Source organism: Helianthus annuus, chromosome 10 (assembly GCF_002127325.2).
Source record: "Helianthus annuus cultivar XRQ/B chromosome 10, HanXRQr2.0-SUNRISE, whole genome shotgun sequence".
Taxonomy (NCBI): domain Eukaryota; kingdom Viridiplantae; phylum Streptophyta; class Magnoliopsida; order Asterales; family Asteraceae; genus Helianthus; species Helianthus annuus.
Window position 1 is genome coordinate 118,371,216 of NC_035442.2, and position 72,089 is coordinate 118,443,304.

At 40.6% G+C, this 72,089-nt stretch overlaps 2 protein-coding genes across 5 annotated transcripts; one reads left to right on the plus strand and one right to left on the minus strand.

Annotated features, from left to right (window-relative positions):
• Positions 1-14,954: 14,954 nt before the first annotated feature.
• Positions 14,955-19,935, plus strand: LOC110885186. The gene is made up of 4 exons (XM_022132870.2): positions 14,955-15,336; positions 19,025-19,154; positions 19,267-19,420; positions 19,506-19,935. Exons 1-4 carry the CDS (start codon positions 15,109-15,111, stop codon positions 19,720-19,722), a joined length of 729 nt encoding a protein of 242 aa, XP_021988562.1. The 5' UTR covers positions 14,955-15,108; the 3' UTR covers positions 19,723-19,935.
• A 1,823-nt stretch (positions 19,936-21,758) lies between these two features.
• Positions 21,759-26,731, minus strand: LOC110885187 (protein LNK1). 4 transcript variants are annotated; one of them, XM_035978917.1, is made up of 8 exons: positions 26,465-26,691; positions 25,829-25,909; positions 24,020-24,479; positions 23,682-23,919; positions 22,744-23,391; positions 22,483-22,631; positions 22,299-22,395; positions 21,759-22,206 (listed from the first exon to the last, which is right to left on the minus strand). In XM_035978917.1, exons 3-8 carry the CDS (start codon positions 24,289-24,291, stop codon positions 22,105-22,107), a joined length of 1,506 nt encoding a protein of 501 aa, XP_035834810.1. In that variant the 5' UTR covers positions 24,292-24,479; positions 25,829-25,909; positions 26,465-26,691; the 3' UTR covers positions 21,759-22,104. The 4 variants fall into 4 exon arrangements, with proteins under 4 accessions (XP_035834810.1, XP_021988565.1, XP_021988564.1 ...); XM_022132873.2 differs by having other exon boundaries at positions 25,829-25,915; XM_022132872.2 differs by having other exon boundaries at positions 25,829-25,942.
• Positions 26,732-72,089: the final 45,358 nt, after the last annotated feature.

The window sequence follows — 72,089 nt, forward strand, 5'->3', positions numbered from 1 at the left end:
AGTTTTCACCAAGACTTTATGGCATTTTTAGTATTAAGTCTATGCTCACATGATCTAGTAATTTCTAGGCATTTCTTAAAGCACATCATACTTGGTTCTCGTTCTCACCAAGTGTGCTTCTCGTATTTTTGTATTCTCGATTCGTATTGCACTCGGTACTCGTTCTCACCAAGAGTGCTTCTTGTATTTTTACTACTTGTAAAAAAATTATAATATTTGTAACATGTATTTCACCCCCGAGAGTTATAAAACCAAAAACAGTTAAAGAAAAGGGGGAGCATGAACTCACAACTTTGCGTTCCTGCGTCGTAAACTTCACCGGAGTTGCTTATCTAGCGTCGTGACCTAAACGCGTTTTATTAACGTTAGTCACTAGACTTGTATCGCACAAGTGCAAGTCACTATCTTTTGTATTTGTGTTCTTGTGTTAAAAATATTTATATTTTTAACTATTTGTCTTATATCATTTTCTCAAAAATAAATATACGTATCTTGTATTTTGCACCCGAGTTATGTATTTTGTCCAAGTAATATATTTTCATAAATATATCCTCTTGTATGTGTCTAAGCATGTTGTATGTGTATTTTTATGTTTATACTCCTCATGAGTATTTAGTGTATCTTTACGTCTCAATACGCTAGCACGTATAACACATACTATATACACTTGGCACAAAAGTTGGTGATAAAATAATATATATTTATATCCACTTTTATTTTTGAAGAAATCCTCATTTCTTATCACCAAAAATTAGGGAAACCTTGGTAATACCTTTAAATACATTTTTAGGGAATAAGTTCTTCAAAAACTTATATTTTTCTAAGTGTCAAAATTTATAAAAATTTTGACAGAGTTTCCCCTAAAAATGGAGGTTTCCCATGTTTTCAAAACATGTGTTTATTTTCTTTTAAATCGCCAACAATCATCAACAACAATTATCAACAATAATCATCAACAACAATTATCAACAATAATCATCAACAACAATTATCAACAATAATCATCAACAACAATCACTAATTTTCCCCATTTCATGAACTTGCATATTTACAAAAATGTGTAGTAATTTACTAGCACATTTAGTAAGTCTTGTTATCTTTAAAAATAAGTTTAATTTCTTAAAAAAAAAACTTTATTTTTAAAGAATATGAAGTTCCACAACTTCTAGTCGGTTTTTACGAAAATTATTTCTTTGTTAAAACTTTTGTTACACTAGTGTTCGCACACTTGTTTGATCACAAAAAATCACTTTTGTTTGTGTAAGATCCGGATTAGAACATGTGATTTCTTTTGACGCTTGGTCTTTTGAAAATACCACTTGTGGACACATAGATCGGCTAGTTTTAGACACTATTTCATAAGTAAAAATACTTTTACACAAGTTCATGTTTCTTGTGTGGTAGAGTTTCACCTTTTAACCCTTGCACCATTTCAAACAAGCTTATGTCAAGATCCATGATGTTAACCAAACAGGGTTAAATGATGATCCGAGCTACCACAACGTAGATCGGGCCTAAATAATCACAAATTTCAATTACTACAACATTTACACAACTAGTGAGCTTTTAACCATCATTTTTCATGTTTTTAGTAGACTTTAATACACCATTTTGTGAGATTTCTAGTTTTAATCATTACACATCACATTAACCACTTCAAAATAGCTCAAGAATGTGTTTTAAGCAACATACCACTAGCTCGAGGCTATGGAAGTATCTAGACGCGAATGTGGTGGATAAAAGCTAGAGAAAGAGGTCCTTCGAGCTCCGAGTGCACCAAGCCTTCTTATGCGTGACACTTGACACTTGTATGATGTTGGAATGTGAAGAACAAAATCGAAAAATATGATGGATGATCAAGGGGTGTTCGGCCGAAAGTTTTTGAGGGAGAGGAGAGAGTAGTTTTGTGGTGTTGGGTGGTGAATTGTCTAGTGTGCCATCTCAAGGTATTTATAGACATTCCATATGGCATATTCCTAGCATATTCCTGGCATATTCCTGGAATATTCCTAGCATATTCCTGGCATATTCCTGGAATATTCCTGGCATATTCCTAGCATATTCCTGGAATATTCCTAGCATATTCCTAGCATATTCTTTGGAATATTCCTAGCATATTCCTGGAATATTCTTAGCATATTCCTAGCATATTCTTGGAATATTCCTAGCATATTCCTAGCATATTCCTAGAATATTCTTAGCATATTCCTAGCATATTCCTGGAATATTCCTAGGTTTTCTGCGTTGTCTGCGTTTTGCAGTGTAAGCACTGTGTCGCGTATGAACACACGGTACGTGCTTAAACTTGAAAAATAACGTTTTTAAGCGTTTTAATTTATTTTTCAACACGAACCTGATTAAAATAAAATTTTAATCATAACAGAATATTTGTGGGATTAAATATTATCCGGGCGGCCATCAACGTTCGTTTCGCAGTTTTGTCGCAATTAGTTCTGCTCTTAAAGTGTGTTTCGGGTGCTTTTTAGTGCTTATTTTTGCTTTCATATAGCATATATATTAAACCCTTGTATGTACTCTTGGGTTTTAATGTATTCTTGTTATTGGACCTACACCTAGGCTCCAATTTTATTGTCTGACTGCTTTCTGCAGTTCCGTTGACACAGTGTGTCTTACCGGTGAGTTTACTAATATTTTTGACGCAACGCTCTCGTTTTTGCATAAAGCAATATTTTGTAGTATAAAACGTACATGAATTCACTTGTATGGAATTCAGAAACTTATTTCTCTTGTAAACTAGATCATGTATGTTCATTAAGGCACATATCACTGTTCATTTAGTGTACGAAATGTACGGAAAAGTGACGGTTGTCACAGAGAAGTCCTTGATAAACCTTCTGTAGTAGCCTGCCAAACCCAGGAATTGGCGGATTTCTGTTGGTGTACAGGGTGCAGGCCAATTCTTGATCGAGTCTACCTTGGACGGGTCAACATGAATCCCATCCTTGTTTACCACATGGCCTAGAAAATGGACTTCATGAAGCCAGAAGTCACATTTCAAAAACTTGGCATAAAGCTGCTTTGCTCGAAGAAGTTCCAAAATAAGTCGTAGATGCTCCTCGTGTTCCTCCTGACTCTTAGAATAGATCAGGATGTCGTTGATGAAAACTATAACGAACTTATCCAGGTAAGGCTTGCACACTCGGTTCATAAGATCCATGAAGACCGCAGGTGCGTTCGTCAACCCGAAAGGCATGACCAGAAACTCGTAGTGCCCATAACGAGTTCTAAATGTTGTTTTGGAGACGTCCTCATTTCGGACTCTCAGCTGGTGATATCCCGATCTCAGATCAATCTTTGAGAAGAAGCTCGACCCTTGCAACTGGTCGAACAGGTCATCAATACGCGGAAGAGGATAACGATTCTTCACGGTCACCTTGTTGAGCTCACAATAGTCAATACACATTCTGAAGGTACCGTCTTTCTTCTTCACAAACAAAACTAGAGCTCCCCAGGGCGAAGAGCTAGGACGTATGAAACCCTTATCCAAGAGTTCTTGTAGTTGCGTAGATAGTTCTTCCAATTCTGATGGGGCTAAGCGATATGGTGCACGAGCTATTGGTGCTGCTCCAGGAGCCAACTCGATTTGAAATTCAACTTGACGATGAGGCGGAAGACCAGGTAATTCCTCAGGGAATACCTCTGGAAAGTCACGTACAATAGGAATATCCTCCATCTTCTTTTCCTTCGATGAAGTGTCAGTCACGAGGGCTAGAATAGCGGTGTGGCCCTTTTGCAAACACTTCTGGGCCTTAAGGAAAGAGATGATGCTCACGACAGCACCACTCTTGTCGCCACGAATCACTAGAGGTTCTTCTCCAGAACGAGGGATGCGGAAAATCTTCTTTTTGCAAAGGATTTCCGCTCGATGTTGGGATAACCAATCCATCCCGATAACAACGTCGAAACTACCCAGAACGATAGGAATGAGGTCGATAGAGAAAGTCTGACCAGCTAAGACGAGATTACAACCCTTAATTATATGCGTGGATTCAAGACTTTTACCATTTGCTAGCTCTGCAGTGTGCTTGGTGTTTAAGGAAATTGGGGCACGCTTAAGCATCTGACTAACTTTTAAGGACACATAACTAGTATCGGCACCCGAATCAAACAAAACAGAAACATAGTAGTCGTCTAGTAGGAACTTACCCGTCACGACGTTGGGATCGTTCCTTGCATCTCCTTGACCAATCACTAATGCACGTCCCCTGGCGCCATTGCTGTTGTTGTTACCCCTGTTGTTTCCATTCCCCTGATTGTTATTATTGTTGTTGTTCTGATTCTGGTTCAGTTGGGGACAGTCTCTCTTGAAGTGGCCTTTCACACCACACTGAAAGCACCCTTTGTTGATTCCTTGCTGTTGCTGCTGCTGGCGTTCATTCTGTGGGGTTTGTTGTTGCTGACGATTCTGATTCGCGGGGCGTAAACTCCTGCAATCCTTTGCTGCGTGGCCTGGCTTGTTGCACCGATGACAGTTACTCCTGGTGCATGGCTCGCTGTGGTGTAGGTTACAGCGATTGCATTTGGGGTGGATTCCCCTGTACCCACCCTGACTTTGGTTACCAGATGATTGACTAGGGCTCTTGTAGTTATCATTCTTTCACTGCTGAGACTGAGACTGGACTGAAGTTGAACCCTTGCTTGAGACTCCATCCCATTTGCGCTTGCTGTCGCTGGGAGCATCAGAAACAATAGTAGTACCAATACATTTGGGCAGCCTGTCCTGCTCGACTGCCTGATCAGTAAGACGATGAGCCAAATGAACAACTTGTTGGATAGTAGCGAGGTTAGCTGAAGTCACATGGCTTTGAATTTCTGGCACTAAACCCTTAAGATACAGCTCGATACACTTGATAGGAGGGTCCACCATAGTAGGACACAACACGGCTAGTTCATTCGACCTCTTCGTATACGCCTCAATTTCAGACCCCGTCATCTTTAGGTTGTAGAATTACACTTCCAATTTGTGGATGTCATCACGACTACAATACTCTTCCTTGATCAAATCCTTGAAGTCGTTCCATGGGGTGGCATTAGCAGCAACCAACCCCAGCATCTGAACCTGAGCGTTCCACCACGTGAGTGCTACACCTTCGAGAGTACTAGTGGCATATTTCACCCTATGAGCCTTAGGGCATTCACACATCTCGAAAACAGATTCGAGCTTCTCGAACCAGTGGAGGAGTCCTACAGCTCCTTCGGTACCACTGAAGGTACTAGGTCGACAGTCCATAAAGGTTTTGAAAGTGCACACAGGAGGCTGTGCAAGTTGACCTGTCGTGAGAGTAAGAAAGGACAAAGTTTAACACAAGGGTTGGTTCACAAGAGTAGGACCTAGAGATCCTAGAGTGAGATGAAATGGCAGGGTATACCTCCTGCCTGAGCGGCTGCAAGTGCCGCAACAACTTGTTCATTGATCAAAGCCGTCAGCTGGGCTTGAGTTAGGTTAATACGTCCACTCATGATCTTTACAATAAAGAGAGCATAAGTGAGAAAAGTGTCGCGATGATGCGTACGTGTGGAGTGGCAGAAGAGAGTAAACACGTAATGTTGCAAACAGTCGTTACTATGTTATCTAAGCATACCATGAACAATGTTCTATGTAAGCTAACAAGCAGGCAATATAAATGTAAATCATATCACCTATAGTGTCGAGCCTTGCACGTGGAGCGAAGCGTCGTTGTGGATCGTTGAGCACTGTATAGGTTATAGTCTGGTTTTATCAAAACTTTTTCCCTTTTTAAAACCAAGTTCACTATAACCAATGGCTCTGATACCAATCTGTCACACCCCCAAAATCCACACGCGGAGTATCACCGCATGGAGGCGTGACTGACCAGGATCAAGCCACCAATCATATTGAACAATGTAATATAATAAAGATACACCAACCATAATATAATTGGTGTCCAAAATAAATTTACCAAATTCAAGTATCAGCGGAGGCATAAAGTGTAAAACCAAATCATAAGTTTTAAAAGTTCAAATGTTTCACATGGAACTCAACATTCCATGTCCCACAATGACTCTTCCCCATGCAAGCTCCAGCTAAGTACCTAATGACCTGCAAATCATGTAGTAACGAGTCAACAACAAAGTTGAGCGAGTTCACAGTTGGGTGTTTGTTTAACTTATTCCAAAAACGTAGTTTCCTTTATCTGGAATCCTTACCGTGGGGGGGGGGGTACCCCATAGTTGAAAACGTATTTTGTTTAACCTCGTTTACTCTGGCAATCCAGCCGTGGGGGCTACCCCGTGTTTATACTACTAGACTCGTTACCATATCGACTACCGACGTTAATCATGTTTATGTGCCCTTAGCGTCAATGTCTATCATCATTGACGTGCCCAGATCCATTAGTTCACGCCCGTCCTCTGCGGCACGGTGTGAGGCTTGTCAGACCTAAATAGCGCTATCTAACTAATGACCCGCTCGCCATTGGCCCGGCGATTAAGTCGATATAAAAGGAGGGACTTCGTGATCGAGTTTTGGTCTAGTGAATTTTAAACTGTCCAAGAGGACGAGGAATTACATTCCTTAACCCGTACTGTCCATCCCAAGAAGGACGAGGAATCCATATTCCTTAACCCATTCCCTACCCACCGGGAATTATCATGCTTTGTAGAAAATGTGAACTCACCTTAGGTTAGCTCAGCAGATTAAGCGAAAGGTCAATCGAGCTGCTAGGGGTCAACCACGTCCTAACATGGTTACCATACAAGTCAGGTCTAGGTTCAAGTAGTGCACGTATGTTTATACAGAACTAGCAAGTTACGAACATATGATGATCATAGCAACCACGTTATCAGTCAAGCATATAACATATCCGAACTTGTGCGACTCAAATGATTGGGCTTGCACAAGTTCATTAGCCCAAAAGTCTTGTGCGATTCAATAAATGAAGCCCAATAGTTCCCTGCCCAAAACATGCAACCCAAATCTATACGGACCAACTATTAAACGAACAAACAACTTGTGCGACCCTAATAATCTTGTGCGACTGGGATTTAGGCCTTTAGACCCAATAGCATAGAAATGTTCAACAGATGTGTGTGGCCCAAGCCTTGTGCGATCGGCACTGTCTTGTGTGATCCACACGGTCTTGTGCGATCATGCATATCTAAACAGTGCACTGTGCTTAAATGGTTGTACCTAGCTTGTGCGACCACACTTGTGCGATCAGCCCCTTGTACGATCATGTCAGATCTTATGCGACTCGTCCTTGTGCGATTAAGAGACTTGTGTGATCAGTTACATGTTTCCTAAAATTATGCGATCAATTAACTTGTTTCCTTTTATCTTGCAAGATTAATTCTAACAGTTTCAACTAAACATATACTCGATCAAATCAACCAATCATCATTAATTCATAAGAACCCTAATTAACTACTCAAGAACAATAATCAGTTAACACCACAACACATTTATTTGAATCATACGAGTTAGTGAACAAATCCTTAATCAGTTTTATATCACAAAAATCGTTTTGATATGCCAGACTATCGATCCTATTCCTTTGATCAGTCGATCCAAATCATTAAACATAACAGTTTCCATTGAAATTCTTAATACCAAACCAAACACATACCCTAGACTCATGATCACAATTTCATTAATAAATCTTCTAGCATGAACCCTAGTTTTCATATAAATCATAACATCAAGATCATAACAAATCATAATATCGTTTATCATTCAATCAAACCATAATGAAACACTAACCGGGATGTTCGAATGGATTGGTTGGAGCGAGATACGAAAGCTTCGAATGGTGGGGGGGCTGCCGTCGATCTTCGAAGGAGAGAAGGAGGGGGTAGGGTTTTGTGTGTGTTTTGAGTGTTTTACAAACAATGAGGAAACACCCCCCCCCCTAAGGGTTGTGTCTTAGTTTAAATAGGTGAGTGGCCGAACCCATCATGGGCTGCCCATTTGGTTTCGGGTTCAATCATAGTGGACCGAGTGGAAAGTGTGACAAGGATGAGATGTTCGGCCCAACATGGGCTTGTGCGATCGGGTTGTGTTGTGCGATCCGAGTCATATAGATATATACATACATACATTCACATAATACAAACATAATGTCTCATAAACATTCATTAAGTCAACATATCAGATAATCACACAAAGTTCACGTACATTACATTAAGCACAAAGATAGGTTCTGAAATACGAGTTGTCACATTATCCCCAAGTTGAAAGAAATTTCGTCCCGAAATTTAGCACGTACTCACTAAGGAAGCTGGTTAAGTTGCATGGTTTCCTGGTTTTCTTGGGGTGTCACACACCACCTCTCTCACACTTCACCCACCCACCACCACCATCACAACACCATCATCCACCACCATCATCCATCATCCATCATAGAGTCTGTGAGTCGACTCGGGATCCAAGATTGATCGTAAGAGTTCTTGACAATCAAAGGCCATGTTTGCCTAAGTCTCTTACATCACTTGGTGAAAACAAGTGTCTAGTGTAATACTTTTTATTTTTAATCTTTTCGCACTTTTTATTTGGTTATGTATTAATGACTTTAATAACTAGTTTCTTATGTTGAAGGAGATTCTTCCTTATCGTTTGTCCGTGGTGTCTTGGCATTATTTTACTGTCTATATAAAATAAAGATTTTCACCATTCATATCTCCACGGTCTATATGGAGATATGTTGGCTACCTGGTCAGGGGTTAAGGGAACGGTTTGGTAAGAGTCTTGCCTTGTTCAGTGTATAGATCCTGCAAGGACCTGGGTCAAATTTAGTAGGACCTCCTTCAATATCCACCGGTATTGGATGGCGGGGTCCAAACTATTTAATCCCCTCATATATAAGCTACTATTAAAACTTTAACCCGGCTACTTAGGACTGTATCCTTGCTGACTCAGACTACTTAGCCAAGGGTAAAGTCACCTTCAAAAGAGGGGCCTACCACATTATGCATTAATAACTTAATTAATTATCTTTCAATAATCCGACCCTTTAGGATTGTATCCTTGCTAACTCAAACTACTGGGTTGAGGGTAACGTCACCTTCAAAAGAGGGGCCTACTACAATAACTAAGATAATCTCTTAAAAGTGCAAAAGTGCGGAAATAATCAAAGGTTACACTACACACGAGTCGGATCCAAGTGATTCATCTTGTCTATCTGTTTTTACTTTTATTTTTATTTTCAGCATTTTAGTTAGTTTTATTTTCTAGTTTAAAAACCTTTTTTCTAACTTTTGATTTGATTAGACGTTGAGGATAAACCTGTATTAAAAGCTCTTGTGTCCTTGGACGACCTCGGTACTTACCAATACTATACTACGCTCACGATGGGTGCACTTGCCCATATGTGTGTTTAGTGTTAGTAAATATCATGTTTTATAAATTTAAAACTTGGCTAAAAAGTGTAAAAGGGCTTAAAATATACATAAAATATATAGCACACTTCACGCACATCAGTAGTAGTTGATGCTTTAAGTCGAAAGTATCATGAAAAGCCAAAGAGGGTACATGCTCTCAAATTAAACCTATAGATAGATTTAAATGAACAATTGAAAAAGGTAGAGGGAGCAGCAATCAAGAATGATGCTGAGGGGTTAAAAGGAATGATAAAAGAATTAGAAAAAGGAACAGATGGAATTTGGAAATTCCATAAGAAAAGAATCTGGGTACCTATCCAAGGGAATCTACGAAATCGAATTTTATAAGAAGCTCATAAGTCCAAGTATACGATGCATCCTGAAAATGACAAGATGTATCAAGATCTAAAGAGAAACTTTTGGTGGATAGGAATGAGAAAGGACATAGCAAGTTATGTTGCTAAATGTTTAACTTGCTCACAAGTTAAAGCTGAACATCAAAAGCCTTCAGGGTTACTTCAGCAATTGAAGATGCCAATTTGGAAATGGGAATTGATAACAATTGATTTTGTTACCAAACTACCCAAGACACGAGAGGGTAATGACACAATCTAGGTGATTGTGGATAGATTAACTAAATTTGCACATTTCTTACCGATGAAGGAAACTTTCAGTATGGAACAATTAGCCAAGCTGTAAGTGGATGAAATAGTCTCACTACATGGGATTCCTTTATCTATTGTGTCTGACAGAGATAGTCGTTTTACTTCTCATTTTTGGACAAGTTTTCAAAAAGCTATGGGAACCCGATTAAATCTAAGTATAGCTTATCATCCTCAAACAGATGGACAAAGTGAAAGGACAATTCAGACTATGGAAGACATGCTCAGAGCCTGTGTGATAGACTTTCGAGGAAGTTGGGACGATCACTTACCATTAATAGAATTTTCGTACAACAATAGTTATCATACAAGCATTAATATTGTACCATTTGAAGCACTCTATGGACGAAAATGCCGAACACCTGTATGTTGGGCAGAAATAGGAAAAAAGCAATTGTCAGGATCTGAAATTGTATAAGAAACAACTGACAAAATAATTCAAGTCAAGGAAAGACTGAAAACAGCACGAGACCGTCAAAAGAATTTTGCAGAAAATCGTCGAAAACCATTAGAGTTTCAAGTAGGAGACAAAGTGCTATTAAAAGTTTCACCATGGAAAGGAATTGTCAGATTTTGTAAGAAAGGAAAGTTAAGCCCAAGATACGTTAGACCTTTTGAAGTTATCAAACAAATAGGACTAGTAGCTTATCAGCTACAGTTACCTGAAGAAATGGCAGGAGTACATGATGTATTTCATGTATGTAACTTAAAGAAATGTTTAGCCGACGAATCATTAGTAGTACTTCTTCAAGACATAGAGGTAAATGAAAAACTAAATTTTGTGGAAAACCAATATAAGTTGAAGATAGAAAGATTAAGAATCTCAAGCACAAGAAGTTAGTGCTAGTCAAAGTAAAATGGGACTCGAAAAGAGGACCAGAATACACATGGGGACTAGAAGCAGAGATGAAACGGAAGTATCCTTACTTGCTCTAGTGAATCTCAAGGACGAGACTTAAAACAAGGTAGGGAGGATGTAACAACACCCAAAACACCTCATAAGGACCTCTGATCGCAGCCACAGACTTGTACGGCGCGAACCAGTATGAAAAACAAAGAATCTTGAAACTGAACTCTCAAGAGACACATGGGGGGATCCCCTAAAACTCCCACGATGCGCGGCAGGGTGTCGGGACGTGTGGGACTCGAAAACAACAAATGGTCAGGCTATACGAGCAACAAGGATAGTCTAGGGCTAGGGGTGTCGGCCGCGACACCCAGAGGTGTCCCCAGACCCGTGCGCGACACGAGGGGGAGACCCGGGTGGCCCTATAAATTCAGAAGCTTGGGACTGAAGCTGTTACACTATTTCGCTCAACTTTTGACGAAATTCTCTGCTCTTATCTTCGTTTTCTTTGTAGTACACCCCTAAATTCTGCATAGCTTTGCCCTATTGTAAGTGTTTTAACCCCTGATAACTAATTTGATACCCTGTCCGATCGATCCAAAACCCAGCAACGGATGTCAAGGTGCTGCCTGAATAAGGCTATACTTTGTTAACTACGTTGGCGTTTTGATCTCATGATGTATCGATAAAGTTTGAGTTAGGTTATCACACTAACACGTGTGCATTGTACATTTTTATTAGGAATTATACCAGGAGGCTTTAAGTTAAAACCCTAAGTCTTCAAATTGAGTCATTCTTTCTTTTTACCAAATGCATTTCAAAACCCTAAATGTTTTTCAGTTATACTTACAGTGATTAAGTTTTTGTATTCTGGAAATTGTTGTCAGTATGTGTGGTTTTGTATACATTACTTGATAAAGCTTCACCATCAACGGGTTAGCTATGTGTGATATGACCATAGTCACAGATCTGGTCGAGTGACAAATACCGATTTGAGTATTTGATAGAGATAAACAATGTAATCACCCTTGATACTGTAAAATATAACATTGTGTCTTTTTGTAAAATTGAATGAACTCACCAGTATTTTTTGCTGATAAAAATGTTCTCAAACATGTTTCAGGTAACTTACTGTGAAGGTAAAAGAAGCCCGCTATGGAGCACTGAAGGCTTAAATAAAATGGCTATGATTACCTGAACAAAAAGAAGAAATTTATGTTTTGTCAGTTAGGGTTTATCCCTATAAAAACATTTGAATCGAATATAGGTTTTATCCCATTTGTTTAATATTAAAAGTTTGGTGTTTTACAAACTCTGAAATTATTTCCTAACTATGATCCTGATGATATATTCCACTGCAAATTCAATAAGTACCAAGTATGTGGTAGAGGATGTGAAAGATCTAATGGAAGAGAAAGAAAGAGTCCAAGATGGAATAATGAACATGATAATGATCAAGGCGAACATGGTCAGGACAAAAGGAGAAAGTACCTAAATGAATGGCAAGATAGTTAGAAGACTTTGAGATGCTACAATTGTGATAGTATTGGGCACTACTCGAGTAAGTACATAGCACCAAGCTAAGGGAAAGAAGAAGTGAATGTGAAAAAAGATGGGAGATGAAGATGATTGTGATCCCTCCTTGTTTATGGTGTCATATTCGATTGAGAAAGTAAGTTTGTATAAAGAATGGGTTATCCCAGGAATATTTGAAAAGGATGAAAAATAAGAAGGAACTGGTACTTAGACAATGGTGCAAATAACCACATGTATGGAAAGAAAGAATTCTTCACTACTTTAAACAAACAAGTTTTAGGTCAAGTAAACTTTGGTAATGAATCCCTAATTGAAATCAAAGGTAAAGTGAGTGTAACCATGGTAAGTAAGAATGGCAAAAGGAAAACGTTTTGTGATGCTTTCTACATACCTAAGTTAAAAACCAATCTTCTTAGTTAAGGGAAATTTAGTTTGGAATGATTCCAAAGTATTTGTTTGGAATTCATAAAAGTATTGGTCATGAACGAGTTGATGAGAAAAAGCAAGTCGAGAAAGAACGTAGCAATGTGGCTTTAAAGTTGAACATGGAAGGAATGAATGCTAAGTTTCCATAACTCGTTAAGCAAGTATGTCACATACAATTAAAGATAAGGTTTGAAGGCAAGAAGATAGATATGTCAAGATTAGGGGGTGAATGATAGGCTAATCTTGAATTTTTTTTTTTAAAGTTAGGGTTTGTTTTAATTATTATATTTAAAGTTTGGTTTATTATTGTCTAGAGATAACAAGTCATATTTTAGGAATAGATTGTTTCTTTAGGAAAGTTAGAATAGTCTTATAAATAGGATTAGTTTGCTTTGGTTTAAATTGTGCCTTCGTTTGATTAAAATATAAGAAAATACTCATGGGTTTTCCACCTGTATATATCTCCATTTTTGTTCGTTTGTTTGATTCAGTTGCAAGTCACACCTTATATTTTTTGACATATCCATCTAGATTGTCTTTTGCCAAAGGCCTTTTGGTTCAGCGACACTCTGTATTTCTCCCAAAGGGGATACCCAATTTTATATCTTGTTGCCAACAAATCTCTCTTGGAAAGTAAGTCAGTGGGTTTTACGAGCCAATCGGTTTCCTCATGCAATTGTTGGGCATCATCCTCGAGCGTCAAAAACGGTTGTAATTCCGTCTAAGGTGTGGATTTATATTTAGGCTATGAAGAGGCATGCCACTGAGCCCGAATACACCATCATTCAAAAAAAAAACTGGATTGTCTTTTATCGTGAACACCCATATCCATTCGACTAGCGTTTTCTCCTATGTCTGCATTTTTCTCAAATCTCATTTCTTGGTAAAACTTAAGCGTCCACGATTTCTCGTCCTCTTTGGTTTTCCTGTATCCTCTAGTGTATTTTACATCAATCAAGAACCTTACGTATTTCTAAATAAGTATATCTGCTCGAGAGTTTTTCACAATATTAGTATAGTCATAAACTCATAGTATTTAGCGTAAATTACACTTTTCGTCCTTTATGTTTGTACCAGATTGCAATGGATAAGAACCTTACGTATTTCTAAATAAGTATATCTGCTCGAGAGTTTTTCACAATATTAGTATAGTCATAAACTCATAGTATTTAGCATAAATTACACTTTTCGTCCTTTATGTTTGTACCAGATTGCAATGGATAGCCTTTAACTTCATTAATTACAATCACAATACTTTATTTGCAAAACCCGTTACACTCTACGTCCTTTAACACTAACAGGATTAAAATTTTAAGTTAACTTTATTCAATTAAGGGTATTCTGGTCAATTCATGCTTTTATTTAAATGTTTAATAAATAATACCAAAAAAATGCATATACACATCATCTTCTCCAATTTCCTAACCCTAAAACCTTAACCACCACATCTTACCACCACCACCTCATCCTACCTGCCGCCACCAGCACATCCGCTGAATAGAGTAAAAAAGCATTGAAGTAAATTTAAATGAATGTTTTCAGTTTAAAGAAATTTGACAGGTGATTAAAGTAAAAGAGCCGTATCACATGTACCATTCCAATTACTTTCCGAAATTTCAGTAGGATAAAAAGGATGCACTTTAGCAATAACTTCATTTCTGGGCCGATTCTGTATTGTTTTGCCAATTACACTCAGCTTACATTGTTGAACTCGAGTGACAACAATTTTAGTGGCTCCATACCACCAAAATTAGGTAAGAGAACACCCCTTTCTGAATTATTCTTGTTCATGAATAATCTTGTAGGTTCCATTCCTCCATATATAAATCTAACTAAGATCTCAATATCTTACAGCATGCTCTCTGGTCCTTTGCCTACCAAATTCTGTGTCTCCGGTCTTCTTAAACATTTTACCATGAGCGACAATCACTTCTCCGGTCATGTACCAATGAGCTTGAAAAACTGTAGCAGCTTAGTCAGAGTTCGTCTTTAAACGGGCACATATGGATGGATGATGGTTCATTGATTATCAACGGTGGGGGTGATGGCAAGATGTGATGGTTAGGGTTTTAGGGTTAGAAAATTGAGAAAGATGATGTGTATATGCAATTTTTTGGTTTTATTTATTAAACATTTGCATCACTAGAAACCGGCCCACTTGCATAATTGTCCATCACGAAAGCCCATAAAAAGAGCCCATTTGCAACGACAACATTCTCACCCAAACTTGAAACTTCAAACTTGAAACTTGAAACTACAAACCCTCATCATCTCGGAGCTATGAGTTTGTCTTTGTTACAGGGCTATTCATCTCCAGAAGAAGAAGAAGAACAAGATAAGCAACCATACCTCACCTCCGACGAAGACGAAGACGAAGACCTACACAGCCCCAACAAACACGTTTCCGGTGACCCTACAACCGGCAACGATTTCAATAAGCCCTTGTTCGATCCACCCAATCCCTCGTCATCTTCTTCGCTTCCTTCTGCACTCGATGCATTTTCTGAAGTAATATTTCACTCTATCTCTCTCAATTCATGGATTTTTCTGTTTTAATGGAATCAGATTTGATTTTTACAAGTGAAATTGTGTGGTTTTGAAGTTAAGTTAGTGTGGAATATTGAATTGTTAGCATAGGTGGAAAATAGCTATGTGTTTGAGTAGTACTAATTTGATGCTCAAGGTTTAGGTTTATTTAATAATTAGTAGGAGAATGTGATTGTTTGATTTTTGGTGTATTTGTTGGAGTAAATGTTAGGAGAAGAAAGTAAAAGGAGTTTATACAACTGTTCTTACACTGTTATAGACCATGGGATTGTTAAATTAAATATATACATTGTAAATTAGGGTTAACGTTAGTTAATTAGGTTAAGCTTTTTATAGTTAGGGTAAGATTATTATTATTCTGTATATATATCATAGTTTTCAATAGCGGTCGCTATAGTGAATAGCGTAGCGTATAGGTCGAAGGTCGCTATAGTGTATATAGCCATAAATAGCGGGATTTCAGTTTTTTTTTAAGATAAATACCGATTGGATTTTAGGTTTTTGTTAAATATACATGTAAAATAGCGTATATACGAGGGTATTTTGATATAATATACATATAGATTTAGAAAAAAAATCTGGTGTATCGTTATTCGTTGTGTAGCATATAAGTACATTATCGCTGTTTGTCGCTATTCGCCATTAACAACTATGGTATATATATATAGGAGAAGGATCCGTTAGGAACAACCCTTTATTGCAAGAACCGCGAGAACCAATGTGAACACAACCAAAAATACTTAAAAATAGCTAAAAGAACACACAATTTTTTTTACTTAAAAAATCGCTGTATTTCGTTATTAAAAAAAATTTAGCTACTAAAAGTAGCGATTTTTACATAAAAAATATTAAAAAAAAAAAATTGTGTGTTTTTTAGATTTTTTTAGGTTTTTTGGGGGGTTTAGTTTTTAGCATTTAGCTTGGGGGGGGGGGTAAATTTTTTTTAGGTTTTTGGGGGGTGGGGCAATGTTGCAGAAATCGGCCTAGGCGGCCGATTAATCGGCGCCTAGGCGCTAATCGGTGACTAATCGCCTAAATTTATCCAAGTCGGTCAAAAAAATCGGTCAAAGTCGGTAAACATCGGACAAAATCGGTAAAAGTCGGTCAAAATCGGACTAATCGGGCCCATGTTTTTTGACCCAATAAACCCAATTTTTGAAACCTGGCCCATGGTTTAAAGCCCAAATTTTAGTTATAAAGCTATTTTAACATTTAAGTTTAGGTATTTTAACATTTAACCCCCTTTATCTTTCACTAGTTTACATATGGTTCCTAAACTTTTAAATTTATTAATAAAAAGTATAAAGTTATCTCCTAAACTTATAAATTTATTAATAAAAAGTATAAAGTTATCTATATATAAATAAAAATTTGTAAAATTATACTTAAAAAGTCCAATCCGATTAATCCCGATTAATCCCTATTAATCCTGATTAATCCCTAGGCGGTACCTCACCGCCCGACTAGCGCCTTCTACAACATTGGTGGGGGGGTTAGGTTTTTTAGGTTATTTTGTTGTGTTCACATTGGTTCTCGCCATAAAGGTGGTTCTCGCATGAAGCCTCCCCTATATAGATATAGGGGAGGGTTTAAAGGAGAACGCTAAATATTGCGAGAATGTGAGAACGAATTTAAAAACCACTAGAACTTGGTCAAAAACAATTCAAATTCGATTTTTTTTACACTTATCATTATTATTCGAATACAATGTTGGAAATTAAATTTAGTCGTTTAAATTTACATGTATTCGTAAATATTGAAAATTTACACATGTGTAAGTTTTTTCATTTACACGTGTAAATTTGTTGTATTTAACAAATTTACACATGTGTAAAAATTTTAATAAGAGTGATTTTGAGAGGAGAACTGAATTATTTGATGTTGTATTTTAATTACATTGAGGTATGTATTAAAAAAAATTGGTTTGTTTGGTTTTAGCGTTCTCAAGATAACCCTCCCTTAAACACACACACACACACACACACTCATGTATTATATATTTAGGGAAACAGAACTATACAATTATTCATGGTATCAGCACAACTTTTAAAACAGCCTTCTACAAGTTGATGATGATGATGATGATGATGATGATGATAGGCTATCTTACTAATTGTTGCAATGTGTTATTGTCTTATTGACAATAGAGCCTACTAGCAATCCGTTTAAGCTGATGGCCACACACTCTGCGTTAATGCAGCCATAGCCCTGGCCGTCTTGGCTTGCTTATTACCAGTGCAATTATGATGATAGAGGTTAGAACACCTAACAAAGTTTTTCTATGTGCTTGGTTGGAGGTTTGATATCAACAGATTAAAGTTGTGCTTCTGGTGTGATACACTGATACTATTAGTACTCAACTAACTACTAGTTACGATTTAATGTTTACAAAATAAGCCCCTAATGATAATGTATTCGGTACTCCAAATAGTTATTGCTGTAATGCTGTTCCTTATATATTATGACAGTTGATAGGGCTTGGGACCATAGTTGTCGATGGCGAATAGCGACAAGGCACCTATAGGCTACGTAGCGAATAGCGACAAATAGCGACAGCTATTTTATAAATAACGATTACACTAGAAAAAGAATTTTGAAATTTTTTATATGTATATTACATCAAAATAATCTTGTATATATGATATTTTACATGTATATTTAACAAAAACCTATAAATCCAGCTATTTTATAGCTATATCTAATTGATATTAACATCAAAAAAAAAAAAACCCAAACTGTCACTAAGCTCGCTATTCATCGCCATAACCAACTTAGCGACACATAGTCGCATCGCCATAAAGCGCGCTATAGCGACCGCTATGGTCGCTATTAACAACTATGCTTGGGACATGTGGGATGAGACATTTAAGCCAGTGACCTGTATGCCTAGTGATAGTGCATCAATTATATTACTGCTTTAGTATATTAATGTAGATTTTTGGCATACTGATGTTGTATCAATAAAATTTCCAGCGTTGCTAATTGATGCTCTCAGTAATCCATCTGTCCCACAAGGCAGGAACATAAATACAATACTTTAGGATCTTTAAGTTGCTACAGGGTAAAAAATTTAAATGTTAGAATAGTTGCTCGCTGTATATATCGGACTACTAGCATTGTTACATATAATCATATAAATTTTGCATCTGAAAGACTTAGCTCTCACACAAAAGAACCAGAATGAAGATAGTTGTTTAGGACGAAGGTATTCGACTATATTATTATTAGGTTTATACTATGAGCCCACGGGCCATTAGGTATCTAGGGTCTGCATCCGTTCTCTATATATTGTAATGCATTATTCATATAATATCAATCAAGTCTTTTACCATCTTACAGAAGGTAGTAAGTTTTTTTTCTTTTTGTATTAACGGTGCACTTTGAGTTGAAGCCTAAAAGGTTTTTTCAACTTCAAAGTTGATGTAACTCCGTAAACTTCAGAAACTTTATAATATATCTCAATGCAATTATTCAAAGGATGTGGATCCTTGATGTTTTCTATGATTAAAAAAAAACGAAAAAGTAATCATAAATTGTTTACACATTTTTAGAACTCGTGACGTTATCATAATCTTTATCTACATAAATAAAGTATTTTACCATGTCGTCCGCATAAAAACTTATTATACTTTCATTTGAATAAATGGAGATTTCAAGACCACCACAGTTTCTAAACAACTCTGTTGGAGAATCGGCATCAGCAGACAAAGATAACGATAGTCAACTATGGCGCCATGGTCATCGGAGAAACCGTAGAGATAAAAATGGCATGCCTGCAGGTAATTTCTCTTTTAACATTGCAACAACCTTTTTTTATGCAAATTGGTAAATATTGTAAATAACTAGATCATATTACAATATGAGATTTCTTAAATGGTTTTTTTTTTATAGGGGCTGTATTGCAGGCTAAAGCTCAGTTAGTTGGAATTCGTGATAGGGTAAGCAGTGATGCCTCTAATGCAACTTCAACCGAGTCCGTAGGATCTGCAAAACGTGTCATGACTGCAACTAATCCGAATGCAGAGGATGCTGCAGATCTTTTGAGGTACTTCTGAAAATACTTTCTATTTCAGATAAAGAGTATGTTGTTTTATAATTTCTACTCAGGACAACGTTGTTTTTCTTTACAGGATGTGTGTGCAATGTGGGATACCGAAAACATTTTCTAATGCAAGAGGGATGGTGTGCCCCGTGTGTGGAGACCGCCCAATCAAAGAGACGGAGGAATCAAAGAAGAAAGGATCTATGATTAAAGACAAGGAAAAGAATAAACGAATGAAAGGCCAGTCATCACACGCGACATGGAAGAGTGAAACAGAAATGCAGCTTCGACAACAGTTTGATTAGCAGAAGTTAGTTCTCGAGCCTGTCGGTTTGTGATGTATGATCTATTTTATATTGAAGTGAGATCTTTTTGAGTTTAGAATTTTTATTATAAAGAGTTTGTTGCATGTATTATCTTGTAACCTGATTGTCCCATTAGCCTTGTAAGCTATGACATGATTTTACTCTATTCCAACACTTTTCAGCAAAATAATTAAAACTTGAATGCTTCATAAACCTTTTACAACATTATTTCTTTCAACATTTTTTTTGTTAACATCCTCTTTTAGGCATTGTCCCATTTTATGCCCCTCTTTAAAGATGAACTCTGAATTTATTTTATATATCTATTAATTTTTCTATGTATAGTGAACTTACGTTATATTACCAATACAACATCTATATATAATAAAAGAAACCACTTTAGGGACACTTGTCATCATATTAGCCCATCTCTTATCGATAATTATTATTTTAGTTTAATCTCTTCTAATTAATTATAGATAATCTTTCTACTAAATATTATTTAGTTTAATATCTTATATTATAGATAACCCTCCTACTAAATATTATTAGTTTAATATCTTATTGAAAGTTATTATTTAGTTTAATCTCCTTCTCATTTATAATATAATTTATTTCAATTAATTATATTGAATCATTTGACGGATTGGCTTGCCTATCAAGTGGAACTACCAGAAGTTGGGCTTCAGCCCATTTGCATGATTAAATAAAGAATTTTGGTTTTGCATGATTATTTTAATGGATAACTAAATACAGCCCCTCCTTCATAATGATCAAAGTTGGATGCATACCCGAGTCACCAGTTCCGGGGAAAACTCGCCTGCCTGAAGGCCCACTGCGGTAAAACCCGGTTCGGCTCGGTTTCGAACTGGCGACCTCCAAATCAAATATATTTTACGAAACTCAAAATAAAATTAAATAATATTATTTATCGTTTATACATTTACGGAGTTTTAAATAAAGGGTTAAATTTATTAAGACTTCGTTAACAAATTTTGCAACAATAGAATAATCTATTTTTATCACGAAAACCAAACTTTGTATTAATATATTAAATATTTTTATTTTCACTATACAAAATTACATTTACTCGACCCATGTAATACATAAGGTTTTTTAAGATATAATTTTTTTATTATTTGATATATAAAATTAGATTTATTTAATTCGTACAAGACACGGGGTTTTTTTAAGGATATATATATTCTTTTATTATTTAGTATAGAAAATTACATTTATTCAAACGTGTAATGCGCAAATTTTTAAAGATGTAATTTTTTTATTATTTGGTATATAAAATTATATTTATTCAACCCGTGTTAGTAAATGAGGTTTTTAAAGATGTATTATTTTATTATTTGGTAAACAATATTATATTTATTCAACCCGTGTAATACACGTGGTTTTAAAGATATAACTTCTTTATTTGGTATATAAAATTACATTTATTCAACCCGTACAATATGGTTCTTATATATATCACTTTTTATTATTTAATATATAAAATTATATTTATTCAACTCGTACAATAAATGAGGTTCTAAAGATATATTGTTTTGTTATTTAGTATATAAAATTTATTTATGCAACCCCGTGTAATACACGGGGTTATAACCTAGTTTAAAGATAAATAATATGTGATTATTTTTAGTTTATATATTAATTGTTTTTTTTTAAATCCGGTTTGGATAATCGGCTCTAGGTGTATAGAATCGAGTTTTATGGACCTTTGAACCAGATATCTGGATTTTCACAATCCGGTTTTGATCATCGTTTGAGTTTATACGGGTTGTATAAAATCTGTGCACTTCTATCTCTTGGGGTGGTGTTTCACACCTACTCATGCCCAAATCGCTACCTATTAGAAAAGGCCTTGGTATCTTATTCTACCTTAATTAATTAACAATTTCAAAATTAATTTACGTAAAATATTATAGATATATATTGATCCATTCACTTTATTCAGTATTTTGGTTACTTTATAAAGTTAATTCGCAAGTTTAGATAACTAGAATATGTCACTCAACATAAACAAATTAAAGAAAACAAGCTTGCTATGAATTTCGTAACGTGCTAAAACCACGCTAACTATACATAACTTATTTCATCACGTCATGAGCGTAACGAGACTTTTTCCCAAGTTACAACACTACTTACAGAACCAACAGAGCACCCGCATTCACAACGTGCAGAACCCAGGTTCATCTTGGAGGTTCAAAATCATAAAGAGGTCAGTTTCTATAAACGACGAAAGGATATACACCAAGAAATTGTAAAAGCCCGACTCGTCGTATACCTTGTGAATAATGACATGCCGGGGCGAGCCTCTTGGATGACTTTATACATTATATAACACAACACTATATCAACAATAACTCGGACCTAATTTCGCTCACCACCCATCGTGTCATTTGATTCACCCGCAGCTTCTTCCTCACAAACTCGTTTTTCTGCCAATATCCGCCCCGGAATAGACCCATGGCTCTGTTCATCATGGAAATGATAATTTTATAACAATCGGGTGCATATAATATATAACTAAAAAAACGTTGAGCTAGAAAGGATGTATATTTTACCAGATGTGCTACAGACCGATCTATAGGTCTATGAAACAATAGATGTGCTACAGACCGATCTATAGGATTTGTATCGGTTTCCATATCCACGAATCCACTGCACCAATAATCAGAATATTAAAACGATCAGGAAAAGAAGTGTCAACTCAAGCGTAATAACGGATAACAAGAAATTGAACCGTACTTGTTAGTCCGTTCAGAGATCAAAGGCCCACCAAGATCAGTAACATCTGTGGCACCACTACTTAGACTTGGATTATTATGCCGTTGCTCTGCGCTTCTAGCCAAACGATACAGACTGTCCCTAATGCATAACTTGGTTCTCAAATCCAACTGAAAAGCACACATGTAAAAATAAAACAACTTTAGAAATTTGACGAAAACAATAAAAAGTGCATGTTATGCGATGCTAAAGTAAGCCTAGAAAAACATGCAGGTCGGGTACCTGATCCATAACCTGTTTTAGCTGGCGGAAACTAGTAGCTTCAAGTGAGATTTCATCCAACTTAGAACCACCAGAGGAGCTTTCTTGTACATTTAATAAACCCATATTCCTTTGATCATGTTCCTTTACTGATAGTTCGTCTCGATTCTCATCAGAAACCAATACATCTTTTGAAGACTGAAACATCATACCCGTCTGTCTCGAGCTTCCAATAGCTAATGGCTGAAATCCTTGCGATTGTTTTCGCTCATCCATTTCAGCAGCATTCGCTTCAAATGAAGGCTCACCAAAACTCTGGTTAGATGCATAGGACGACCCCACTGGGGAATAAGACTTAAGACCCTTGTGTTTGGTTTTAATGCCAGACAGCATCGGGACAGCTGCAGTTTGATGGAGATATTCTGGAGGTAGATAACTAGTGTCGCTCTGCATGTGACCAAAATAATTAAGTTCCAGGTTTCTATACTGCTGCTGGTTGCCTATGGAGGTGAAAAGTTGGTCGGGTTTGTTGTTTGAAGTCAGCCCGCTGTCATTGCTTCTCGGGTCACTGATTTGATAAAAGGAACCGTTATCGGATCCTACTCCTTGTCCTGCTTTTTTCCCTTCGGTTTGATCATGATGTTTTGACGGCTTTTTCTGCATAGTGATCTGCCACAAGTACAAAGTTAGATATAACTTAAGTGTAAACAAAACACGGAGTTATAAAATATATATCGGACAACTGAGTAACACAACTTTGAATTCGGTCAACCGGTAAGAATGAACTTTATCAAGTTAACAATACATTCTAACTGGGTTTGTGATTTGGATGGAAATGGCTACGAAAATGAAACGTTAGGGGTCCAGTTACAAAAAATTCTTATTTTGGATGTAACAAGCAAAAGTGCCCAAACCTCAGGGATGATTTTGGCATTTTACTCGAAATAAAATGTACTAACCTGATCTTTGAAATTAAGCTCATCTTTGCTTTCAGAGATACAGCTAGACCTGTGATTATTCGATTCTGGAGAACTATGATCCGGATGTAATATATTCTTTAAACCACTTGGCTCAGGACACGTGAATTTAAAATCCATCTTTAATGCTTCTTCAGTGCCCTCAATTCGATCCGACGTAAACCAGCCAAGTTCATCGTTATTGTCAGTAACACCTAGTCCAAACGACGAATCACAACTCCTGCATATGACAAACAAAGCATGCGTAAACGGTAAACTATTGCGTTGCTTGAAAAGGAAAACCGAAAACATGTTTTTTATCGTTTCAAAGTAAGGCCTACCTTAACATCTTGTCAACATCCTCAAAGTTTCCTATATCAGACCAACTGTAGTATAAGAGATCACCTGATTCCTTATCCTGACAATTATTGTCAACATAACTGTACGAGTTATTATCACATGTAGCTGATGTGTCATAGCTGCTTTTGAAGCAATCATCGGGCATTCGAATGTCGTCAGATGCTAAATTAGGCATGTCTTTTACGATCTCACCGTCACACGAGCCGTTAAATACGCCGTGTGGTGCATGAGATGGTGATTCCTTTTCCATCATTTTCGTTTTCTTATCCAATGGCTTATTATAATCTTTTTCTTCCTTTTGTTGGTTAATAGTATGGGAAGCATCAAGGTTGCGAGTGTTGCTCAAAACGGGAGTTGTTTCACGTCAAAGTTTTTTTACAGTTGTCTCGTTCTGGTGAATTTCTACTAGACCGAGCGTTAGTGGGGTGTAATATCTTCAAGCTACAAAAATAGTCAGAAAGTAGCTGTAATACACGTTTTCGAAAACTTTTATAAAGTTCTATACAAACTGCAATGATATTATTCAATTATACAACATTTGGTATCAGAGGTGAAACACGTTCAGTTTCGACTCTTGTTTCATTTCATAGCCAACAATCTATTTCTAGCCTACTGCCTTTTTTTAAAAGTGATGGAACACAAGAACTGTACAATGGAACAACAAATAAGAGAACTACAAGATCAACTGGAGGAGCTAACTTTTGCCAGGGGCGTAGCTTTCAGGGGGGGCGACCCCCCCGCACTTTTTGCTCAGTAGTGTTATGTATACTATGTACGTTTCGTATAGAATTTTTTAGGTATATACGTTTTTGACCCCCGGGTTTTATAAGAAAAAAATTTACTTATATAGAATTTTTAGGTCCGGTGACTTCCGATCCCCCGGTGAAAATTTTCAAGCTTCGCCACTGACTTTTGCTATTTTCAAGTGTGTTAATTCAATTAGGTGAGTTAATATTCAGCCTTTGCTAGCTCGGTTTTCACACATCGAGTGGGGATCTTAGGAACCAAAATCGATTCAAGTGGCTTATTTGTATCTTGAATTGACTTTGGAATCACCTTATGTGAATCTTGAGTAGTGAATATGAATCTCAAGTGACCTGTAGCCTATTCGTTTCGTTTGAATTCTAAATATTTTTAATACTCTGATTTACATCAAAAGTCACCAGTTCAGTCAAATACAAAGTTTTTATACTTCATAAGTCTACATAAATTCTTTCACATTTTAAGTGCATGGAGGGATTAATAACTTCTAGACATTATAACAGATGAGCCTTTTAAAAGGTACAACTCAACTTTTTAATGAATTTGTAAATGCTTAAAGCTCGTAATCCTGATAATTTATATGCTCTTGTTCATCCAGGAAGTTAAAGATAACATGGACAAAGGTGAGTTAAATAGTTCAGGTGATATGATCTATTGTTCAACAAGTGATTAAGCTTCACATTATTGCATGAAATTGTCACTTGTGTTGCTTTTAAAACTGAAACTAAGGATACAAGTCGACTCAAAAAAGGGACATAAAAGAAGTTCCCCACAACTAGTAGAAGGTAAGTCAAGTGTCATTTACATGTGCAAGCAGTAAAATTCAATGCGTTATACTCCCATCATATTTCATGGTGAAGTTGGCTACAGGGAAAAAGACATCTCGTGATTTTATAACAAAATAAGTTCTTCCATAAACTAAGATGAAAAAGAACAGCTATGATTCCTAAACATGATGAACTTAATGTCAACTAACAATACATCAATTCCCGTACAGTTATGCTAAAACAAAGCATTGAAGATCCTACCTCATACACAAGTCAGACATTCCTTCAAAATATCCTATCCAGCACTTATGATGAAGCGAACGTCAAGATCGAAACTCATAACTAGCCCTAAGGTAAGTACACGAAAAAGCAGACCTAATCAATCACCACATCAAGTAACTATAACTATAATAATCTCATTCACTAACCTAATCAATCAAACCAGATAGCATCAAAATCATTCTTCAATCCAATAAACATCAAACAACAACAACAAATCACCACATCAAGTGACCGAAACAAACTCAAGTCACTTATCTAATCAACCAAATCATATTTCAACCAATAAACATCAAATAACAACAACAAATCACCACATCAAGTGACGGAAACAAACTCAAGTCACTTATCTAATCAACCAAATCATATTTCAACCAATAAACATCAAATAACAACAACAATTCACCGCATCAAGTGACCAAAACAATCTCACTCACTTATCTAACCAAACAATTCATATTTCAATCGATAAACATCAAAATAACAACAATTCACCACATCAAGTGACCGAAACAATCTCAATCACTTCTCTAATCAAACAAGTCATATTTCAACCACAAAACATCAAATTACAACAACAAAATCACCACATCAAGTAAGATCTACACGAAAACTCACCGGAAAGTCAACAAATCATCCGAAATCTCCACCTAATTCCGCCGTAAACTCACCACTCGCTTCCAGTAAACCCTAGCTTTCCGAAACACGCGCTTACACAATAAAAACTTAACAAATCTCGTTACGTTTTGCCGATTAGCTACAGAGAGAGAAACTGTGTGTGTTTTTGCGTGTGTGAGTGTGTGAGAGAGAGAAACCGAGACTTTGTGCGCTGTGAATAAAAAATGAAAAATAATAACGTTAATTATAATAAAAATAAAAAATAAAATTGGGGGAAAAGTTAGGGACAACGAACGTGTGACACGTGGCAAGGAGATCAAAAGAGGGGCGGGGGGTAAAGAGGGTATCTAGCAATTCGTGGAGGAGACAGACGATCTGTTACTAACGTATGATTGGTCCACGTCAGCATTTATTGGTATCACGCGCAGACATGACCCGACACGTGCTTGTACAAGTGTTAATTATATGGTGATTAAGTTAATGTGTGGGTTTAAATTAATCCCGTGACCCTTAATTATACCTATTTTTTATGGTTGATTTGTTAGTGCTTGCCGACCATTCTTTCGCAAATTGTTTATCTTGTGATTAGTATACATGCTTGTTAGTTTTACATATATATTAAATTATTATAGACGCTAAATTCTAATGTTTTATCAGTTGAAATAGTTTGAACCTGTGTGTCTACTAGTCGGATTAAATTGGATTTGACTGAATTGGTTTCAACAACTACATCACATAGTATTTGAAGTTCCGAACCCCCAACTAGCTCGTAACATGTAAACACCGCAACATCGATGGAGTGGCTACTATTAGTGAAGCTGAGAACTGAGAATGTCTTCTGGATATTTACTATGAGGACATAAACCATAGTAGGGTGTGTATTGAACAATCATTTTCTAGTATATTGTGGATGGTTGGTGAGAATACCTTGAACGAAAGCTCAGTGGAGGCAGGACTCTCAAAATCCAAATCGGTGGAGGCTGGACTTTTAAAAATTTAATATTTTACACTACCAAAAAATTTTCAGAAATTTTCGATAAAATTAATAGTACAAGCAAAAAAATCAGTGGGGGTCGGGGGAAGCTTCGCCCCCAAATACCCATATCACATCGATGTCTGATACGTAAGCTTGCTACCTAGGTATTCTCTAACATGTTTTATTATGTCTCGAATCATCTTATCTCATATATGATGACATTTTATTTTATCACTAAAAATTGCTTTATTGTTTATGTTCCTGGGTCTTTACTATGTCCAGATTTTTGTCTTTCCATACCATTTTGACACTATGCTAATACTAACATGTTATTATATCTTGTTGTACTATTCTATTCTTATATCGTGGTCATATTATATTGCTATTTGATTACTTGCATAAGTTGTCACCATTATCACTAGTAATCCTATTTATCGGATGATTATGTGGTTTTCACTACATTTCCCAACCTTGTATTGCATCGGGCCTTATTGCACTTAAATGTTAACTTCTTTACAATAAACTATCTGAATTTTATAAATGGAAGATTTTGGTTACATGTTATAGATAAAAGATGTGGTTCTAAAAGATAAAAGTTTTTAAAAAAAGATTTTATTTTAACCAAGTTTGTTGTTAAGTTATAAACAAAACTCTTTCGAATTGTATAAACCAATTATTTTAAAGGTCTTTACTTCTATGTTAAAGTTCATGTTGAGGAATTCTTTATTATCAGTAGCTTACGCGTGAGATGATTAAGGAAGGTTGCTTGGAGTGTAAGACAAGCAATTAATTAGACATATTAATTAGTTTATGAATAATTATCTAAGTGGTCCTAGTTGAGTTCGAATAGGATGTGTAAAAGATAATTATCTTGAGGAATCCTAGTTATACTATAACACGATAGGCTAGCTATATATACCAATTGATTTGGTAGGGAAAATTGTAATAAAGGTTTTGAGTTTAAGTTTCCTTGATTAAAAAGTATATGGGTTTACCAAATTACAAATTTCGTGTTACGATTCATACCACTGATACCAATTCTCCTTTAATTGGCAACAGAGCGGAGCTTATTGAAAGACCAAGGGATCTGTGGTAAAACCAGTGAACAAAATCTTTTAACCGATATTTATTATATCCCAGATTTGCAGAGTAACGTGATGAGTTTGGGTCAAGCAACCGAATTTGGATGTGAAATTCAAATGAAAGATAATTTTCTAACGATGTTTGATATTAGTGGAAAATTATTAATGTGGTTGGCTCGTTCGAAAAATCGTTTGTACAAGGTGAAATTGAAAGTGGGCACTCTCGTTTGTCTTATGGTGAAAATCAATGAAGATTCGTGGTTATGGCATGTGAGACTCGGACATGCTAGTTTCAAGACCGTGGAGCATATGAATGGGATCGTTTTAGGAGTTCCAAAGATTCGTTACGAGAATAAGGTGTGTGAAGTGTGTATAGTTGGAAAACTGATGCGTGTGAAGTGTGTATATATTTTAGTTATATATTTTAAGCCCTTTTTACACTTTTTAGCCAAGTTTTAATTTTATAAACACGATATTCACTAACACTAAACACACATATGGGCAAGTGCACCCATCGTGGACGTAGTATAGTGTTGGTAAGATACCGAGGTCGTCCAAGGACACAAGAGCTTTTAGTACCGGTTTATCCTCAACGTCTAATCAAATCAAAATGTTAGAAAAATATTTTTAAACTAGAAAAATAAAACTAACTAAAATGTTGAAAAAGAAAATAAAAGTAAAAACAGATAGACAAGATGAATCACTTGGATCCGACTCGTGTGTAGTGTAACCTTTGATTATTTTCGCACTTTTGCACTTGTTTAAGAGATTATCTTAGTTATTGTAGTAGGGCCCTCTTTTGAAGGTGACGTTACCCTCAACCCAGTAGTTTGAGTCAACAAGGATACAATCCTAAAGGGTCGGATTATTGAAAGATAATTAATTAAGTTATTAATGCATAATGTGGTAGGCCCTTCTTTTGAAGGTGACGTTACCCTCAGCTAATTAGTCTGAGTCAGCAGGGATACAGTCCTAAGTAGCCGGGTTAAAGTTTTAATAGTAGTTTAACTTATGAGTGGATCAAAGAGTTTGGACCCCCGCCATCCAATACTGTTGGGTATTGAAGGATGTCCTACTAAATTTGACCCAGGTCCTTTGCAGGATCTATACAATGAACAATGGCAAGACTCTTACCAAACCGTTCCCTTAACCCCCGACCAGGTAGCCAACATACCTCCATATAGACCGTGGAGATATAAATGATGAAAATCTTTTATTTTATATAGACAGTAAAATAATGCCAAGACACCACGGACAAACGATAAGGAAGAATCACCTTCAATATAAGAAACTAGTAATTAAAGTCATTAATATAAAACCAATTAAAAAGTGCAAAAGATTAAAAATAAAAAGTATTACACTAAACACTTGTCTTCACCAAGTGATGTAAGAGACTTAGGCAAACATGGCCTTTGATTGTCAAGAACTCTTACGATCAATCTTGGATCCCGAGACGACTCACACACTCTATGATGGACAATGGATGATGGTGGTGGATGATGGTGGTGGGTGGTGGGTGGTGGGTGAAGTGTGAGAGAGGTGGTGTGCCAAGGGATGAGTTGCAAGAGCTCCAAGCACTCCTATTTATAGGCTGAACAGAAGCTCGGGCACGGCCCCGTGTCCATCCGACTCTCTCTCTCTCTCTTCATTAATTGCAATTTGCAATTTAATTAAATGCGTCTGCAACAGTTGACCACGCCCCCGTGTCCGCTGAGCACGGCCCCGTAGTGGGCAATAGAAGCTTCTACCACTTTGTCTTTTCTGCTGACACTTGGGCACGCCCCCGTGCTCACTGAGCACGGGGCGTGTTCAGGCTTCTGTCTTCTTGTTTTGCTTGGGAAGATGCTGTCGGGAGGTCGGGCATGCCACGTTTGTTCCTTTTCTTGTATTTATGTTAGATTTAGCTGCCTTTTGCTTCTTTTGTTCATTTGAGCTCATTTAATCCTGAAAATACAAAAGGAAGACAAAAACGCACTTTTTCCAACATTAGTACTAAAAAAGGGTTAGTTTTATGCCACAATTGATGTAATTTATATGTTGCATTTTGTACACATCAAATATCCCCACACTTGAATCTTTGTTTATCCTCAAGCAAAACTCTTTATAATGTGGCTTTTTCACTCCCAAATGGAATGGGTAGAAGAGAAGGTTTTTGGACTTGTCATAGAGTGTCGGGATTTCCAAGATTCTTTATTTAAGTTTTATTTTTATTTATTTACAATCCTACTCGTCATGATTTATTAAAAACGTTCCATAAGATAAATTACTTATTAGGGCATAACATGCCTTTTTAAAATTCCATTTATATACAAGTTCACATACCTCACGGGGGATCACTCAACACTCGGCCGAAGGTGTATTTTTTATAGTGAATCACTCGAGAGTGGCATGGAACTTACTCCTACCATAAGCTTGCCAAGCAATCAATCCTCCTCCTTTTTAACTAAATACCTTTGTAAATATCAAGAGGACTTTTTGGGTGAAGGGTTAGGCTTGGGCTAAAGGTGGGTGGTTGGGTTAGTGGTTAAAAAAGGGCGAAAAGCGTAAAAAGCATCGATTTTTGAAAGACTTTTTATTTTTTCACAATTGTATTTTATTTTGATGAACAATTTCTTTCAAACAAAGTAATTTTTTGATGAACTTGTTTGTTTCTTTGGTTTCATCATCAAAATATATTTTTTTTTTGGAAAGCCATAAGAAAAACCGAGCTTTGTTACTAAAAGAAAGGGTTAAAATAAAAAGGTTTAGGTGGGTAAAAAGGGTGATTGTTTTGGGTTAAGAAATGAAAAGGTTTAGGCTCAAAGGGGTTAACTAGGGGGATTTTGGGTAGGTGGTAAAAAAAATGAAAAATAATGGTGGAGAAAGAAAAAAAAAGGTTAGTCCTAATGCCTCCATCATTTACTTACTTGGGTTTAAGTTGGTAAGGACCGGGAATACATTGTTGTGGCAAGTTCTAGAGTCGTACGAACCAAGCGGCTATCCACACAAGAAACGAAAAATGAGCATTTAGTGTAAAGATATATATTTGTATGCTCAATAAAGGCTCAAAACTCACTTTTATGGGAATTGATTTTTATGTGATCAAGTATATATAATCAAATTTTAACTAAGCTTGTTATGCCGTTTCATAATTTTCTTATGTTGGTTCTTTTTATCACGACGCTATCGGTTGTAAACTTGTAAAAATATAACCTTTTTTTTTAGAACTTGAAATTCCCAACTTAAACTTAGACAAGTAAAAAAAATGAATTTTTTTTTTTTGAAAAAAAAAATTGGAGTGATTAGCGGTTCCAATAGAGTTTTGTGTAAGGCTTGTTGATTAGGACTTGCAAGATTCAAAGTTTTAGCATCCCCCCCCCCCACTTAAATTACACATTGTCCTCAATGTGTCCCAAAAATAAGTTTTTAGGTTGATTGAATGTGTAAAAGGGTGTTAAAAGCAAAATTTTATGTTACTGGCACTCTGGACACGGCCCCATGGTGACCGGGCACGACCCCGTGTTCAGGTGCCAGTGACAAAATTTAGTAAAGAGAAACAGAAGCCTGGACACGGGGGCGTGTTCAGTGAACACGACCCGTGTGCAGTTACCTGAACTGGGCGATTTCTGCAGATTGTGCAGCACGGGGCCGTGTTGGGCGGACGCGGCCCGTGCTGTAATGAAGAAATTTTTGTCGGATGGCCCTGTTTTCGTGCATGGGGTGATGTTTCTCGTTTCCCTTGTTATCCTTTACCATCCCTAGTGTGTTTTATTCATTACAACACCATCCAAACATTAAAACCATCATTTCATTGAAGTCATAGAGAGAAATACATAATCCTAGTAAGTTAATATTTTAGATAAGCGAGCACAAGAAGCTTAAACCAAGGAGTTCTAGCCTAAAAGTTATTCTAATTAGCAAAATTTCCGAAGAGATAATTCTCTCGGTTAGATGTGGCTTAAAAGAACTCCTTTCTCCGGGCATGGGTTCCTCATACGTCGGCGAGCCACTCCTCTATCTCCCTTGGGAGGAAGAAGGCGGGCTCGTTGGCGTCGGTTTGAGGAGGTACAACTTCCACCGGGACTTCTTGTAGATCTTCAAGGGGAGGCTCCGCTGGAATGTCATCCCATCCGGTAGGGTTGTTGTCTCCAAGTGCTAGGTTCCAATCCTCTTGAGGGAGGATTGGTTCCATGGGAGGTGTTACAAGAATATTTAACCTCTGGTGCAAGAGGTTAATTTCTTGAAAACTATTTTCCAGCCCCACCGTAAGATAATTTATACGGTCTATTAGGACCTCCTCCACCGAAGTCATTTCATCGAGAGCTTCCCGTAGTGCCATGACATAGTGTACAAGGGTAGCTTCAATGGAAGGCCTTCTCCCTCTTCGACTGTTTCTTGAATGTACAGAAGATATTCCACTGTTTTGACTTGACATTCTACGAAAACAAACCAGAAATAGCTTATTTTAATGAAACAGTACTTTGGACACAGCCCCGTGCTCAACGAGCACGGCCCCGTGTTCACCTTTCTGCAGAATTTTGGATCAAGGAACCTCGAAGTTTTAAGTTATTTTTCCAATTTGTGAAGCCTTTTTGAGTAATAATAACTTAAAACAATGTTATGCAACTTATTTTTAGCAAGATCCCTTGAACAAAACTTCAACAATCCTTACAATAAAGCTTGAAATCTCAAGTTTTGATGGAGGTTTTGGAGAAAGATGAAGAAGAAGGAAATGGATAAAAGAGGAAAGGACAAGATGGTTGTTGGAACCTTCTTTTAGAACATACCTAGGATGGTAGGAGAGAAGATCCCTTTAAATCTCTGTCCCTGGATGGTCCAAATGTGTAGGATTCTTGGCTGCATTTATAGAAAATGACAGCATGTTGGACACGGCCCCGTGTGCAGGCAAGATCCTGACACATTTTGTTCATATTCTGACATAAAGTCAGAAGGGAATCTTTTGGTGGACACGGGGGCGTGTTGGCTGGGTACGGCCCCGTGTCGAAAGGCTTATTATGAAGATTGTCTATTTTCAAGGAACTTATCTGGATCGGGCAATTCCTTACTGGATGGGACAACCCCAAAGTGCCTAAGGTACCTTAATTGCTCTAGATTAAGACGAGAATGCAAGAGGTTGTCAGTGAGGGTAATTCCTATGCTAAATGTAGGTGGACAAGTCCAACCCTTTTCCGGGCTCTCGTTAAAGAAGGTGTATGCTGAATCGCTCAGGTCTATGTATGCATCGAACGAAGTCGATGGGGAGTCCTTCACAGCACAATCGGCACAGGGACGACTATTGTCCAAGTCCTCGCTAGAGTGGAAGGTATTGTTGGGAGCAACGAGGTTGTTTTTATTTGAATGCGAACCCAACAATTCTTCTTGGTCATCGTCTTGAGATGAATTAAGGAAATCCATTTTAAGTTCTTTTAACCAATTAAGAACTAGATCTTCTAGTTGAAATAGTTCGTCGAGGAGCATTTTTCCCAGAGTATCTGGTTGAGCGCATTCGAGGGAGAGATAAGGATTATTTTTACTTTCGTCTCTCTTAAGGCTACAGGAAAACGATGGGTCCATATAGTGGGGCTTATAGTTTAGAAAATAACATTCTGATTCTTTATGACCGCCTCCACATAATTGACACCACGTACCATAAGATTGCCGAAAGTAAAAGATATCATTATCACTCATTTTTGTGTCAGAAATTACCAACCGTCGGGACCTTACGGTTCTGTTTTCAGTAACTGAATCTTGGGCACAGGGGCGTGTTCAGTGGGCATGGCCCCGTGTTCAGCTTACTGTCTGACTTAAAACAGGATTGCCAGTTCTAATGATTGGGCACGCGGCGTGTTCAGCGAGCACGGCCCGTGCTGAGTTCTGCAGAAGCTGAAAAATTAAAAAAAAAATACTAAAAGAAATAAAAATAAAAAAAATGATTAGGCCGCTGATTCCTAACTTTCTTAAAATCCTTGTGTCCCCGGCAACGGCGCCAAAAACTTGATGCGTGTGAAGTGTGTATATATTTTAGGTATATATTTTAAGCCCTTTTTATACTTTTTAGCCAAGTTTTAAATTTATAAACACGATATTCACTAACACTAAACACACATATGGGCAAGTGCACCCATCGTGGACGTAGTATAGTGTTGGTAAGATATCGAGGTCGTCCAAGGACACAACAGCTTTTAGTATCGGTTTATCCTCAACGTCTAATCAAATCAAAATGTTAGAAAAAGATTTTTAAACTAGAAAAATAAAACTAACTAAAGTACTGAAAAAGAAAATAAAAGTAAAAACAGATAGACAAGATGAATCATTTCGATCCGAATCGTGTGTAGTGTAACCTTTGATTATTTTCGCACTTTTGCACTTGTTTAAGAGATTATCTAAGTTATTGTAGTAGGCCCCTCTTTTGAAGGTGACGTTACCCTCAACCCAGTAGTTTGAGTCAACAAGGATACAATCCTAAAGGGTCGGATTATTGAAAGATAATTAATTAAGTTATTAATGCATAATGTGGTAGGCCCCTCTTTTGAAGGTGACGTTACCCTCGGCTAAGTAGTCTGAGTTAGAAGGGATACAGTCCTAAGTAGCCAGGTTAAAGTTTTAATAGTAGTTTAACTTATGAGGGGATCAAAGAGTTTGGACCCCCGCCATCCAATACCGTTGGGTATTGAAAAGGAGGTCCTACTAAATTTGACCCAGGTCCTTTGCATGATCTATACACTGAACAACGGCAAGACTCTTACCAAACCGTTCCCTTAACCCCCGACCAGATAGCCAACATACCTCCATATAGACCGTGGAGATATGAATGATGAAAATCTTTTATTTTATATAGACAGTAAAATAATGCCAAGACACCATGGACAAACGATAAGGAAGAATCACCTTCAACATAAGAAACTAGTAATTAAAGTCATTAATACAAAACCAATTAAAAAGTGCAAAAGATTAAAAATAAAAAGTATTACACTAAACACTTGTCTTCGCCAAGTGATGTAAGAGACTTAGGCAAACATGGCCTTTGATTGTCAAGAACTCTTACGATCAATCTTGGATCACGAGACGACTCACACACTCTATGATGGACAATGGATGATGGTGGTGGATGATGGTGTTGTGATGGTGGTGGGTGGTGGGTGAAGTGTGAGAGAGGTGGTGTGCCAAGGGATGAGTTGCAAGAGCTCCAAGCACTCCTATTTATAGGCTGAACAGAAGCTCGGGCACGGCCCCGTGTCCATCCGACTCTCTCTCTTCATTAATTGCAATTTGCAATTTCATTAAATGCGTCTGCAACAGTTGACCACGCCCCCGTGTCCGCGGAGCACGGCCCCGTGGTGGGCAATAGAAGCTTCTACCACTTTGTCTTTTCTGCTGACACTTGGGCACGCCCCCGTGCTCACTGAGCACGGGGCGTGTTCAGGCTTCTGTCTTCTTGTTTTGCTTGGGCAGATGCTGTCGGGAGGTCGGGCATGCCACGTTTGTTCCTTTTCTTGTATTTATGTTAGATTTAGCTGCCTTTTTGCTTCTTTTGTTCATTTGAGCTCATTTAATCCTGAAAATACAAAAGGAAGACAAAAGCGCACTTTTTCTAACATTAGTACTAAAAAAGGGTTAGTTTTATGCCACAATTGATGTAATTTATATGTTGCATTTTGTACACATCAAAAACAAACGTGAAAACCGTTCCTAAAGAAAGCGTCTTTTCGAGCATCTCGAACGCTTGAATTAGTCAATGGTGATTTATGTGGACCAATTTACCCATCGACCATGAAAGGTAATCGTTATATTTTAGTTTTGAGTGATCGTTTCTCATGATATATGTGGTCTTACTTGTTAAGGGATAAAAGTGGAGCATTTGGAACAATAAAATATTTTAAGGTGATGGTGGAAAAAGGGATGGGTAATTAGCTCAAAACCTTACGAACCAATAGAGGTGGAGAGTTTACTTCCCTGGCGTTTAATTGTTTTTGTGATGAAGAGGGTGTTACGAGACACCTGACAACCTGATGTGCCATCAATTACACATATTTTTAGTGCATAATTACCCCCTAATTCTAGGTACTTTTATGACTTTTTATTTGAAAATACTACCTAAATCGTTCTTGTTTAACAAATACTGGTTTCTAAGGTCTCTGGATGAAAGGAAGTGAAAAACGAGTAAAATCAAGGCAAAAATCCAAGATTCCAAGGAAATCAACAAAGTGCCAGATAGGCACTACCGTGCCAGGTTATGAGCACGCCCATGCACAACACCCAGGAGCACAAAGTCAACATGTCAACCCAAGAAATGGTCAACAGAAGTCAACCAGAAGGCAGGCACGGCCATGCACTGTCACACCCCAACCGATGGCGGAAACATCGGGATGAGTCGAAAACGAGATTGCAAGAGACTTCATATGTCACACCCCAACCGATGGCGGAATCATCAGGGCGCGGCACTGAGCGAAACAGATTGTCCAGAAGTTTCCACAACAACTATTATTACAAATTCAGTTAAGTGATACGTCCCATACCGTATCCCAAATAAATAAACAAGTTATCATAGAATACAACTAAACAAATAGTACTGTTTCGACAACTCAGATTTAATTATTACAAACCAAATGAATAAAAGCCTTGTTTGAATTCATTAAGACTTATCCGGACAAGATCTACAGACAACTAATGCCATAGATGCTTGACCGAACAACTCCAACGGCTCCATGGCTATAGTTTTATTCGCTTCTAGAGACCCCTAGGTAGGCTACGACCTACAACTGCTAGATGGGCTCTAAAGCTTTATTATTGCCTCGCTTTCCTAGCAAGCTAACACCTTAAAGACCTGTCACATACGTTAAAATAAAGTCAATACATAAAATGTAAAGGTGAGCACACAAGTTTAGTAATAGCATATAGAGTTCGAATAGTTTACGCATAACTGTGACAACTCGAAATTTAGAACCTTTCGTTGTAACTTGCTTGTACGTTTTGTGACTAGTTAAAATGATAACGTGAACCCTTTTATGTGATAAGTGCTTTGTTGTGAGTGCATTTGTATATATATGTGTACGTGTTTTATGTGAACCGAGAACCCAACCCGAGAACCAAGAACCCGACTCGAGACCATGAGGTCTCGAGTGTATAGTAATCGGTTTTGGGCCTTGGGCCGAGAACCTTTGGCCGGTTGGGCCTTTGGGCCGTGAACCCCCACTCGAAACCCATAGGGTGCACACACTTGGAACTTTGACTATAAATACACTACCTTAGTTAGTGTTACCATTTTGTTGAACATTACAACACACACACTCTCCTACTTCTCTCTCTCACCTAAACTCTAGAACACAAACACACTTCATCATTCTTGGATCTTTGGACTTGGATCGGCTCACACACACACCCGGTTGGAAGCCTTTCACACACCCTCGAAACCCATAACCGGTTAGTGTTCTTAATGCTTTGTTGAATGTTAGTGTGTTTATGTTATGTTTGTAAGATGAGATTATGTGACAATATGTTAAGATGAGTTATACATAATGTTTTGAAAAGAAATCGGTTCATGAATGTTTCTTGTTATGAGTTGAACTATACATAAATATTTGATAATGAAAATGGGTTCATTGTATGTTAAAAAGGGTGAATGATGATATTGGTTGCACTTGGATTAGATCCGAAAAGTTTGGGTGTTTATACTATGAAAATCGGCTAATGAATATGTTTGTCAAGTAGGATGCATGCTAGTAAAATTGTATCTTGATAGTTGTTCATGATTTTGGGTGAATAAGTGGTTAATATGTTATGAACTTGTTGAATATGTGTTTGAATATGTGAAGAACACTTTGAATGATAGTTAAGAATGTGAAAACCCTTGTGATTTTGATCCATCTTTGACTAGTAACCTGATTAGGAAAACTGTTAGTGGAATGCTATTGGTAGTTTCCAGATTTGGGCCTGATTATATTGTACTAATGGGACTGATACACCTGCATCAACACGTGAACTTGAAAACGACAGCTTACCGACTCGCAATCACCCGTTGCGACTCGCAACCACAGCGTGATGACTCGAGACCACGCGGTTGCGACTCGCAACCATAACAGGACAAGCCGAAACCACAGGATACGAGTCCCGTTGCGACTCGAGACCTCAGCATGATGAACCGAAACCATGGTTGCGACACCGGTTGCGACTCGCAACCATCCATGATCAACACACAGCATGACTCGAGACCATGCTTGCGAGTCCGGTTGCGACTCGAGACCACACTTTGGGCCTTAGTTAGTGGGCCGGACTTATGAACTTCTGTGCTACTGTTGATGAGTTATTTGGGCCTGTTATCACGAGCCCAACTGTTTGGACTTTGAACATGTGATTAACTGTTACCTATGAACTGTTACTGATTAAACGTGCTTGCCAAACGTGTTGAACATTTGTGCACTACTTGGTTCGAATCTGATTATACGTGATATCCGTGTTAGGACGTTATTGACTACTTGCGACTTGATTGACTTTCTGTGTTTGACTGCCGAGCAAACCAAGGTGAGTTCACACCCTTTACAAAGCATGGGATTCCCTGGGTTGGGAACGGGGTTAAGGAACGTGGTTCCTCGTCTACCTTGGGTAGGACGTCAGTGGTTCAGGAATATGATTCCTCGTCCGGATGGACGGATAAACGTACTAGACTAAAACTCTATCACGAAGTCCCTCCTTTTTGTATCGACTAATCGCCGGGCCAATGGCGAGCGGGTCATTAGTTAGATAGCGCTATTTAGGTCTGACAAGCCTCACACCGTGCCGCAGAGGACGGGCGTGAACTAATGGATCTGGGGCACGTCAATGATGATAGACATTGATGTTTTCAGGGCACATAAACATGACTACAGTCAGCAATCGATACGGTAACGAGTCTAGTATACACATGGGGTAGCCCCCACGGCTGGAGAGCCAGATGATGTACATGGGGTAGCCCCCACGGCCGAAATGCCTGATAACTACATGGGGTAGCCCCCACGGCCGGAGTGCCGGAGTAACTGGGAACGAACTGGTCACGTTTTTAAAACTATGGGGTAACCCCCACGGCAGGATGCCAGATAAAGTAAACTGTTTTCGAAACAACTAAAACGAACGCCCACCCGTGAACTCACTCAACTAGTTGTTGACTCGTTACTACATGCTTTGCAGGACCATAGGTACTCAGTGGGAGCTTGCATGGAGGAAGATCGTTGTGGGACAGGGATTGCTACAAGACTATGTTAAACTTGAAACTTTTGGAACTTATGTTATAACTTTAAACTTATGCTTCCGCTTGCAACTTAAACTTATTTGTTTTGGAACACCAATCGTGAATGGTTAAACTTTTATAACTATTTATATGCTTGTTCAGTATGATTGGTGGCTGGATCCTGGTCAGTCACGCCTCCAAGCGGTAGTACTCCGCAGGTGGGATTTTGGGGGTGTGACAGATTGGTATCAGAGCCATTGGTTATAGTGAACTTGGTTTTAATAAAGGAGAAACGTTTTTGTTAAAACCAGACTATAACCGGTTTAGTGCTCAACGGTCCACAACGACACTTCGCTCCTCATGCAAGGCTCGACGTTCTAGGTAATATAATGTATGTATATGGCCTACTTGTTAGTTGCGTAGTACATTGCTCATGGTATGCTTGACTAGTATAACTACTGTTGTTTGAACACATGCGTACTTACTCTGTCCTACTATCGTGCTTTCGCGAACCTCTCTCACACGTATTGCTTTTATTATGAAGAACCATGTCTGGACGCGTTAACATGACACAAGCCCAGTTGACGGCTTTGATCAACGAGCGAATTGACGCAGCGCTCGCAGCTGCACGCGCAGGAGGTATATCCTGCAGTCCGAAATTGTTCTAGGATCGTTTGGATCCTACTCTCGTGAACCAACCTTTGTGTTAAACTCTGTCTTTTCTTTCACCTACCTTAGGTCAGTATGCTCAGGCACCGGTGTGCACTTTTAAGACCTTTATGGACTGTCGACCCACAACTTTTAGCGGCACTGAAGGAGCAGTAGGTCTCCTACACTGGTTTGAGAAACTGGAGTCTGTGTTCGAAATGTGCGAATGCCCTGAAGCGCGCAGGGTGAAGTATGCTACTGGTACTCTCGAGGGTTTGGCTCTCACGTGGTGGAATGCTCAAGTGCAGATGTTAGGGTTGGTTGCTGCCAACGCCACCCCATGGGAAAACTTCAAGGAAATGATCAGGGAGGAATACTGCAGTCGTGACGACATTCACAAACTGGAGGATGAGTTTTACAATCTTAAGATGTCGGGATCAGAAATTGAGGCATACACTAAGAGATCGCATGAGCTTGCCTTGTTGTGTCCTACTATGGTGGATCCTCCCTACAAGCGAATTGAACTCTATCTCAAGGGCTTGGTGCCAGAGATCCAAAGTCATGTGACTTCAGCGAGGTTGACTACTATCCAGCAGGTTGTACAGTTGGCTCACCGTCTTACTGACCAAGCGGTGGAGCAGAACAAGTTACCGAAGCGTATAGGTGCTGCAACTACTTCTGGTGCTTCTAGTGGAGATAAACGGAAATGGGATGGAACTTCAAGCAGGGGTTCAACTTCAGTGCAAACTCAGTCTCAGCAGAGAAAGACGGACGATCACAAGAGCCCCAGTCAGCAGTCGTCTGGTGGTCAAAGTCACGGTGGATACAAGGGGAATCACCCCAAGTGCAATCGTTGCAACCTACACCACAGTGGGCCATGCACCAGGGGCAACTGTCATCGATGCAACAAGCCTGGTCATGTTGCAAAGGATTGCAGGAGCGCATATCCTGTCAATCAGAATCGTCAGCAACCTCAGCAGAACCAGCGACAGCAGCAGGGTAACAACAAAGGATGCTTTCAGTGTGGAGCTGAAGGCCACTTCAAGAAAGACTGTCCCCAACTGAATCAGAACAACAACAACAATCAAGGGAATGGTAACAATGGGAACAACAACAACAATGGTGCTAGGGGACGTGTGTTCGTGATTGGTCAAGGTGAAGCAAGGAATGATCCCAACGTGGTGACGGGTAAGTTCCTTCTCGACGACTTTTATGTTACAGTCTTATTTGATTCGGGTGCCGATACTAGTTATGTGTCACTAGAAGTTAGTAAGATGCTTAAGCGTATTCCTACACCCCTGGGCGACAAGCACACTGTAGAGCTAGCTAATGGTAAGAGTTTGGAAGCCTCTCACGTAGTCAAGGGTTGCCAGCTTATTCTCGCTAACCAGACCTTCTCTATCGATCTTATTCCTATTGTCTTGGGTAGTTTCGACGTTGTCATTGGGATGGATTGGTTATCCCAACACCGAGCAGAGATTCTTTGCAACGAAAAGATCGTTCGTGTTCCTGGTTTAGGTAGTGAACCTCTCATGATTCGTGGCGACAAGAGAAGTGCTGTTGAGAACATCATCTCTCTTCTTAAGGCCCAGAAATGCTTACGAAAGGGCCACACTGCGATTTTGGCTCTAGTTACTGATACCACAGAGAAGGAGAAGAAGTTAGAAGATTTTCCCGTTGTACGCGACTATCCTGAGGTATTCCCTGAGGAATTACCTGGTCTTCCGCCCCATCGCCAAGTCGAGTTTCAGATTGATCTAGCTCCTGGAGCCGCGCCTGTAGCCCGTGCACCTTATCGTTTAGCGCCATCAGAGTTGGAAGAACTCTCCACGCAACTACAAGAACTCTTGGATAAGGGTTTTATTCGTCCTAGCTCATCGCCTTGGGGAGCTCCAGTACTTTTTGTGAAAAAGAAGGATGGTACCTTCAGAATGTGTATCGACTATCGCGAACTCAACAAGGTGACTGTGAAGAATCGTTATCCTCTACCGCGTATTGACGACTTGTTCGACCAGTTGCAGGGGTCGAGCTACTATTCGAAGATCGATTTGAGATCGGGATATCACCAGCTGAGAGTTCGGGAAGAGGATGTCTCTAAGACGGCTTTTAGGACTCGATATGGGCACTATGAGTTTCTGGTCATGCCGTTTGGGCTGACGAACGCACCGGCAGTTTTTATGGATTTGATGAATCGAGTGTGCAAACCGTACCTGGATAAGTTTGTTATAGTCTTTATCGACGACATCCTGATCTATTCTAAGAGCAAAGAAGAGCACGAACAACATCTACGACTTATTTTGGAACTCCTTCGGAAGGAACAGCTTTACGCAAAATTCTCGAAATGCGACTTCTGGCTTCGTGAAGTCCATTTCCTAGGGCATGTGGTGAACAAGGATGGGATTCACGTTGATCCATCCAAAGTGGAATCTATTAAGAACTGGCCTGCGCCTCGCACACCAAAGGAAATTCGCCAATTTTTGGGATTGGCAGGATATTACAGGAGATTCATTAAGGATTTTTCTAAGATCGCGCAGCCTCTCACCTTACTAACGCAGAAAGGCGTTGTTTATCATTGGGGAAATGCACAAGAGTTAGCTTTTCAGCATCTAAAGGATAGACTTTGCAGTGCACCTATCCTTTCATTGCCAGAGGGCACAGAAGATTTTGTGGTTTACTGTGATGCATCAATTCAAGGTCTTGGTTGTGTATTGATGCAACGAGATAAAGTCATAGCTTACGCCTCACGACAACTCAAAGTTCACGAGAAGAACTACACGACACATGATTTAGAGCTGGGAGCGGTTGTTTTCGCACTTAAGTTATGGCGGCATTACCTTTACGGAACCAAGTGCGCCATCTACACCGACCACAGAAGTTTAGAACACATATTCAAACAGAAGGAACTGAATATGCGGCAGCGACGATGGGTCGAGCTGCTGAATGATTACGAGTGCTCTATCAGGTATCACCCGGGCAAGGCCAATGTAGTGGCGGACGCCCTGAGTCGAAAGGACACTACGCCTAAGCGTGTAAGAGCTTTACAACTCACGATACATTCTAGTCTACCTTCGCAAATACGAGCTGCTCAGATAGAAGCACTGAAACCAGAAAACGTTAGAGCAGAAGCACTACGCGGGTCAAGGCAACGTTTAGAACAGAAGGAAGATGGTGCTTATTATGTAACAGGGCGCATCTGGGTCCCGCACTATGGCGATTTACGAGAACTTGTGATGGATGAAGCGCACAAATCTCGCTACTCGGTACACCCTGGTTCGGACAAGATGTACCACGATATTAAAACTACGTATTGGTGGCCTAGCATGAAGGCCCACATAGCAACTTACGTCAGCAAGTGTTTGACTTGTGCGCGAGTCAAGACAGAATATCAGAAACCCTCAGGCCTACTTCAGCAACCAGAGATACCACAATGGAAATGGGAGCAAATTTCCATGGATTTCGTTACTGGCCTACCTAGATCCCAGCGCGGAAACGATACTATCTGGGTGATCGTGGATCGACTCACGAAATCCGCACATTTCTTGGCAATCAAGGAGACGGATAAGTTCTCCACTCTGGCGGAAATATACCTCAAGGAAGTTGTTTCGAGGCACGGGGTGCCCACTTCTATTATCTCTGATCGAGATGCACGTTTTACTTCGGAACTGTGGCAGGCAATGCACAAGTCTTTTGGCTCACGTCTAGATATGAGCACAGCGTATCACCCACAGACGGACGGGCAGTCCGAGCGAACTATTCAGACCTTAGAAGACATGCTTCGTGCATGTGTAATCGACTTTGGCAACAGCTGGGAAAGGCATCTGCCACTCGTGGAATTCTCGTATAATAACAGCTACCACACCAGCATTAAAGCTGCTCCGTTTGAGGCATTGTACGGACGTAAATGCCGGTCACCCCTCTGTTGGGCAGAGGTGGGGGATAGTCAGATCACTGGTCCAGAACATGTGGTAGACACTACTGAGCGGATTGCTCAAATACGACAACGCATGGCGGCCGCTCGTGACCGTCAGAAGGCATACGCCGATAAGGGCAGGAAACCACTTGAGCTCCAGGTTGGGGAGCGGGTATTACTCAAAGTTTCACCCTGGAAGGGTGTGGTTCGTTTTGGTAAACGAGGGAAACTCAACCCACGGTACGTTGGACCTTTTGAGATTCTTGAGAAAATAGGCAAGGTGGCCTACCGACTGAAATTACCAGCAGAACTCGGGGCAGTTCACAACGTTTTCCATGTGTCAAATCTGAAGAAGTGTCTGTCAGATGAGACGCACGTAGTTCCTCTGAAGGAACTCACGATCGACGAACAGTTGAAATTCGTCGAAGAACCTGTCGAGATCACGGACCGGGATGTTAAGGTCCTCAAGAGCACTAGAATACCTCTTGTTCGAGTTCGTTGGAACTCACGTCGCGGCCCAGAGTTTACCTGGGAGCGCGAAGATCGGATGAAACAAAAGTATCCCCAACTGTTTGAGAACAGTACAAACGCTACTGAGGCTGAAGCTACGGAATTTCGGGACGAAATTCCAGATCAACGGGGGGTGGATGTGACACCCCAGGATAACCGGGAAAACCATGCAACTTGACTAGCTTCCTCAGTGAGTGCCATCAAATTTCGGGACGAAATTTCTTTCAACTTGGGGATGATGTGACAACTCGAAATTTAGAACCTTTCGTTGTAACTTGCTTGTACGTTTTGTGACTAGTTAAAATGATAACGTGAACCCTTTTATGTGATAAGTGCTTTGTTGTGAGTGCATTTGTATATATATGTGTACGTGTTTTATGTGAACCGAGAACCCAACCCGAGAACCAAGAACCCGACTCGAGACCATGAGGTCTCGAGTGTATAGTAATCGGTTTTGGGCCTTGGGCCGAGAACCTTTGGCCGGTTGGGCCTTTGGGCCGTGAACCCCCACTCGAAACCCATAGGGTGCACACACTTGGAACTTTGACTATAAATACACTACCTTAGTTAGTGTTACCATTTTGTTGAACATTACAACACACACACTCTCCTACTTCTCTCTCTCACCTAAACTCTAGAACACAAACACACTTCATCATTCTTGGATCTTTGGACTTGGATCGGCTCACACACACACCCGACTCGAGACCATGAGGTCTCGAGTGTATAGTAATCGGTTTTGGGCCTTGGGCCGAGAACCTTTGGCCGGTTGGGCCTTTGGGCCGTGAACCCCCACTCGAAACCCATAGGGTGCACACACTTGGAACTTTGACTATAAATACACTACCTTAGTTAGTGTTACCATTTTGTTGAACATTACAACACACACACTCTCCTACTTCTCTCTCTCACCTAAACTCTAGAACACAAACACACTTCATCATTCTTGGATCTTTGGACTTGGATCGGCTCACACACACACCCGGTTGGAAGCCTTTCACACACCCTCGAAACCCATAACCGGTTAGTGTTCTTAATGCTTTGTTGAATGTTAGTGTGTTTATGTTATGTTTGTAAGATGAGATTATGTGACAATATGTTAAGATGAGTTATACATAATGTTTTGAAAAGAAATCGGTTCATGAATGTTTCTTGTTATGAGTTGAACTATACATAAATATTTGATAATGAAAATGGGTTCATTGTATGTTAAAAAGGGTGAATGATGATATTGGTTGCACTTGGATTAGATCCGAAAAGTTTGGGTGTTTATACTATGAAAATCGGCTAATGAATATGTTTGTCAAGTAGGATGCATGCTAGTAAAATTGTATCTTGATAGTTGTTCATGATTTTGGGTGAATAAGTGGTTAATATGTTATGAACTTGTTGAATATGTGTTTGAATATGTGAAGAACACTTTGAATGATAGTTAAGAATGTGAAAACCCTTGTGATTTTGATCCATCTTTGACTAGTAACCTGATTAGGAAAACTGTTAGTGGAATGCTATTGGTAGTTTCCGGATTTGGGCCTGATTATATTGTACTAATGGGACTGATACACCTGCATCAACACGTGAACTTGAAAACGACAGCTTACCGACTCGCAATCACCCGTTGCGACTCGCAACCACAGCGTGATGACTCGAGACCACGCGGTTGCGACTCGCAACCATAACAGGACAAGCCGAAACCACAGGATACGAGTCCCGTTGCGACTCGAGACCTCAGCATGATGAACCGAAACCATGGTTGCGACACCGGTTGCGACTCGCAACCATCCATGATCAACACACAGCATGACTCGAGACCATGCTTGCGAGTCCGGTTGCGACTCGAGACCACACTTTGGGCCTTAGTTAGTGGGCCGGACTTATGAACTTCTGTGCTACTGTTGATGAGTTATTTGGGCCTGTTATCACGAGCCCAACTGTTTGGACTTTGAACATGTGATTAACTGTTACCTATGAACTGTTACTGATTAAACGTGCTTGCCAAACGTGTTGAACATTTGTGCACTACTTGGTTCGAATCTGATTATACGTGATATCCGTGTTAGGACGTTATTGACTACTTGCGACTTGATTGACTTTCTGTGTTTGACTGCCGAGCAAACCAAGGTGAGTTCACACCCTTTACAAAGCATGGGATTCCCTGGGTTGGGAACGGGGTTAAGGAACGTGGTTCCTCGTCTACCTTGGGTAGGACGTCAGTGGTTCAGGAATATGATTCCTCGTCCGGATGGACGGATAAACGTACTAGACTAAAACTCTATCACGAAGTCCCTCCTTTTTGTATCGACTAATCGCCGGGCCAATGGCGAGCGGGTCATTAGTTAGATAGCGCTATTTAGGTCTGACAAGCCTCACACCGTGCCGCAGAGGACGGGCGTGAACTAATGGATCTGGGGCACGTCAATGATGATAGACATTGATGTTTTCAGGGCACATAAACATGACTACAGTCAGCAATCGATACGGTAACGAGTCTAGTATACACATGGGGTAGCCCCCACGGCTGGAGAGCCAGATGATGTACATGGGGTAGCCCCCACGGCCGAAATGCCTGATAACTACATGGGGTAGCCCCCACGGCCGGAGTGCCGGAGTAACTGGGAACGAACTGGTCACGTTTTTAAAACTATGGGGTAACCCCCACGGCAGGATGCCAGATAAAGTAAACTGTTTTCGAAACAACTAAAACGAACGCCCACCCTTGAACTCACTCAACTAGTTGTTGACTCGTTACTACATGCTTTGCAGGACCATAGGTACTCAGTGGGAGCTTGCATGGAGGAAGATCGTTGTGGGACAGGGATTGCTACAAGACTATGTTAAACTTGAAACTTTTGGAACTTATGTTATAACTTTAAACTTATGCTTCCGCTTGCAACTTAAACTTATTTGTTTTGGAACACCAATCGTGAATGGTTAAACTTTTATAACTATTTATATGCTTGTTCAGTATGATTGGTGGCTGGATCCTGGTCAGTCACGCCTCCAAGCGGTAGTACTCCGCAGGTGGGATTTTGGGGGTGTGACAATAACCAGGCACGTACGCAGAGGAAAACGATGCATGTTAATTATCGACATGGGACCATCGATACCAACGACTGCGGGTTGACCGTCCGAGACGGTTCGCAATACATGGTTACCACCGTAATCCATGCAAGTATTTGTCCTTAACAACCCCCGTGTGAACGGGTGCTGAGTCCAAACTATAGTACTATGTTGCTAAGGCAGGTAGATAGCATTCCACGTGTAAACATAATAAACAGCATTCATTTAGTCAAGTAGCACATGCCAATGGTCAGCGTTCAAATAGTCTGTGTTTGATTGTGATTTAATAGGTAACGTATATAACACCCAAAAGTGCTAAAAGCAAAAAGGGATCGAGTATACTCACAGTGGTTGATTGTGGATTGAAGGGAGCGCTGAGGGTAAGATTAGCCTGAATAGTTCGATAGCATAACAGTAAGTAACGCGGAAAAGTAAACAAGTATGGATGGATCGAATGGGCTGGTCGATCGAACGGCAGGTTCGATCGGACGGCCTGTTCGATTGGCTGGTATATCCGATTGGATAGTCCTATTCGATCGGCCGGTTGGCTCGATCGGCTGGACCATTCGAGTGGATTGTTTCTTCCTCTGGTGTGTTTGTGTTTGAGGATTTGAACTTTTGAAGTTTTTGTTGCAGCATTTGAGAACACTGAAGTGTTCCTACCTTTCAAGTCGGTCGTTCGAGCGGTTCGCTCGATCGGCTAGCTCACTCGATCGGCTAGGAATTTCAGAAGTGGTCCTCAACTGAATGTCACTCGATCGAACAGTCTGTTCGATCGGCTGGCATTCCCTACTACGAACGAGTTGTGAAAACGATTAAGTGTTGAAGCAGAGTATCTCATGATCCGAACAGTAATGTTTACCAATTGAGTGACCCATTCGATTGAACATTACCTCGTCCATACTATACTCCAAAAGTTTGGAAGTGTGGGACCATGTGCTAGCCGATCGGCTGGCCCGGTCGATCGGCTGGCATGTCCGATCGGCTGGGCTGTTCGAACAGCCTAGCCGTTCGGCCAGCATTTCTGACCTGGTCGGCCTTTCGTCTAACACTTGGCTGTTTGTTTATTTGTCATTCTTTCAAGGTAACTTGACAACCTGTTGAACTATGATAACCTCCGTTCCTACCTGTTCCCTTGGCTCGAACAGGAATCACCCAAGTCCGGCCGGTGAACGGTTCGGAATGTCGGTTTAGAGTTTAACCCGAAATCGGTGAACCTTGTTTATAGAACCCGAATCCTTGAACCTTTTAACTATTTGAATGATTAGTTAGCCGGTGCAAGCTCCGTTTTTATCGGTTTGAAGGCATTGAGTGTAAAAGAGTTGAAAGAAAGTTGGAAATCCTTCTTTCAATCCCTCACATCATGAAAATGTTTAGATCTATGATGGATCTTAACTTATTTATGTGGAAATCGGTTAGATCTAAGCTAATCATAGTGGAATGAGGCCAAAACATGGTGTTCTTCAAGAACACCATGATGACATCACCCAAGAACACTTAGATCTTGGTGATTTCACGGTTAGAATCCAAGTTTTGAAAGATAGAAAGCTGTAGAATCAAGTAATGATAAAAAACGTACAAGATTTAGAGTGAAAACTTACCGGGATTGAGAGAAATCTGAGAAAAGGTGAAGAAGATAGCTGGTTCGGTCAGAGCTTTCCAAAAATGGAAAGTATGACAATGACAGCCCCATTTATAGGCTTCCAAAAGAGGAAAGTGGCAGCCGATCGGCTGGGAGCTCCGATCGAGTGGGCTGCTCGATCGGCTGGCAAGATGCTAGCCGATCGGCTGGCCTGTTCGATCAGGATGCTTCCTGTTCGATCCGCCACGCACTTCGAGCATTTTGCGACGATTCTCGACGTTTCGATTTCGATGGACGATGATACGGATACGATAGAGTTCCTAGTCAAATTACTTTTAATCCCAACCACTATATCTAACATACAATCTTCTATAAGTCATGTTTCGATGTCGGTTTCGATTGAGTTCGATTGCTTTTCGAGTTTCGATTCGATTTTTCGATTGATTTGCTTAAATACCACACCAAACATAAAGTAAGCACGCACAAGTAACACATAAGGTACACACACACGTATAATAATACCAAAATTCGCATAATTCGAGTCTCGAGTTCGATTGATTGTTAGATCGGTTTGATTACTGATTAGGTTAACTTTATCGCATTGTTACTTCCTATCATTCACAGTCGTAGATCAGTTCGCGTTAAAACACATTCGATTACTTCGGTTCTTGCAGATTACAACACTTACTCCACATAATACAACTAAAACACAAAATCGACTATCTACAGTCAAGGAAAGTCAAAGTTGACTTGGACTTTGACTTTGACTTTGACATTCGAAAACACGGGGTGTTACAGCATCCCCTTGTTTAGGGAATTTCGTCCCGAAATTAGGCTCGAAGGCTACGCGACACCGTGATTTACCAATTTGACGCTTCAGATCTATTTATTTAAACAACTGCGGGTACTTGGCCTTCATGTCGCTTTCGAGTTCCCAAGTGAACTCCGCGCCTCGTTTGCCTTCCCATCGGACCTTCACGATCGGGATGCGAGAGCGCCTGAGCTGCTTGGTTTGGCGATCCATGATTTCGACAGGCTTTTCCACGAAGTGTAACGTTTCGTTGACCTGAAGATCGTCGAGTGGTACGATTAGATCATGATCAGCAAGGCATTTTCGGAGGTTAGAGACGTGGAAAGTCGGGTGGACGTTACTGAGTTCCTCCGGTAATTCGAGTCTGTAGGCGACTTTTCCGATTCTTTCCAGAATCCTAAAAGGTCCAACATATCGAGGCGCGAGTTTCCCTTTCTTGCCGAATCGGACTACACCCTTCCAAGGTGATACCTTTAGGAGTACGTAGTCACCAACTTCAAACTCAAGGGGCTTGCGTCTTTTATCGGCGTAACTTTTCTGTCTGTTCCGAGCTTTTACCAAGTTGTCTCTTATCTGGTGGATTTTGTCAGTCGTTTATTGTAGAATCTCGGGACCGGTTAGTTGCGAGTGACCGATCTCGTGCCACACAATAGGCGATCGACATCTTCTACCATACAAAGCCTCGAAAGGTGCCATTTGAATGCTGGCATGATAGCTGTTATTGTACGAGAATTCGACCAATGGCAGGTGTTTGTTCCAACTACCACCAAAATCTATAACACACGCTCGGAGCATGTCTTCAAGAGTACGGATCGTTCTTTCAGTCTGTCCGTCGGTTTGAGGGTGGAATGCAGTACTCAGATTAAGCGACGTACCGAGGGCCGCTTGAAATGTTTCCCACAATCGCGAAGTGAACCGAGCGTCGCGGTCTGAAATGATGTCACGAGGCATACCATGATTACGAATGATCTCGTCGGTGTATATTTGGGCTAGTCGCTCCACCTTGTAGTCTTCTCGTATAGGCAGAAAGTGGGCTGACTTCGTTAGACGATCAACTATGACCCAAATACTGTCGTGACCTGATGGCGTGGGCGGGAGCTTCATTATGAAATCCATAGCTATACTCTCCCACTTCCATATAGGTATCGGCGGTTGTTCGAGTAAGCCAGAAGGTCTTTGATGTTCAGCCTTGACTCTTGCACAAGTTAAACAGCTTCCAACGTACAGAGCGATATCCCTTTTCATACCTGGCCACCAGTACTTGTAACGCAGGTCCTGGTACATCTTGTCTGCACCGGGATGAATAGAATATCGGGACTTGTGGGCTTCGTTCATGATAATCTTTCGCAAATCGGTCCGCTTAGGAATCTAAATTCGGTCCAGATAGTAGAATATCCCATCTGATTTACTTACTAACTGAGCTCCATCGTGGTAGATTCTCTCTCTTTTCAATATACGCTCGTTAAAGCAAGCATGTTGAGCTTCTCGGATGAGGGTTTCGAGGTTGTGCTGGGCTTGGATGTTTCGGGTACTGAGCACGTAACTCTTTCTGCTGAGCGCGTCGGCAACCACATTCGCCTTACCTGGGTGATAACGAATCTCACAGTCGTAATCATTGAGAAGTTCTACCCATCGGCGTTGACGCATATTAAGTTCTCTCTGATTAAAGATGTGTTTTAAACTCCTGTGATCAGTGTAGATCGTACACTTAGTGCCATACAGGTAGTGTCGCCAAATCTTCAATGCAAAGACAACCGTGCGTAACTCGAGGTCATGGGTTGTATAGTTCTTCTCGTGGATCTTGAGTTGACGAGATGCGTAGGCTATAACCTTGTCTCGCTGCATAAGAACACAGCCGAGACCAAGTTTAGAAGCATCGCAGTAGACAATGAAGTTGTCGCTTCCGTCGGGCAGCGTAAGAATCGGTGCGTTGCACAGCGTATGCTTGAGGGTTTGAAAGGCAGTCTCTTGTGCGTTTCCCCACACAAAAGGCTTGTCCTTACGGGTAAGAGCGGTAAGCGGTACAGCGATCTTGGAGAATCCTTCGATGAATCGTCGATAATAGCCCGCTAGTCCGAGAAAAGAACGAACTTCTGACGGGGTCTTAGGCGTAATCCAGCTTTTGACAGCTTCAATCTTCGCAGGATCGACATGGATACCCCGACTATTCACTATGTGACCCAGAAACTGAACCTCCTCCAACCAGAATTTGCACTTGGAGAATTTGGCATAGAGTTGGTTCCCCTGGAGTAACTCGAGAACCAAACGTAGATGTTGCGCGTGTTCGGCTTTCGATTTGGAATAAATCAAGACATCGTCGATGAACACGATGACGAAACGGTCAAGGTATGGCTTACACACGCGATTCATCAGATCCATGAAAACCGCGGGTGCGTTGGTTAAACCAATGGGCATAACAACAAATTCGTAATGGCCATAACGGGTTCGAAAAGCGGTTTTAGGAATGTCTTCCTCTTGAATCCGTAGCTGATGGTATCCTGAACGCAGATCGATTTTAGAGAAGCATGCTGCACCTTGTAGTTGATCAAACAAATCGTCAATTCGGGGCAAAGGGTATCGGTTCTTGATGGTTAGCTTATTCAATTCCCGATAGTCGATGCACATCCGGAACGACCTGTCCTTCTTTTTGACGAAAAGGACTGGCGCGCCCCAAGGAGAGGTTCTTGGGCGAATAAAGCCTTTTTCGAGTAATTCCTGGAGTTGGTTCGAGAGTTCCCGCATTTCGGATGGAGCGAGTCGATAAGGGGCTTTGGCTACGGGGTTAGCTCCAGGAATGAGGTCGATACGAAAGTCGATATCACGACTTGGTGGTAGTCCGGGAAGATCATTAGGGAACACCTGAGGAAATTCACGAAACACTGGAACATCTTTGACTTCAACTTTCTTTTTCTTTCCCTTCTCCGCTACTACAATGTTGGCCAAGAAGGCTCGGTATTCCTTGCGGAGATACTTGCTGGCTTGAATACACGACATAAGCTTAAGACCTTTCGACGTTGTTTCACCGTATACACACAGGAGATCACCATTCACGAGCGAGAATCGAATCATCTTTTCAAAGCACACAACTTCAGCATGGTTTTCACGAAGAAAGTCCATGCCGATTATGACATCAAAACTTCCAAGTTGCATCGGAATAAGGTCGATCGGAAAGATGTGATTGTTGAGTTCGAGAGTACAATCATGAAGTACTGAGTTAACGGCAATAGTTCTCCCTGTAGCAACTTCGACTTCGAATGACGAGGATAGATAAGAGCGCTTACGACTTAGGAGCTTCTCGAATTCAAATGACACAAAGCAGTTATCGGCTCTAGTATCAAACAAACATGATGCATAAATACCATTCACAAGGAACGTACCATTAACCACGTTGTTATCCGCCTGAGCCTGGCGGGCATTGAGATTGAAAGTTCGGGCATGGGCTGCTTGCTGCTGCTGCTGAGGCTGCTGTTGTTGCTGTTGCTGCTGGTGCTCTTGCTTAACTACCCTGTTCGGGCATCTGTTGGAAGAGTGGTTAGGGTCACCACATGCAAAGCAGACTCGAGCATTGCCTGCTGGTGCTGGAGCTGCTGGTTGGCCTTGAGGGGCGGGGAGTAGAGCTTGGTTGACAGTAGCTTGAGCTGGGGCTTGACGGGGACCATAACGACAGTTCGTAGTGAAATGACCATAGAGGTTGCAGTGAGCGCAAAAACGACAAGCTAGACCCACTGGATGATGATACGAACATGTCGGGCAGAGTGGGTGAGGGCCTGTGTATGCACGCTTTGTTGGCGGTGCATTGATCACTGGAGCTGAACGCTGGTGCTGTTGAGCTGGTACAGATTGTAGGGGAGCAGCGTTTGTTGCGGCAGCACAGCTCTTGTTGCTGGAGCTGTTGTTGTTGTTCTTCTTCTTCCTTCTCGAAGACTTGGAGGATTGAGCAGATGAGTCGGTGGGTGTTGCAGTGGCTTGATGTAAAGACTTGGTTTGCTTATCCCAGAAACCAGACTTTACTCGTTTATCGTTGATCTCAGCGGCGAGTAGGTAGGTTTCTTCGATCGTTGCTGGCTTGGCGGCGTGAACAAAATCGGCTACACAGTCGGGTAGAGCTCGGATGTACTTCTTGATGGCTTGATCTGAGGTCTTGACTTGATCAGGACAGATAATGCTAAGCTGCTTGAAGCGAGCAGTGAGAGCAGCGTTGTCTCCATCCTTCTGCTTGATTCCCCAGAACTCGTCCTCCAGCTTTTGGCGCTCATGAGGAGGGCATAATTCTTCGATCATAATCGCTTTCAACTCCTTCCATGATAGCCCGTAAGCTGCATCATTTCCGCGCTTGTTTTGTTCGGCCGTCCACCAGTCTAGAGCACGGGACTGGAAGACGCCTGTTGCATTGAGAGTATGGAGATGCTTAGGACATCCGCTCTGGCGCAGAGTGACTTCGACTTAGTCAAACCAGTGAAACATGGCTGTTGGACCATCTTCGCCAGTGAACTCCTTTGGTCCGCATGCCTTGAACTGCTTAAAGCTGAAAGCAGCCTTGCTTGAATCCTTAGGGATTTCAGCTCGTGATTCTTCGGACGACTTGCTAGCGTTTTCATACACCTCACTCACAGCTTTCGCCACAGTTTTGGAGATGATAGCAGCGAGACGTCTGTCCCTCTTTTCCTGGCGGGTAAGTGGGGCTCGGGGTCGGGATCCAGACGACGACATGGTCTGCATTAGACATCGTCACGAGTCTCAACACAACGAAATCGAATCTCACCTCACACGTCTACTACTATCTAAAGCTTAGAATCACGTCAAAACACATATCACGTAAACACATATGCACAAAACCACAGATGCACGTAAGCACAGAGTCACATAAACACGAAAGCACGTAACCATTTAATCACAGAAGCAGTCAGAAAACAGAAACCTATCCTTCAAAGTTCGAGTGTCGTTCGATTATTGTATCGAATAACCTAACTTGGTCGTATAGCACAGTATAGTATGATATCGTCTAGATTCGCGATAGCTGGGTGTCGATTAGGGATAGAATAACAGTACGAGTCGTGTGGTGTTGATTAAAATGATAGCAGAATCGAATATCATCCCAAAATACAACAGAGAAAGCAAATATAAACACAAAACAGAGAAAGCACACATAAACACATAAAATCAACAAGTGTACCTGATGACTTGTCAAATTCGAAACATATAAAATCGAGAGATAGATTGTCTGCGGCTACTAGACATCGACTAACCAAGGCAACTTGACTATTCACAGTAGACTTGTCATCACTTCCGACTCTAGAGGTTGTGTTTCTGCCTCGATTCTTGGGCATTCCACACGCGCTTCCTAGGCCATACTTGTGAGTTCAGGTCGTTGGAGTCCATCGAAGCCTTGGTGAGATGAATAAAATACAGAACAAACTGCCAAGGTTAGGGTTTCACCCCTTGGCTTAGCAATTTCTTCCTTATTTTTAATAAAATAAAGGAGGTTATTCGTCAAAATATGGATTTCACTCCTGATTTGGCATAACCTCCTGGGTTTGTTGGTGAAAATAATGAGATGGGCATGAATAAACGAATAAAATCAGCATAAGTCAGGCAGCTTGGTCAGGAGTTTGCGGCTTTCACACCTATTCCCAACTAAATCTACTGACTTTATTTGAAAATCCGAGTGCAGTGATAGTGGAGGATTGCAGGTTAAGCACACAAACTTGGTCTGATGGTTCCTAACTATAGTCTAGGTCTCTAAGACAGCGACCCGGACTAGGTCGTGTCTGCCTAATTCCCTATAGTTATGGCTCTGATACCAATCTGTCACACCCCAACCGATAGCGGAATCATCAGGGCGCGGCACTGAGCGAAACAGATTGTCCAGAAGTTTCCACAACAACTATTATTACAAATTCAGTTAAGTGATACGTCCCATACCGTATCCCAAATAAATAAACAAGTTATCATAGAATACAACTAAACAAATAGTACTGTTTCGACAACTCAGATTTAATTATTACAAACCAAATGAATAAAAGCATTGTTTGAAGTCATTAAGACTTATCCGGACAAGATCTACAGACAACTAATGCCATAGATGCTTGATCGAACAACTCCAACGGCTCCATGGCTATAGTTTTATTCGTTTCTAGAGACCCCTAGGTAGGCTACGACCTACAACTGCTAGATGGGCTCTAAAGCTTTATTATTGCCTCGCTTTCCTAGCAAGCTAACACCTTAAACACCTGTCACATACGTTAAAATAAAGTCAATACATAAAATGTAAAGGTGAGCACACAAGTTTAGTAATAGCATATAGAGTTCGAATAGTTTACGCATAACCAGGCACGTACGCAGAGGAAAACGATGCATGTTAATTATCGACATGGGACCATCGATACCAACGACTGCGGGTTGACCGTCTTAGACGGTTCGCAATACATGGTTACCACCGTAATCCATGCAAGTATTTGTCCTTAACAACCCCCGTGTGAACGGGTGCTGAGTCCAAACTATAGTACTAAGTTGCTAAGGCAGGTAGATAGCATTCCACGTGTAAACATAATAAACAACATTCATTTAGTCAAGTAGCACATGCAAATGGTCAGCGTTCAAAGAGTTTGTGTTTGATTGTGATTTAATAGGTAACGTATGTAACACCCAAAAGTGCTAAAAGCAAAAAGGGATCGAGTATACTCACAGTGATTGATTGTGGATTGAAGGGAGCGCTGAGGGTAAGATTAGCTTGAATAGTTCGATAGCATAACACTAAGTAACACGGAAAAGTAAACAAGTATGGGGATCGAATGGGCTGGTCGATCGAACGGCAGGTTCGATTGGACGGCCTGTTCGATCGGCTGGTATATCCGATTGGACAGTCCTGTTCGATCGGCCGGTTGGCTTGATGTGGAAAAAGTAGTTCAACTAAATAAACAAAATTACCCTAAATTAAGACTCAAGTAATAAAAATATAGACTCTTTAACCTGACTAAACTACTCACCGGCAAGTGTACCGGTCGACTCTAGCACAGAAAAGTAAGTCCGGATGTCGAACCCACAAGGACTCTAATGAATTACGTTAACGACTAAACTTAGACTAGACACTACCACGACTAAACAAATGTTGTGTTTGGGGGGGGGGGGGTTTACTAAAATCCTAAAATTGTGATTAAATTGAAATTAAATTAAGACACGAACGAAACTAGGGTTTTAATTCAGTTGCGATTAAGGACTACCTAGACTTGAATCCAGTTTACCTATGAATGGACTTCTAACGGTTTTATTGCTGTATGGAGCCGGGATCGTTAAATACTAAACCTTAAGGTATTTCAACGCTAAGACTTCCCGACCCTTCTCAGGAAGAAACCTAGGAAACCCTACAAGGCTGTTATGATTACCGACTGTTAGATTTCCTCTCAGTCCTCTAACGACTCTAAAAGTGCCCTAATACGATTATCTACCTCTCAGCGCGACAATCTAAGGCAGTTCTAGGTTCTAACTTGGTTTACTAGACACAAATGCAATCAGGGAACTAACGTCGACTTCTCTCAAAATCTAATTTAGCTATATACTGCACCGCGACCTAATAACTAACTCGAGCCTCTCAGCGACAAGTTAAGCAGAACATTTACTTCTAATTACGTTTTAATTACTGTTTCTAAGGCTATCGGCCGATTTACCCAAAGATCACCCGAATCCGCAAGGATGCAAATAATCAACACAGATCTATTATGTGAAAGACAACCACCAAAATCTATGTGAAACAGTAAACAATCCACAATCAAAAGTAAATACGCACACGCACCAAATCAGAAAATCTAGAACACGTTACTTTCAAAGTCAATCCATAATCAATTCAATAAAAACCGTTAAAAGATCCAAACATAAATTAAACCATCATCAAATCTAGGTAGTATCTAAAATTTAGCCAAGAATCATGATGTTCAAAACAAACAAAACAAGTTCAAAACAAGAATTCATCGTAAAGTATCGAAAACGCGAAAATAAGGAACACCGGGAGATAAAACCCGAAAGATCTTCACTCTCACGATCCAAACTTCAACCAGATGATTCCCGTTAGGCAAAATACTCCAGAATGCTCAAAATCACCTCCGAAATTCGTCCTAGGGTTTCTTGATTCGTATTTAGAGTTGTGTTCAGTTTCTTGGAAATCAAAACATCAAAACCCTAATTTTCCCGGACATAGTACCCGTCGCGTGACGTCTAGGGGGGGTCGCGTGACGCGGCGCCTCCCTTTCTATTTTTTTTATTTTTTAATTCTAATCAGCTTCCAGCTCTTCCCGACGCGCGTACGAATCCCGATTTTCTTCCAAACTGCTCGGTTTTGCTCGTTTTTCAACACTTTAAGCTCCGGGACCTGAAATCAAAGCTTAACGTCAGCAGTATCGCAGTTCTAACATTTACTAAACTCTAAACGACTGAAAACTGACCGAAATATACACTATAAACATATGTACTTTGCAGTACATCAAACATCCCCACACTTACTCTTTTTTCGTCCCCGAAAAAGAATTATGCAACGGAATCAGAGATAAATATTCACTTGGGTCGAAAATTATAGGTATAATTAATTAAAACCAAGGCTTGCGTTAGCTGCGATTGCAAATATACTTTATCCACTTTAAACCCGAATCCAATCCTAAACCCTTATCATGTGAATTTACTTTAAGTGCGGTCAATCCACCTAGGGTCTCACACTAGAATCAACAGTCTACCTACTCCCGCCTCAAGCTTATAGGACTAAAAGAACGATCATTTGACCAATTCCCAACCGTCTTATATCAAAACCAAGAGAGTTTACAATCAAACTTTTTTTTTTTTCATTTTTTTTCTCGCTTTTCTTTTTTTTTTCATTCATGAGACTAGACGGTGCTTTCCCTAGCCAAGAGGCAATCCGGCTGTAGAGTCGCTATCCCCAACCACAGATTACTTAGGTTTCGGTACTTATTTATTTATTCTTTTTTTTTTGCACGGTCGATTTCACACACCCTAAAGGTAATTCGGCTGTTGAGTCGCTATCCCCAACCACAAACTACATAGGAATGCATTACTTTCATTTAGTTTCTAGCCCACTTTTTATTCTATTTTTTTTTCATGATCAAAAACTCTAACGGTTTTAACTTATAACGGTGCCCCTTATACTGTTATTGGCGGTTTTAGTTTCCCATATCTCCCAGGCGAAAACCCACTAGCGGACCGACAATTAAGGTATATTAGCTCAAAGGGACTTAAAACCAAACCCGGGCCTATCCACACATTCCTAACTAGACGCAAGCTCGATTTATTTAAATCTCATATTATTATTATTCGAACCCAAGCAAAAAATTTTCTTTTCTATCATTTTCCGCTTTAATTTGCAAACTTCTTTTTTATTTCGAAAGACATTTTCTGATTTTTCAATTTTTTTTTTCAATTTTTTTATATTTTTTATAATAAAGACTCAATTATTTACATGTATTCCCATCCCCACACTTAGAGATTGCATTGTCCCTAATGCAAGAACGAAAACACGACTCGACACTACCTAACTACTACTAAATAACGACCTAAATAAAAACTAGACGACGAAATAAAATAAAAATACAACAACAACAAGAAGGAAAATGACTTAACTGAATATGTGAGACTGTCAAAGTGCCAGTCGTTTCCACATAGGCCCTCCAATACCGAACGTGCTCAGCAAACAATACCAAACTCTCTCTCACACGAACGGAAAGCGGCTCCACATCATCAACCTAACATAAGTACCATACCAAGCATACTTCTACAAACGTTTATCGTAGCAACATCCGAAATTCAAACAGAAAATAAAAATATGTCCTACGAGTACAACCATATCGAACTACTGAAACAGCATAAATAAAATAAAACATGAAAGGATATATATGCTGCTGCAGTCTGCTACATCACTCCTCCTCAGAATCCTCCTCCATCTGCTGCGTCCCTGAACCGCCAGCCTGCTGCCAACCAAACTGACCACTATACGCATAACCACTCTGACCCCCCACTGGTCATACCCCGGATACTGACCATAAACATACGGGGTCTGCTGCTCACCTCCATAAACTGGTGGAGGTAATAATCCTGCAAAGGGTGGAGGAATCGGAGCATCTAGTGACATACCCGACATCATGTACCTGAGCATGTCGTCCTGTCGGTGGTGGCTCTGCATGGTCCACTGGTGGTCAACCCGTATCCTGCTCTCAATCTGATCAACCCTCTGCTGCGTGTAGTCAAAAGCAGCCTCAGGAGTGAATGGGTCGGGTCTCGGCGGTCTAACTGGCTGCTGTGGAGGAATCTCACGCCTCTGTCGAGGTGCCGGCTGTCGTGGCGGAGGAGCACCAACCTCGAAGTTCCACTCTGGCGGATCCGAGTGTGTAAGAATACCTGCCAACTGTAGGTTCGCAACATCCCAACGAACCGTTGGCATACCCACATTCATCTGCTCAATCTTGTACTTTGTAAGGGCCCGAATATTCTTTGCCAACCGAGCTATATAAGGCCCAAGATCCATAGCAGCCCGCTTACCTCCCCGACGAGGCCTATTGAACGACCACGCAAAGAAACTAGCCAAATTCCAGTTTCGCTTTTCAACCATCACATCAACGCGAAAATATCCAACCAATTCGCCTTGTTTTCCCCCGACTTCCTCGCTACAACTGTCGTCGCCAACATCTTCAAAATATACCTGTATATAGGATCACGAACCGATGTGATAAGGTTCGTACGCGAGAACGGTTGAGACGCAATTGTATCCCAAAATCTTTCCAAATCCACCGAATTCAAACACTTCGGCCGAGGGTGATTGTACACACCCCTTAAACCATTAACGAACTCCTCCATTGCCACTTCTTCCGGAGAGTACAAACCCAACGCCACTCCAAACTGAGGTATGGTCATCTCATAAAGATTTACCCAAAGAAAACGATACCGCATTAGCTTCAGAAAAAGCACCCTCTTTGTGACGGAAGGTACAATGAAACTCGATAGTAAGCTCGGTATATTGCGTCTCGTCACAAGCATCCATAGCCATCCTCAACCTCGGTCCTAACAACTCTGCCACCCGCTCACTTGCTCCCATACTTTGCAACCATTCCCAGTCTATGACACGATGCTCCAAAGTCTGAGTTACCACATACTTTTTGAGCTTTACCCTTTCTTCGGTATCTTCTTCAAAATCCAACATCGGATGATCAACCAACCTTTCAATCCGGGCATACACTCTCCTGTCATTCCCACGATACTTAATTCTCCTTTTCCTTGGGTTTGACGACGAACCTGCACCTGACATGATCTGCAAAACAAGAAATATTTGACAAGAAAAACAATGCAGATTGTTAGTATCACAAGCTATTTTTGGTATTTTTAATTTTTAATTTTTTTTTAAAAATGAAATAGCCGTATAGCATTTCATTCGCGGCTAATTTCGAAAACATGGGTTACCGTTTACAAAAGCTTAAGTTACACATCATTCTACCCGAATGGAGATTGAGTACGGGCAAAAAGTTGTGAACTTGTACATGCATATAAGTAAACCCGACACTAGACTGAAACTACTATTCTAAAGACACTTCTAAACTCAACAACTCAAACGACCTACGACTCAATGTACACTATCTCCTCCCGGCACTTTAATTGTCCTCAATTAAGCGTAAGTGCCAAAATATCCCCACACTTGAGGCGAAAACACGTGAAAGTTTGACATGTTAAACCTTGACACAACTTTGGTGGCAACAAAATCTGTTTAGAAAACTAATTTCATTTGCAAAAATCAGTTCAAAAACTTATTTTTTTAGCAAAAATTCATAGTTATAGCCAAACAAACCCATAAAGCGCAAACGTGATGTCTAGTTGTTCAAACATACCCCACAAGTGTCAAACAACCTCAAGCAAACCAACCCGAACCATCCGCAGACCCGATTTGTATGTAAACATCCAACATAACCACCCGCATACCACTAACATGACAAAAAGATCAAAAATTCTGACTTTATAACCCTACACAAACCCTAAAACCAAGACATGACTGACCCGACACTAAAACAAAGCAATAAAGTTACCTACTAGTGAGAAATCACAGAAAACATACCTTGAAATCGGATTGAACAAGAAAAATGAAGTCTTGAACTTTTTGCACACGAATTTGCCCAAAAACGTGAAAATGGAGCGCGAAATCGGGTGAAATAGATGGTTAATATTGTGGGGAATGTGATTGTGGTGATTTAGGAAGAACAACGGAGTGATTTGGTGAAGAAATGAGTGTTTTATGGTGATTTTAGTCAAATTCGCGTTCTATGGTTTGGAAAAGGGGAAAAGGAAGCAAATGCAGCGACAAGTTCAAGTTAAACGATTTGAAAAGGGTCAATAGGGCGTCGCGTGACGCGTTGGGTACCCTTTGGGGCCTCGCGTAGCGCAGCGGGGTCAAAAGTAATTGTTTTTGAACCTTAAGCCCTCGCGTGATGCGAAGGGCCTAGGCGTCGCGCGAGGGGCTGTTTTTGGCAGAATGTTTCGTCCAAAACTTGCTTCCATGCCTTAGAAAAATTTTTGAAACTTTTCCAACCCATCCAAAACCCTCAAAAATTATTCTAAGTGTCCAAGACACTTACCTGGGACCTCTTTTCTCATGCCTTCTCCGTTCCGTATCGGTGATGAAACCTGCAAAATTCTCAACGACACAAAACAAACACCGAAAAACTACGAAAAAGACGAAAAAATTAAGAAATTTACAAACGGTACATACTCTACACGCGAAGCTTTTCGCGCTCACTGATCGGTGAAGGTAGGTGGGTCCTCTAGAGGAATTTCTTCCTCTTCAGTGGTATCAATAGGACCTCCCAAGTAATGTTTCAGTCTATGACCATTTACCTTCCATACACCTTTGTCGACTTCATCGTATAATTCAATCGTGCCGTATGGAAACACTTCTTTCACCACATACGGGCCATTCCATCTCGATTTCAATTTCCCTGCTATTAATTTCAAACGTGAATTGAACAAAAGCACTTTATCACCTACCTTAAACTCTTTCAAACCTCGCAACCGCCTATCATGCAATGCCTTGGTTTTCTCCTTGATACTCCATGATCGTTCATAGGCGGCATCCCTCAATGCTTCCAACTCATGAATTTGGAAGAACCTCCTTCTTGCGGCTTCGGTAAGGTCAAGGTTTACGGTTTTTAATGCCCACAACGCCCTATGCTCTAGCTCTACCGGAAGATGGCAAGCTTTGCCATACACGATCATAAAGGGTGTTGTTCCTAACGGTGTCTTATAGGCGGTACGGAATGCCCACAAAGCGTCGTCAAGCTTTTCCGACCAATCTTTTCTACTTTTTCCTACCGTTTTCTCTAAGATTCTCTTCACCCCTCGGTTAGCATTCTCTACTTGGCCACTAGTTTGCGGGTGGTATGCGGTAGAAAGACGGTGAGTGACACCGTAGCGTGCAAGTGCTTTTTCCATGGCGGAATTGCAAAAATGCGTGCCACGGTCACTTATGATAGCTTTAGGGACTCCGAAACGCGTGAATAGCTTCTTAAGGAATCTCACCACCACTCGGGCATCATTGGTGGGCAAAGCTTGAGCTTCGACCCACTTTGAAACGTAATCAATGGCCACGGGGATGTACCTATTCCCACTTGAAGATGGAAAAGGTCCCATGAAGTCAATGCCCCATACGTCAAAGATTTCCAAGACTTGGATGGGATTTTGAGTCATTTCATCCTTGGATGAGATGTTACCGGTACGTTGGCAACGGTCACAAGTCCTAACAAACTCTACGGCATCCTTAACTACCGTTGGCCAATAAAAACCACTATCAAAAACCTTTTGTGCCGTCACATTCGCTCCGTGATGGCCTCCCGTTAAACCCTTGTGCACATGTCTAAGGATGTCTAAACCATCCTCTTTTGAAACACATCTCCTAAGCACTCTATCTCCACCTATCCTAAAGAGGTATGGGTCGTCCCAAATGTACTTCCTAGCCTCCCTAAGAAGCTTTTTCTTTTGTTGGTAGGACATACCCCTCACAAGATCTCCGGTTGCTAAATAGTTTGCCAAATCCGAGAACCATGGCAAACCCTCTACCTCGGCACTAACAAAGTCTATAGTTTCGTGGGGAAAGGTATCTCCTATGGAATCCTCACGAACCTCCTCTCTCTTTGGATCCTCCAATCGTGACAAGTGGTCGGCGGCCACATTTTCCGCTCCCTTTTTATCCTTAATTTCTATGTCAAATTCGGAGAGCAAAAGAATCCATCTAATGAGACGCGGCTTTGCGTCTTTCTTTTGAAACAGAAATCGCAAAGCGGAATGGTCGGTGAACACGGTGGTTTTGGAAAGCACGAGATATGAGCGAAACTTATCAAACGCAAACACTACGGCTAAGAGTTCCTTTTCCGTCGTGGTATAGTTCTCTTGAGCATCGTTTAGAGTTTTGCTCGCGTAGTAGATTGGATGAAAGTGTTTATCGACTCTTTGACCTAGGACCGCACCTACGGCATAATCGCTTGCGTCACACATGAGCTCGAAAGGTAAGCTCCAATTGGGCGAAACAAGTATCGGGGCACTAACAAGTTTTTCTTTCAAGAAGTCGAACGCCTTGATGCACTCCTCGTCGAAGACGAAAGGTACATCCTTCTCTAAAAGCCTAGTCATCGGGCATGTGATTTTGGAAAAATCTTTTATAAAACGCCTATAAAAGCCCGCATGACCTAGAAAGCTCTTAACGGACTTGACACTAGTAGGCGGAGGCAATCTACTTATGGTATCTATCTTGGCCCTATCCACCTCTATGCCCTCTCTCGACACCTTGTGTCCTAACACTATCCCCTTTGTCACCATAAAGTGACACTTCTCCCAATTCAACATAAGATTTGTCTCTATGCACCTCTTAAGCATCCTATCAAGATTAGAAAGACATTGTTCAAAATTGGTGCCATAAACCGAGAAGTCATCCATGAAAACCTCCATGGAAGTCTCAAGCATGTCTTGGAATATAGCGACCATGCATCTTTGGAAAGTTGCCAGAGCGTTGCATAACCCGAAAGGCATGCGGCGATACGCATAAGTGCCGTAAGGGCATGTGAATGTCGTTTTATCTTGATCCTCCGGGGTGATGGGGATCTGAAAATAACCCGAAAATCCATCGAGAAAACAATAAAATTGTTGACCCGTTAGACGCTCCAACATTTGGTCAATGAATGGTAAGGGGAAGTGGTCTTTTCGGGTGGCGTCGTTTAACTTTTGGTAGTCTATGCACACACGCCATCCGGTAACGGTACGGGAAGGGATTAACTCATTCTTTTCATTCATGATCACCGTCATCCCACCCTTCTTTGGGACGACTTGGGTCGGGCTAACCCATGGTGAATCGGAAATGGGGTAAATCACCCCGGCATCTAACAACTTAAGAACCTCTTTCTTAACAACCTCTTGCATGTTCGGATTGAGGCGCCTTTGAGGTTGCACCACCGGCTTATAGTCATCTTCCATGAGTATCCGGTGGGTACAATAGGCGGGGCTTATGCCTTTGATATCCGAAAGACGCCATGCAATGGCTTCCCTATTCACTCTCCACACCTCTAATAACCTACCCTTCTCTCCCTCCTCTAACTTAGATGAAATAATGACAGGAAACTCGGAACCCTCACCTAAGAAAGCGTACTCTAAGTGGGACGGGAGAACTTTGAGTTCTAAAGGGGCGGGCTTCTCTATAGGTGTACTCTCACTCTCACTCTTAATTTCACTCAATTCTAGCACCTCGGGGACCCACTCGTCCTCGTCTACCTCTTCACTCTCACTAACAACCGCCTCTACCTTCTCTACTACATCCTCTATCCTGCTCTCAACTAGGTCGGCTCCACTAATATAGTCAAAGCAATGGTCAACAAAAGATAAGAAAGACTCTATGAAATAGACCGAATGACAAGGACTACTAAGATCGTCGGAACCACTAGGGTGTTCCATGGAGCGTGCTATCTCGAAAGTGACCCTCTCCTCGCCGACTTGAAGTGTGATTTTCCCGTCAAAGACATCGATGATGGCCTTGGCGGTACACAAGAATGGGTGTCCTAGAATGATGGGAACCTTTTCGTCGGCTTCCATATCAAGAACGACAAAGTCTACGGGGAAGACGAACTTATCCACTTTGACTATAAGGTTTTCAATAATGCCTCGTGGATACTTAACGGACCTATCGGCTAGCGACAAAGACATGCGTGTAGGTGACAACTCTCCTAGACCTAACCTCTCAAACAAGGAATATGGCATTAGGTTTATACTCGCTCCTAGGTCGGCTAGGGCCCTACACTCGGTATCACTCCCAAACAAGCATGGGATGGTAAAAAGGCTTGGACCCGTCAATTTTTCTGGGACCTTGTTCAACACTACGGCAGAACATCCTCCACTAAGGGGAATGTTAGAAACCTCTCCTAACCTATCCTTGCGTTTTAGAAGGTCTTTTAGGAACTTTGCATATTTGGGCATGGATTGGAGAGCTTCTATGAACGGAAGGTTGATCCTAAGTTGCTTAAAGATCTCTAGAAATTTCCCGTACTCTTTGGAATAGGTTTGATTTTTAAGGCGGGAAGGAAACGGAGCACGGGAAATATCAACATTCGGTGAAGGAACGACTTGAACGGGTTTCTTTCCTACACTCTTCTCACTCGAAGGCGCCCCGGTGTGTGCGGTACTTGCTGGGATTAACCTAGGTTGCACTTTACCGGGCGCCTCCATTTCAATCTCTTCATCTACGGGTTCCTCCTCTTCTATCTCAACACTCTCGGGTCTCACTATCTCTCCTAAGGTCCTACCACTACGGGTCGAAATTGCCTTCAAAGAGCCAGGTGGGTTGGGCCTTGTATTGCCCGAAAATTGACCAGGAGGTCGTTCTTGCAACTGGCGTGCAATATCCCCAACTTGCCTTTGAAGGTCTAAGAAGCTTGAATGATTATTCTTTAGGAGCGTAGCATGGTCCTCTAAGGTACGTTGGGTGGCCTGATCCTTAACCAATAATTGGGAAAGAAGGTCCTCTATCCTAGACAAACTACCACCTGACCCCTCACTCTTAGGTTGAACCTCTTGGTTTGACCCCTCACCTCTGAACTGCCCCCCTGAACCTGAACTAGCAAATTGACCTGTTTGACCCGACCCCCCACTAGAGTAAAAACCTGGCCCCCTACTTTGGTATTGACCTGACGGAAAACCAGGGGGGTTACCTGAGGAGCGATAATTGTTAGCACGCCAATTAGAGTTACTATTGTTGAATGGGTTAGTTGGACCCCTATTTTGACCTGCTAAATACTCGACCTGCTCTAGGGTGATGGTTGGGCAATCTATGGTGTCATGTCCCCCTCTACAAACCTCGCATCTATCTACCTTCTTCTTAATTTCTAGCAACTCTTTGGTGATATAGTCAAGCTGAGATATTACCTTTGAGTCTGAAACGACTTGATTCACTCCTCGAGAAGATGAGGAAGTAATCACATGATTGGAATTCCTGCCGGTAGCACTATGATCTATATCAGCATGAGCGAAGCTCTCAAAGAGGTCGTTGCAGTCAGCCACAATTTTCTTTCCCATTAGGTGGCCTCCTGCGGATGTGTCGAATCGGGCCTTACACTCAGGGGTAAGACCATTATAAAATTTTTCTACTAAGGCCCAATCCGACAGTCCATGTTGGGAACAACGCGAGAGCAATGTTTGAAACCTCTCCCATGCTAAGTGATAAGGTTCGTCAGGCTCCATTCTGAAGGAATGGATCTGATCTCGAAGGCGGGAGGCCTTCGCAGGTGGGAAATACTTAGCAAGGAAGGCATCTCTAAGTCCAGCCCAGGTGGTGTAAGTACCTGCTGGCTGCGAATCAAGCCAGGTGGCTGCGCGGCCAGTAAGCGATGCCGAAGGTGCTGCACAGCCGGGTGAGACGGTTAATATGTGCTGGCGCGTCCTCATCATCACGACCGTGAAACTGACAAGAGTTGTTAATGGCAGTCATGATGTATGAAGGAATTTGCCAAGACTTATCATTGGTGATTTCAGGAAGGGTGATGGGTGAGTTTGCGGTGAAACCCGTGGTGGAACACTGGTGGACAGTTTGGTTTTCGGCCATTTGGTGAACTGGTGGCGGACTAGGGTGACGGGAGGGTGGTGGGGAATTATGGGGTGATGACTTCGGGATGAAGTCGTAGTTCGGTGGTTTAGATGGAAGTGTAGAGTCAGAAAGGGCTGAAGATGAAGTTGGGGGTTTTCGAACCTGAGGGATTGGTGTGGAGAAGGAAGACTTGTCAATTGGTGGCTTCACTGGTCCCTGCGAGCGCATGTGGGGCATGAACTGCAAAACCAAGAATAAAACAAGTAAGTCAACTCCAATAAAAGACTCAAAGAAATACGAAAAAGACACTAAAACTACTTGGACTCCTACGACTCACAAACACACAAAAAGCACGTAACGATATCAGTTGAAATCCAAACAAAGCAGTTAACACAATTGCCAAGAGTCCCCGGCAACGGCGCCAAAAACTTGATGTGGAAAAAGTAGTTCAACTAAATAAACTAAATTACCCTAAATTAAGACTCATGTAATAAAAATCTAGACTCTTTAACCTGACTAAACTACTCACCGGCAAGTGTACCGGTCGACTCTAGCACAGAAAAGTAAGTCCGGATGTCGAACCCACAAGGACTCTAATGAATTACGTTAACGACTAAACTTAGACTAGACACTGACACGACTAAACAAATGTTGTGTTTGGGGGGGGGGGTTTACTAAAATCCTAAAATTGTGATTAAATTGAAATTAAACTAAGACACGAACGAAACTAGGGTTTTAATTCAGTTGCGATTAAGGACTACCTAGACTTGAATCCAGTTTACCTATGAATGGACTTCTAACGGTTTTATTGTTGTATGGAGCCGGGATCGTTAAATACTAAACCTTAAGGTATTTCAATGCTAAGACTTCCCGACCCTTCTCAGGAAGAAACCGGAAACCCTACAAGGCTATTATGATTACCGACTGTTAGATTTCCTCTCAGTCCTCTAACGACTCTAAAAGTGCCCTAATACGATTATCTACCTCTCAGCGCGACAATCTAAGGCAGTTCTAGGTTCTAACTTGGTTTACTAGACACAAATGCAATCAGGGAACTAACGTCGACTTCTCTCAAAATCTAATTTAGCTATATACTGCACCGCGACCTAATAACTAACTCGAGCCTCTCAGCGACAAGTTAAGCAGAACATTTACTTCTAATTACGTTTTAATTACTGTTTCTAAGGCTATCGGCCGATTTACCCAAAGATCACCCGAATCCGCAAGGATGCAAATAATCAACACAGATCTATTATGTGAAAGACATCCACCAAAATCTATGTGAAACAGTAAACAATCCACAATCAAAAGTAAATACGCACACGCACCAAATCAGAAAATCTAGAACACGTTACTTTCAAAGTCAATCCATAATCAATTCAATAAAAACCGTTAATAAAATATGGATTTCACTCCTGATTTGGCATAACCTCCTGGGTTTGTTGGTGAAAATAATGAGATGGGCATGAATAAACGAATAAAATAAGCATAAGTCAGGCAGCTTGGTCAGGAGTTTGCGGCTTTCACACCTATTCCCAACTAAATCTACTGACTTTATTTGAAAATCCGAGTGCAGTGATAGTGGAGGATTGCAGGTTAAGCACACAAACTTGGTCTGATGGTTCCTAACTATAGTCTAGGTCTCTAAGACAGCGACCCAGACTAGGTCGTGTCTGCCTAATTCCCTATAGTTATGGCTCTGATACCAATCTGTCACACCCCAACCGATGGCGGAATCATCAGGGCGCGACACTGAGCGAAACAGATTGTCCAGAAGTTTCCACAACAACTATTATTACAAATTCAGTTAAGTGATACGTCCCATACCGTATCCCAAATAAATAAACAAGTTATCATAGAATACAACTAAACAAATAGTACTGTTTCGACAACTCAGATTTAATTATTACAAACCAAATGAATAAAAGCATTGTTTGAAGTCATTAAGACTTATCCGGACAAGATCTACAGACAACTAATGCCATAGATGCTTGATCGAACAACTCCAACGGCTCCATGGCTATAGTTTTATTCGCTTCTAGAGACCCCTAGGTAGGCTACGACCTACAACTGCTAGATGGGCTCTAAAGCTTTATTATTGCCTCGCTTTCCTAGCAAGCTAACACCTTAAACACCTGTCACATACGTTAAAATAAAGTCAATACATAAAATGTAAAGGTGAGCACACAAGTTTAGTAATAGCATATAGAGTTCGAATAGTTTACGCATAACCAGACACGTACGCAGAGGAAAACGATGCATGTTAATTATCGACATGGGACCATCGATACCAACGACTGCGGGTTGACCGTCCGAGACGGTTCGCAATACATGGTTACCACCGTAATCCATGCAAGTATTTGTCCTTAGCAACCCCCGTGTGAACGGGTGCCGAGTCCAAACTATAGTACTATGTTGCAAAGGCAGGTAGATAGCATTCCACGTGTAAACATAATAAACAGCATTCATTTAGTCAAGTAGCACATGCAAATGGTCAGCGTTCAAAGAGTTTGTGTTTGATTGTGATTTAATAGGTAACGTATGTAACACCCAAAAGTGCTAAAAGCAAAAAGGGATCGAGTATACTCACAGTCATTGATTGTGGATTGAAGGGAGCGCTGAGGGTAAGATTAGCTTGAATAGTTCGATAGCATAACAGTAAGTAACACGGAAAAGTAAACAAGTATGGGGATCGAATGGGCTGGTCGATCGAACGGCAGGTTCGATTGGACGGCCTGTTCGATCGGCTGGTATATCCGATTGGACAGTTCTGTTCGATCGGCCGGTTGGCTTGATGTGGAAAAAGTAGTTCAACTAAATAAACTAAATTACCCTAAATTAAGACTCAAGTAATAAAAATATAGACTCTTTAACCTGACTAAACTACTCACCGACAAGTGTACCGGTCGACTCTAGCACAGAAAAGTAAGTCCGGATGTCGAACCCACAAGGACTCTAATGAATTACGTTAACGACTAAACTTAGACTAGACACTGACACGACTAAACAAATGTTGTGTTTGGGGGGGGGTTTACTAAAATCCTAAAATTGTGATTAAATTGAAATTAAATTAAGACACGAACGAAACTAGGGTTTTAATTCAGTTGCGATTAAGGACTACCTAGACTTGAATCCAGTTTACCAATGAATGGACTTCTAACGGTTTTATTGTTGTATGGAGCCGGGATCGTTAAATACTAAACCTTAAGGTATTTCAATGCTAAGACTTCCCGACCCTTCTCAGGAAGAAACCTAGGAAACCCTACAAGGCTGTTATGATTACCGACTGTTAGATTTCCTCTCAGTCCTCTAACGACTCTAAAAGTGCCCTAATACGATTATCTACCTCTCAGCGCGACAATCTAAGGCAATTCTAGGTTCTAACTTGGTTTACTAGACACAAATTCAATCAGGGAACTAACGTCGACTTCTCTCAAAATCTAATTTAGCTATATACTGCACCGCGACCTAATAACTAACTCGAGCCTCTCAGCGACAAGTTAAGCAGAACATTTACTTCTAATTACGTTTTAATTACTGTTTCTAAGGCTATCGGCCGATTTACCCAAAGATCACCCGAATCCGCAAGGATGCAAATAATCAACACAGATCTATTATGTGAAAGACATCCACCAAAATCTATGTGAAACAGTAAACAATCCACAATCAAAAGTAAATACGCACACGCACCAAATCAGAAAATCTAGAACACGTTACTTTCAAAGTCAATCCATAATCAATTCAATAAAAACCGTTAAAAGATCCAAACATAAATT

Excerpts from the sequence above, each read along its gene's own strand:
- LOC110885186 (XM_022132870.2), top strand. The coding sequence starts at position 15,109 with ATGAGTTTGTCTTTGTTACAGGGCTATTCATCTCCAGAAGAAGAAGAA. Across the intron at positions 15,337-19,024 it reads CACTCGATGCATTTTCTGAA|ATTTCAAGACCACCACAGTT; the intron begins GTAATATTTCAC and ends GAATAAATGGAG. Across the intron at positions 19,155-19,266 it reads TAAAAATGGCATGCCTGCAG|GGGCTGTATTGCAGGCTAAA; the intron begins GTAATTTCTCTT and ends TTTTTTTTATAG.
- LOC110885187 (XM_022132871.2), bottom strand. The coding sequence starts at position 24,291 with ATGATGGAAAAGGAATCACCATCTCATGCACCACACGGCGTATTTAAC. Across the intron at positions 23,920-24,019 it reads GATGTTGACAAGATGTTAAG|GAGTTGTGATTCGTCGTTTG; the intron begins GTAGGCCTTACT and ends TGTCATATGCAG. Across the intron at positions 22,396-22,482 it reads ATCTCTGAACGGACTAACAA|TGGATTCGTGGATATGGAAA; the intron begins GTACGGTTCAAT and ends TTATTGGTGCAG.